At 50.4% G+C, this 71,180-nt stretch overlaps 1 protein-coding gene across 1 annotated transcript; it reads left to right on the top strand.

The window, feature by feature from the left end:
- The first annotated feature begins 35,629 nt into the window (after window positions 1-35,629).
- LOC123346298 (butyrophilin subfamily 1 member A1-like) lies at window positions 35,630-64,016 on the top strand. The gene is made up of 9 exons (XM_044983633.1): window positions 35,630-35,885; window positions 45,895-46,011; window positions 47,823-48,170; window positions 48,801-49,082; window positions 58,934-59,038; window positions 59,713-59,733; window positions 60,975-60,995; window positions 61,696-61,728; window positions 63,361-64,016. The coding sequence occupies exons 2-9, from the start codon at window positions 45,912-45,914 to the stop codon at window positions 63,873-63,875; spliced, it is 1,425 nt and encodes a 474-aa protein (XP_044839568.1). The 5' UTR covers window positions 35,630-35,885; window positions 45,895-45,911; the 3' UTR covers window positions 63,876-64,016.
- Window positions 64,017-71,180: the final 7,164 nt, after the last annotated feature.

Genomic DNA, 71,180 nt, shown 5'->3' with positions numbered 1-71,180 from the left:
AGGGGCGGACCCTGGCTCAGTGTGGGGCGGCGGAGGGAAGAGCGCAGCCCCTAGTGGGTCAGGACTGTGGAACTCAAAGGCCGCTCCCTGGGAGTCATCCTCCGGGAAAGGGAAGGAGACAGCTCCAGGGGTGGCAATAACATCATGGGAGGTGGAGGGGGCAGGGACGGGGTCAGGAGTAAGGGCAGGGCTGGGGTCAGGAGCAGTGTTGGGGGGAGGGACAGAGATGGGACCCTGGGCCGCAGGAGCAGGGCCCTCGGTAAGCGGCTCCTCGCGGCCAGGCACGGGGGTTTGAGGGGTAGGGAGGGGGTCCCCAGTGACACCGGGCTCGGGCTCAACGGCAGGTAGAGCACCCTCGGCGTGGAGAAACGCAGAACCCTCAGGGGGGCCCCCGCCCGGGAAGGAACTCGATTGCCCCGCACCACCGAGGGACACCCCCGGTAGCCCTTCTCCTGGCCACGAGGCACCGGCCGTCGCCTCAGCAGGCTCAGCGGCCAGCAGCAGGGTGCCATCCGCAGCCGGGCAGGCTGAGGAGTCCAGGGGACCCTCGGAGGCAGGAGCGGACGCAGCAGGAGGGACAGTGGAGCATGGGGAAGGGGAAGCTGGGGTGAGGTCGGCTAGGTCGAGGCCCGTTGGCAGAGGGTCGTCCTCCCCCGGGGTGACCGGGGTCAGACCCAGGGCCTCGATCTCCTCAAAGATAGAAGGGAGCTCACCTCCCACCACCCCAGGGTCCTCCCCACTCACACCCGAGGCGACGCTCACCTCGGGTGTTACAGGGGGCACAGGCGGCAAGGGAACAGGAGGGGCCTCACCGGAGGCCTCCGCAGGGAGGGACTGCAGAGGAGGGATGGTGGTACCTTCCGGTGCTGCCACGTCTTCCCTTGCCAGAACCGGCAGATGGGTGGACCCTGTGGGCATGGCGGAAGGCTCGGCATCCGCAGCCCCCCTTCTGGTCTTACGGGGGGCTTCCGCGTCAGATGGCACGAGCGGAGCCCGAGCCTTCCGCTTGCCCCGCTTACCCTGTACCCGGGTCCAGCCCTCCATGGCATCGTCTTCGGGCTGGTCGACAGGGGTTGGGTTGGGGAGCAAGGATGCCAGTTCGGAGGCTTGGAGAGTCACTGGGGGGACAGCAGGAGAAAGGGAAGAGTCCCCCTGGGGAGAGCCCTCTCCCACGCCCGGCAGTACCCCTGCCGCACCCTCCTCCACAGGCCCCGCCAGAGTGCAAGCAGCAGAGGCAGGGCTCTCCCGCTGAGTACCCCCCCTCCCGAAGGAAGGAGAGCACCTGGCTCCTGCGGAAACCCACCCTACAGCTCCGGGTGTTTAGCGTGGCAAAGGTGATGACTGCCATGAGGAGGGCTGGGGGGGATCCACGTCAGCAGGGGCGCTCACGGCCCCCGTTGGGCCGCGCAGCAAACCATGGCCCACCCCGATGGCGAGCAGGGAGTCACGGAAGCCGCGCGCCCGGTGGTAAGCCGCAACATTCTGCTTCCCGGTCCCCTTGCCCTCCCCTATGAGGGCCCGCGTGGCCAGGAGGATCCGGTGGAAGTCCCCCCAGCGCTGGAGAGCAAGCACGACCTTGTTGCGGGAGCCCCGGACGTCCTCCAAGAACTCCCGCAACTCCTCTCGCAGCGTATGGGGGGGCGGGGTCACTGGCCTCCGGGGGTCCACCGGTGGGACCTCTGGCCCAGCCCCGTGGCCCGCTGGGATGGGTAAACAAGGGGCGGACCCGCGACGTGGCGCCCGAAGGACCGGCGCCACCTGGTCCGCCCCGGACCGTGGCTCAATTGGGGGGGGCGGAGGGAAGAGCGCAGCCCCTAGTGGGTCCGGACTGAGGAACCCAAAGGCCGCTCCCTGGGATTCATCCTCCGGGAAAGGGAAGGAGACAGCCCCAGGGGCGGCAATAACATCACAGGAGGTGGAGGGGGCAGGGCTGGGGTCAGGAGCAGTGTTGGGGGGAGGGACAGAAATGGGACCCTGGGCCGCAGGAGCAGGGCCCTCGGTAAGCGGCTCCTCGCGGCCAGGCACGGGGGTTTGAGGGGTAGGGAGGGGGTCCCCAGTGACACCGGGCTCGGGCTCAATGTCAGGCAGAGCAGCCGCGGCACGGGGAGACGTGGAACCCTCAGGGGGGCCCCCACCCGGGAAGGAACTCGATCGCCCCGCACCACCGAGGGACACCCCCAGTAGCTCGTCTCCCGGCCATGAGGCACCGGCCGTCGCCTCAACAGGCTCGGCGGCCAGCAGCAGGGTGCCGTCCGCAGCCGGGCAGGTCGAGGAGTCCAGGGGACCCGCGGAGGCGGGAGCGGATGTAGCAGGAGGGACGGTGGAGCATGGGGAAGGGGGAGCTGGGGTGAGGTCGGCCAGGTCGAGGCCCGTTGGCAGAGGGTCGTCCTCCCCCGGGGTGACCGGGGTCAGACCCAGGGCCTCGATCTCCGCAAAGATGGAGGGGAGCTCACCACCCACCACCCCAGAGTCCTCCCCACTTGCGCCCGAGGCGACGCTCGCCTCGGGTAGTGCGGGGGGCACAGGTGGCAAGGGAAGAGGAGGGGCTTCATCGGGGGCCTCCGCAGGGAGGGACTGCGGAGGAGGGATGGTGGTACCCTCCGGTGCTGCCACGTCTTCCCTAGCCGTCATCGGCAGATGGGTTGTCCCCGTGGGCACAGCGGAAGGCTCGGTGCCTGCAGCCCCCTTTCTGGTCTTACGGGGGGCTTCCACGGCAGATGGCACGAGTTGAGCCCGAGCCTTCCGCTTGCCCCGCTTACCCTCCACCCGGGTCCAGCCCTCCATGGCATCGCCTGCGGGCTGATCAACAGGGATTGGGTCAGGGGGCAGAGAAGACAGTTTGGGGGCTGGGAGAGGCACTGGTGGAACAACAGGAGGGAGGGATGAGTCCCCCTGGGGAGAGCCCTCTCCCACGCCCGGCAGTACCCCTGCCGCACCCTCCTCCACAGGCCCCGCCAGAGTGCAGGCAGCGGAGGCGGGGCTCTCCCGCTCATCTGGGCGCCCCGGAGAATGTACCCCTGAGGCCCGAGCGGGAGCAGTGACGGACCGAGGGGGAGGAGGGGCGGCTCTGGGTACCGGGCGGTCAGGGGCACCGGCGATGGCAGGGCCGGCACCCTGCCGGGGCTCGGGGGTCCCGAGAGCTCCCCCGAGCCGGGCCAAGGGGCAGTCCCTCCGGACGTGCCCCGTCGCCCGGCAGAGGTAGCACCGGGCCTCCCCCGCGGCGTAATGCACCCGGTACTGGGCCCCCTGATAGGGGACCAGGAAGGACCCCTCGAGCGTCTCTCCGCCACGTGCCGCCGGCGGCAGCTGAAGCTGCACCTGCCGGCGGAACGAGAGGACGTGACGGAGGGTGGGGTCCTTACAGCCCAAGGGGAGAGGGCTCACCACGGAGATGGGCTTCCCCAAAGTAGAGAGGGCGGGTAACAGGGCGGCATTGGGCAGGAAGGGAGGGACGGAGGTCAGGACCACTCGGACAACCAGGTCCTCCAGTGGCTCCAGGGGGACGAACACGCCCCCCACCGCCAGGCCCTTCTCCACCGCCTCCTGGGCGGCGGCCTCCGAGGCAAGGAAGAAGACCACCTTGCCGTACATTTTGGAGGCCGCCACGATGGCCGTGGGCCCCACCACCCTCGCCAACGCACGGAGGTCTCCACGTGGGGTGAGGCGGGCACCAGGAGGCAGCGGACGCCGTGCTTCCGGGTCAAGGTGGGGAAGGGGCCCCGGCCGCTGTAGATGGTAGCGGAGGCGGCGGTCAGGGGAGATGATGTAGCGGCAGGCGGGGGGGCTGCCGCCACCTGGGCGTACGCTCTGGGGGCCGAGGGAGGGGCACCCGCAGAGCTGGTGGAGGGGACAGCGGGGAAGGGCGCCGCGGCCGGTGGCGGGGCTGCGGCAGCGGTGGCAGGCTCCGCCATGGAGGGCTTTGTCTTCCTAGCGGGGCCTTTTCCCTTCTTTTTGCCCTGGCCCTTTCCGCCGGCCGGGGGGCTCCCCCAGAGGTGGAAGGGGCGAGGGACGTGGCAGCAGCAGAGGGAACCCCGTCGGTCGCCGCTGCCAGCGCCTCAGCGGGAGCGGGGGCAGGTGGTCCGGCAGCGGCGGGTGAGGTCGAGACCGGGAGGCGTTTGGGGGGAGCAGGCGGGGGAGGGGGGACAGACGGCATCCCGGGAATCCCACCCGCCGCGTCTCCCTCCATGCTGAGTGGGGAGGGAGGGAAAACACCGGAGAAAGGGGGTGGGGGGAAGAACAGGTCACCCACTCCTCCCTGCTAGGCTGTGGACAGGGAGGAGGGTGCCAAAACGGGGGGGGGGGCAGATATGGGGACTACCAAGGACTTGGGGGGGGTCAGGTACCGACACAGGATCGAAATCCGGCTCCTCTAGCTGCACTAGGGGAGGGGAGGGGAAACAAGAGCAATGGGGGGTGCAGAGCAAGAGGGGCAACTTAAACAGGGGAGAGGCACAAGCGCACTGATGGGGCTATGGGTGCTCGAGGGGAGGGGCTAAGCAGGGTGAGGGGCCGCGGAGGGAGGGGAGCAACCAGGCTGGGAGTGGGGCAGAGGGACCAAGGGGCTGGCTTCAGGGCTGGGGCAGGACAAACAAAGCTGCAAAGGGAGATGGGCGGGGCTGGCAAACAAACTGAAGCTGGGCGCAGGGAGGGGGGCAAAGGCTACAAGGGGCGAACGGGGCAGGCAACAAGGGGCAAAGCTAGGGGGCCCATTGCAGAGGGGAAGGGGTCAGTCCGGGGAAGGGGGGGGTGCGTGCACCCACGAGCACTTGTGCACAGTCAATGGCTAGCTGGCTGCTGCTAGAGGCCCAAACGGTGGCAATAGGGCGTGGCAGGCCAGGCGAGCAGCTGAGTCCCAGAGGCAGGAGCAGAGGCAGATGGTAAGGGGCTTGCAGGGGTGGTGGAGGTGGCAGCGGGGGTGGTGGGGGTTGGAGGGGGGGGACACAGATGGACCAGGGGGCGGGCTCCACGCCACACCCCCTGTGTCCCCACAAACACAGTCTAAACCCCCACCACTAGAGCACAGTTAGAGAGTTACTCAGTCTTTGAAGGCCCCCTCCACAGTGGTCTCCAGAGTCCTGTGCGCTCCCCAGCAGCCGGTGGTCTTCTCAGTCCTCCTCTTTCTCCTCCAGACTCCAGCAGCTCCCCAGGACAAACACAGCTCCAGCAGCAGCAGCAACTCCTCCTCCAGCAGCCCTGGTGGCCAGGCAGGAAGGACCCCCCACAGGTGGTAGCTGGAGTGGTGGTGGTGGGGTCCCAGCTTCTCCCTCCAGAGGGGGGGGGAGTGGGGGAGGCCAGCAGCCCCCCCTCACCTCTCACTCACTCACTCACTCAGCAGTAGTGGCAGCAGCAGCAGTCCAGGAAGGAGCCCTCCAGCCAGCAACAACAGCCCAGGAAGGGAGAAGGAGTTCCAGCCAGCAAGGCAGCCAGAGAAGGGGGAGCGCTCCAGCCAGCAGGGCAGCCCTAGCAGACAGAGCGGTCCCGGTAGCAGGGGGACCCCTGCTCTTGGTCTGAAGGGGTTTAAAAACAGCCCTGGGAAGGGGCCGAGGCTGGAGAAAGCAGCCTTTAGGTTGGGCTGATTGGGGAAGTGGCTGCAGCTGGGGCCATGCCCCAAACTGAGCCACAGGGCCTTATAAGGCGGCCAGGGATGCCAGAAGCACAGACTGTCTCTCTCTGCCTTCAGAGAGAGAAGGGCCTGGCTGCAGGGAGCTTGAGACTGGATACCTGAGTGAAGCAGGGCTGGGGAAAAGCTGAGGAGCTGGGGGAGCTCCAGCCTGGAAAGCCCCAGGCTGCGGCCTAGCGAAGGGCTAACAGGTACTGGGAGTTGCAGAGGGCAGCCCAGGGGTAGGCCAAGGCAGCAGGTCCAAACTCTCCTTGCCAGTGACGAGTAGGCTGATACTGCAGTCTGCCCCAGGATGTGGGGCTAGACAGTGACTGGCAGCAGCCATACACTGAGGCAAGGTGGGGATAGAGGGTGGGGGTTCCTCAAGGAGGGGAGACCCTAAGAGAAAAGGGGTTACTGCCAGGGGGCAGCACCCCCATGTAAAAGGGCACCGGGTCCAGGGAGGGACACAGGGGCCTGAGGACAGGCGGAACACCAGCCTGCAGAGGGCGCTCCAGTGCTGGACAGAGCTAATTCCCAGAGTCACCAGCAGGAGGCGCCGCAGGGGTGAGTCCAACCCGTCTACAGCTACCATCCCTTTCACTTCTCAAATGCCAAATTATAGTGTATATGTAATTTCCATGTCATAGGGAGATTCATGTCAGGGGAGGGTAGCTTCATTTAAAATTAGTCACTGGGGGGAAGGATCACATGAGAAGAGCAATATCCTTCCCAACCCTACCAAGGGAGACCCCCCACACTCCCCTGCATTCCCTGAGGCTTCAGAGGGGTTAATTCAGTGGTTCTCAAACTTTTGTCCTGGTGACCCTTTCACATAGCAAACCTCTGATGTGACCCCCCCCCTTTATAAATTGAAAACACTTTTTTATATATTTAACACTATTATAAATGCTGGAGGCAAAGCAGGGTTTGAGGTGGAGGCTGACAGCTCACGACTCCCAGTAATAACCTCGTGACCTCCTGAGGGATCCTGACCTCCAGTTTGAGAACCCCTGGATTAATTTAATTTTAGCACCGTGTGTCCATTCACATGCATGTGCTATTTTGAGCATTCCAGTTTTGACAACATAGGCTCATCCCAGATTCTGGAACAAGCTCAAATGCTCAGTTTGTGGAGTATGTACATGAGCTATAGTAAAGAAGAACCCACAGTAACCGTCTCCAGTTTGTGAGGGACCACATGGAGCCAGTCTCTAGGAAACAGATACATGCATGGAGATTAAGTCCATTAATGGCTATTAGCCAGGATGGGTGAGGAATGGTGTCCCTAGCCTCTGTTTCTCAGAGAGTGGAGATGGATGGCAGGAGCGAGATCACTTGACCATTACCTGATAGGTTCACTTCCTCTGGGGCACTTGGCATTGGCCATTGTCAGTAGACAGGATACTGGGCAGGATGGCCTTTGGTTTGACCCAGTATGGCTGTTCTTATGTTCTAACCTAAATGAACCCAAAGTTATGGAGACTGATATGAGTCAAGGAAGCCAGCAGAATATCAGAAACCTGGAAAAATCTCTGCCTGGATGGGCTCAGGTGTTTGGTTACAAGCTGAGGTGGTTCAAAAGTTTTGGATTTTTTTTTTAAGCAGAATTTTTTTATTGTTTCTTTAAACAATCAAATACAGCAAGCAGCAAATATTTGGCCACACACTTCTGAAACCTCAAACCATATTCAGGTTTTGGCAGACTAATTTCAGCTTTTCAATTAAAAAAACCACAACAAATTTTGAAGGAAAGCAGACATTGTCCGTGATTTTTTTCTGCTTTTTAAAAACCCCTAGTTTTCGATCCAGAAAAAGTTCTGATGGAAAATATTTGTCCAACCCTTTTAATGAGCTTTATGCCTTTTAGCACTAGCTGATGCTGAGAACCGGTGATACCTTGTAAAGAAGTTTTCTCAAAACTGGGTTTGTGCCGAAATGCAGAAGGTTTATTTTTCCCAGGGCCGCCTGTGGAGGGGAGCAAGTGGGGCAATTTGCCGTGGGCCCCACAAGGGCCCCCAGGAGAATATAGTATTGCAATTTTTTTTATAAAAGGGGCCCCCAAAATTTCTTTGCCCCAGGCCCCCTGAATTCTCTGGGCGGCCCTGTGCAGGTGTTTGTGTGACATGTGCCCCAGGGCCCTGTGGCTGGGGGGCATCCCCCTATGGTGATGCTAGGGTGACCAGATGTCCCATTTTATAGGGACAGTCCTGATTTTTGGGCGTTTTTCTTATGTAGGATCCTATTATCCCCCACCCCCATCCTGATTTTTCAACACTCGCTGTCTGGTCACCCTAGGTGATGCCCTTGAAGGAGCAGAGTCTGTGTGTCTGAGAAGAGAGACCCAGTATTTATTGATATATTAATTATATGTCTGCCAGTTTTAAGCATTTTTTCCTGATTTTATTGAGTTAAATGTTCACAATTGCACAAAACTCTGGGTTTAGCATTTCCTTCCAATTGTTCTCAATTTCAGTTTTCACAGTTGTGGGAACTTATGGGGGGATACGTCAATAGCGAGTCAGACCGCAATGATTTAATGTCAGTAGATTAAAAAAGCTGAAGCTTTATAACCATGAAAACACAGATGGTCACATCACCTGTCAAAAGATGCAGAGTCAGAGGGTATGTCTACACTACAAGAGTAGTTCGATTCAACTTAAGTCGAATTTGTGGAATCGACCTTACGAATTCGAATTTGTGTATCCACACTAAGGACACTAATTCGACTTTGTGAGTCCACACTAACGGGGCCAGCGTCGACTTTGGAAGCGGTGCACTGTGGGAAGCTATCCCACAGTTCCCGCAGTCCCCGCTGCCCATTGGAATGCTGGGTAGAGCCCCCAATGCCTGCTGGGGGAAAAAATGTGTCGAGGGTGGTTTTGGGTAACTGTCATCATTGAACCGTCAATCACGCCCTCCCTCCCTCCCTGAAAGCGCCTGCGGCAATCTGTTCGTGCACTTTTCTGGTCAGTGACAGCACTGCGAGCATGGAGCCCGCTGCAGTTATGGCCGTTTTCACCTCCTCGCACCTTATCGTCCACCTCTTCCACAGTCAGCTGCTGAGAAATCGGGCTACTTTTCAATGGTGCTGCAAGCACTGGTGGACCATAGGGGACGTTTTACCAACGTCAACGTCGGGTGGCCAGGCAAGGTTCATGACGCGCGTGTTTTCAGGAACTGTGGTCTGTTTAGACACCTTCAGGAAGGTAGTTTCTTCCCGGACCACAAAATAACTATTGGGGATGTGCAGATGCCTATAGTGATCCTCGGGGACCCAGCCTACCCGCTAATGCCCTGGATCATGAAGCCCTATACAGGCGCCTTGGACAGCGACAAGGAACTCTTCAAGTACCAGCGAGCAGCGTGACTTGTGACTGTTCAGTTTCTTTACAGAGAAGCTGAACCTGCCCCTGTTTCTTTACCCAGTTACTGTTGACTATCCTCTGCAGTTACATACCCCGTTTTCCCCACTTCCAACACACGTGTAAAAATAAAATACATGTTCCATTGTTACTTAACAAAGGTTTCTTTATTAATGACTTTGCGTTAAAGGGTTGAAACTGGGACGCAGACTGTGCTGCGTAGGGTGTGCAGTGATGTAAAGACCGCCTCTAAACTCGAGGAATGATAGGCTCCTGCTCCTAGAGCAGTCTGCAGTGCCAGACTGGTTGTTTCAACGGAGCCTGCCATCCCTCCTTTTTGGGATTCTGTGTGCGGGGGCTATGTGACCTTGTGGTGGAGGAGGACGGATACAGATTCCTCTGCTGCGTGACTCTGCGGTCCAGGACAAGAACCGCTGCATAAGATCTGTAATCGCCCTCCCCCGCTACAAAGTCACGTCCCCCCCCCCCCACCCACACAGAACCTGGAAACTACCTCCCATACCGACCAGGGTGCCTACTGACTGCACTGTGTGTGTGACCTGCTGCTGATCCTGCCCCCGTGTCTGTACCCTGGTAAAGGTGACCGTCCTATGCAATTACCAACCCCCTTCCCCCGCCCCCCCGCTTCAAACACAGTCTTCTGTGAAAAAAACATGACGGAAACAGTAATTAACAGCAAAGTATTTTTAATAATTAACTAGACAGTTAGGGGATGAAACTGGGATTGGGGCTTGGGTGAGTCTGGAAGGGAAGGACTTCTCAAAATTTAGGGTATGAGAGTTTTTGGGTACTTGAGCACTCTGCTGGGATGCAGTGACAGTTTTCACGGCCCCTGGTGCCCCTCCTTCTGGTTATTTTGGGTGAGGGGGGTATGGGACTTTGTGGCGGGGGAGGGCGGTTGCAGATACACTGCAGGGGGGGGCTCTGTCCTCCTGCCTGCGGTCCTGTAGAACATGCACAAGGTGCCGGAGCATGTCCGTTTGCTCCCTCATTAGTCCAAGCAGCGTTTGAGTCGCCTGCTTGTCTTTCTCACGCCACCTCTCCTCCCGTTCGCTGTGTGAGCGCTGGTACTGAGAGAGGTTCTCCCTCCCGGGGCATTTCCTGTGTGGCTGGTCAGAGCATCCAAGCTCGGACTGCTGTCCAGAGCGTCAACAGAGTGGTGCACTGTGGGATAGTTCCCGGAGCTACTAAGGTCGATTTCCGTCCACACATAGCCTAATTCGACATAGCATTGTCGAATTTAGCGCTACTCCCCTCGTCGGGGAGGAGTACAGAATTCGAACTAAAGAGCTCTCTATGTCGAATTAAATGGCTTCCTGGTGTGGACAGGTGCACGGTTAATTCGAATTAACGCTGCTAAATTCGAATTAAAGTCCTAGTGTGGACCAGGCCAGAGTCACTGTCCTTCAATCAAACACAAATAAGTTCTCAAGCAGCCTTGTTCTTACTTTGCGTATCTCCAATTATCATTTATTATCAATTGAAATATTTTATTCATTGATCTGTGTGTAGATAGCAAAAGCAACGTTTGCCAACATTTATGAATAAAAGCTAATTCTTCCAAGCCTGGTGATAATAAACTCTCAGAGCTAAAAGCTGGGTTAAGTTGGAATCAGTGTTTTCAAGACACGATTCTCGTTTACACTAACGCTGCTTTGGCTCAGTGGAAAGGAGCTGCAGCATCACCAAATTCATGATTTTATCATGAGTTTTACAATATTTGGTGTGTTTGATGAAGCCCCAGCTCCTGGAAGCATGTGAGGAGGTGAGACTCTCAGCTTTTGTTTTCTAAGCAAAGGAAGTATCTAGCTCTCTTTGTTGCAGAAAAAAAACATAACAATTTCACCCCAGTGCAGTCAGGGCTCAAGCATAATTTTTTCAGGCCCAGTACAAACTAGTAACTCAGGCCCCCTCCCACACATGGTAATGGGGGTTGCAGCCTGGGCTGGGCCCCCAGGGTCTCCGGGCCTCTCCACACATACACCCCATGTGGGGGCCCTGAGTGCAGTCTAAAGCTCTGAGAAACCAAGAGGCAAATAAAATAATACTAATAGTTACTATTTATTATTATTAAATCTCATGATTTTGGGGGGCTGGCCTGATTTAAGATTTTTAAATGCCTGGGGTTGGCAGTGCTGTGCCAGTGAGAATTCAGACCATAAATCTCTCTGTTACCCAAGGGAATCCCCTAAATGAGTGTCATCGTTGATCTAAACCAGCACAGTGAACAGAAAGGGAAACGGACACCGAGGACAAGCTATGGGAACGCACAGGGAGCTGGGCTGTTGGCCCCAAGCAGGACATGAGCAGAGTCCCCCCAGGCCCAACAGCAATTCAGGGCCCCAGGGCAGAACAGATAATGGGCCCCCACTGGTGCCCGCATGCACAAGCTGTGCCCAAGTGGACTCCGTCTGCCTGACATTTGGGCGGTGCTGCGCCTGCGCTAGACTGCACTCAGGGCCCCCACTCAACTGCGCTGCTGGGGGCTCTTCCGGCACGGCCAGGGCTTCCACATGCCCACCCGCCTGCCTTCGCTCCTGCCACTAGTACCACCCCGCGCGCCATAGGTGCTGACTTTTGGTTGTGCCGGTGGGTGCCCCATCCCGGCTCCTCCTCCTACCCCAAGGCCAAGCCCCCACTTCACCCCACTCCACCACTTCCTGCCCCTGCTCTGCCCCCTCCCCTCAAGTCCCCTCCCCTGACAGCCTCCTCCTACCCACTGCTCACTCTTTTCTGCCCCTCCTGCCTTAAGGGTGAGGTGTGTGTGTGTCTGGGGGGGGGCGCTCAGTCTGTCCCCAGAACTGACAATTTTCAGCATATTTATACACTTCTTTCATACTCTAGTTATTGAATGTGTGTCTATCACCGGTATCACAGCAATGTCATTATTAAAATAGCAATGAACTACAGCATTACATTATCATGAATTACAGTGTATTAAAATCATTACACTCAGCTACAAGCTGTCTTCAGTAACACCCCAGTCTCTGTGCTTCACCCCTGCTTAGGGCCTGTTTGGGAGCTGAGGGCCACTGATGGCTGTGGGAAGAAGGTGGATGGGAGACACAAGCAGTGGGGAGTTTTCCCCCTCTCCTTTCCTATCGCTCTCCCTGCCCCTTTCCCTCACTCTTGTTTCTTCTCTAAGTCCTTGCTCCCCTTCCTGATGTTTCCCCTTCTTGCTTCCCACCCATGTCCATTTTCTCATGTCTCTCTGCTCCCCACCTCCTGGTGGCTCTGTCTAGTGCCCGCTCCCACCCACCCACTCAAAACAGCAGAGGAGGTTCCTCCTTCTCAAGTAGGAAGGGTGGCCCAGTGGTTAAGACACAGGCCTGGGGCACAGGTGTGCTGGGGTTGGTTCTCTGCTCTGCCACTGACTCTCTGCTTAGCCTTGGGAAAGTCACTTCACCTCTGTGTACCTTAGATCCCATCTGCCAAATGCGGCTAATGCTGACCCTGCCTCCTAGGCTGAATCCCTTCATGGCTTTGTGGTGAGGGGGGGAAATGGAGATACCAAGGTGAGTAGATTTGGGCTGAATTTCTCCACAGCCTGACAGTTAGAGCCAGCTCCGCACAGAGGGCATGGGAGAGAGAGGGACTCAGGCCATCTCTGAACAGAGGGGGCTTCAGCCCCACATCTTCTTGCCCCCCACTCCACCCTGTGTGGTTCCTGACGGAGTCCAGGGCTCCTCCTACCCACCCTGCCCAACCCCTCACCCAGCTACCACGGTCCGGGGCTTCTTCTCCCCACCCCTGGCCAGTGCAGCTCCTGCCGGGGTTCAGGGCTTTTCCTCTCTCCCTATCCAGCATGGCTCCTGCCGGGGTCCAGGGCTTCACCTTCCCCTAATGTGCTACTGCGCCCATCCAGCGCATGCGACTAGGAGCCCTGCAGCCTCCTGGGGCGATTTCAAAGGGCCTGGGGCTCCCAGCCGCCACCACCACTACCAGGCACTGGCAGCTGCTGTGACTGGAGGCCCCGGACATCAGGTGGTGGGTTCCTGTTTGTGGGTTGCTAAGCAGAGACAGACACTCTCTGCAGCCCAGATATAGGCACCTATCCGTGAGAGGGGTGTGACTTAGGACACCCCTTCCTCCCTTGTCAGCATCTCCCATTGGCTAGCTTACATGGCTCCCCGCCTACTGAGTTGGCTTTTGTGAATCACATTATAAGGTGCCTGTGTAGCCCTGGCATTGTCTAGGGAGTTTAGGCCCCTGACTCAGCTCTGAGGGTCACAGTGCTGCTGTTCCTGTGATTTTCTCACTCCCTAAGAATTACTCACTGTGACACTCAGCATTGCAGCACCCGAGTACCTGCATGGATTGCACCCTATGCAACCAGTCACCTCTCCGCAGAGCACAGCTGAGCAATTCCTGATTGACATGGGTGTGCACAGGACAGAGGCAGAGCACAGGCTGGAGAGTGACACATCACACAGTAAAATCCAAACTCTCTTCCCAGAGGCTCAATATTCCTTGCAGCTGGGACAGTAAAGTGGAACTAAGAAGAAGAATTGTTTGTAATGTTTTATTTACAGTAAGTAGCTGGCAAAGTAAAAGGAGCTAAGAAGGAGCTTTAATAACCACAGCATGGCCAGGAGATCCCCAGCTACTGAGAACAGTTTTCTTTATGGCACTAAGATAGCACCAATGGCCAGGAATTAATATAGGGAATTAATGAGTTACAGTCTCTCTTTCAGTAACATCTAATAAATATCCCCGTTTTGCTCACGTTCCCTTATCTTCCATACTGTCCTTTTCTATTCATCATTGTTCTAGCCTCAATTTCCTTCCCTGTTTATTTCCCTGTCTCTCTCCTCCATCACAGATCATCCCCCTTGGCTGCCCTCTTCCTTCCCTGATCTTATCCTTTCCCCTCGTGCTGATCCCGGGCTGGGAGCCCCCAGTGAGATCTAAGGACACAGATCTGTACAAAATGCTCCCGGCTGCTGCTGCTTCTCCCCAACTCCCAAACCCTGATTGATTCATGCTGTGTCCCTGCCACCCCCACCTTTGCCTGTCCCCAGACCGGCTGTTAGTTCCCCCCACCAAGCCCCCACCTCTGCCCCTCAGGGCCCCTCCTGCAGCTTCAGGGGTTCTTCCCCCTCCCATCCCTGGGACTGCAGAGAGGGCGGGGGAGGTGCTTCCAGGAGCCATAGAGATGAGGAGCCAGAGGCTGGGTAGATGGGAGTCCTGCAGGGTCATAGAGACTGGGGTGTGCGAGGCAAGAGAGGTTGAGTTCCGGTTCCCCCCTCAACTGTGTGTCTCAGTGTGAGGATGCGGTTCTGGCGGGACCCAACTGAGAGTGCCAAATCAGGACCAATTGCTCAAACAGGGCAGTCACAGCCCTAGGCTGGGGTTTTTCCACCTCTAAGGCAAACCAAACCAGCCAGACAAAAGGGACTTTGGTTTCACCCCACTGGCTAACCACAAGTCACACAAGCAATTTCCTTAGACACTCCAGTCTCCCAGTATCACCACCAGTGCACTCGTCCTGGGGAGGAATGGTTATGAAAACCAACACCCCAATAAAAGTAAAAGGTTCTCTCGATCCCAAAGAATCAAGCCCCAGATCCAGGTCAATATACACATCAGATCTTACCCACAAATCACGCTGTTGCCAATCCTTTAGAATCTAAAATCTAAAGGTTTATTTACAAAGGGAAAAAGGTAGAGATGAGAGCTAGAATTGGTTAAATGGAATCAATTACATACAGTAATGGCAAAGTTCTTAGTTCAGGCTTGCAGCAGTGATGGAATAAACTGCAGGTTCAAATCAAGTCTCTGGAGTACATCCCCCACTGGGATGGGTCCTCAGTCCTTTGTGCAGAGCTTCAGCTTGTAGCAAAGTCCCTCCAGAGGTAAGAAGCAGGGTTGAAGACAAGATGGAGACGATGCATCAGCCTTATATAGGCTTTTCCAGGTGTAAGAACCTCTTTGTCCTTACTGTGGAAAATTATAGCAAAATGGAGTCTGGAGTCACATGGGCCAGTCCCTGCATACTTTGCTGAGTCACAAGGTGTGTTTGCCTTCTCTCCATGGGTCAGTTGTGTAGCTGATGGTCCTTAATGGACCATGAAGCGGGCTAGGCAGAGCTAACACCAACTTGTCTGGGATATCACCCAGAAGCACATTACCAACTTGAAATACAGACAGTATAGAGCCAATATACATAACTTCAACTAAAAATGATACATGCACACAGACAGCATTATCATAACCAGCAACCCATAACCTGGTCTTAGACACCTTATATGACCCCCTTTACCTAAGATTTGGTGCCACTACAGGACCTTGGTTGCAACCCATGTTCTATATGGTCCCAATTTATATCAAAAACGTCACACTCAGGGACACAGTCTGAACCGGGATCCCCATGTCCCCACCCGGAGCCAGGGTTGGATTCTCTCCTCAGGGATGGAGCCCGGCGGGAAAGTGAAGATCGGGGCCTTGTCACCAGTATCGATAAATGTCACCTGCCCCCGGTCACAGTCCAGACAAACCCGGATCCTGCTGGGGGCCCAGCTCAGGGGCAGGGGGGTCACAGGGGAGGTGAGAGCCCAGAACTGACTCAGACAGTCCCGCTCCACAGCCCAGATCCCCCCTTTAGGGCTATGGCTGATCCGTCCCTTCCTCCCCACAGACTCTCTGGCCACCCCCACAGCCCAGCTTCCCCCACCCCCCACCTCCACCTCCCAGCAATGTCTCCCCGAGGTGAATCCCTCACAGCCCAGCACACACGGTGCAGTGTCAAATCTCTCAGGGTTGTTGGGTACACGCTGCCGTGTGTCTCCCCGTCTCACACTTTTCCGATCCTCAGAAAGGACGAGCTCAGGATGAGCTGTGTCTGGATCCAGAGTCACATTCGCTGGAGAGAGAATCAGAGTGTTAGGGGCAGAGCTCGGCCCTGGGGGAGTCTGGGGCCATTTCTCACACTCCCCAGCAGCCCTGTTCTGGCTGGGACAGGCCTGAATCCCAGGGAGCTGCCTCTGTCCTGGCACCTGAGACTGAGCAGAGACATCACTGCAGCTCTGCAGTCTTTGTAACGGGTCCCACTTCATTAGTTTCTCATTTATCACGGAGGCTTCAGCTCCCTGCTCCCTCTGCTGGGGCTGCCCCATTCCCAGCAGCACAGACACAGCCAGGAAGGCGTCAGAAGCTTTTACTGAGGGAGCAGAAGTGGCAGGTACCAGCTTTAAACCCCAGAGGGAAGCTCCTTCCCCTAATGCAGCCTCTGCTCCCAGGCCAGGGAACAGAGAGGAAGGTGCAGCAATGGGGAACAGCCACTTAAGACCAGAGAGTAGGAGGTGGCATTGGGTGGGGGAGCTGCCAGCATCACAGGGAGAGCATCTCCCCAATCCAGGAAGCAGGGAGCAGCTCCAATGGGAGAGCCCAGCCCTGCCCAGAGGAAAGGCAGGATGTTGGAGAAGAGCAATGGGGAGACCTCCTGCACCGGGGTGAAGCAGAGGGATGTGGCAGAGAGCTCTGTTCGGGGGCAACTCAGTTAAGAGTGTTTCTGTTCATCAGAATGGGCATGAACTCAGCACTAAGGGTGGCGTCAGGACTGTTTTTGTGTCCCCACCCCCTCCGTGGCCCTGACTGAGGCCCTGCCCCCTGGCCAGGCTGGGAGACTTGCCCACTATGGAGAGCCCCTGACACTCCACCTGCCCTGGAAATGGGTCCTGGGGGCTCTGAGAGCAGCCCCTGGCCCATGTCCCCGCTCCCCAGGGTGCACCACCCTCTGCAGGTGGAGGATCCAGGGCTCCCCAGTGCAGTCCCTGGATGGTGTCCAGGTTCTGGCTTCTGGCCTGGCCAGGGCCTCAAGGAAAGAGGAGCAGGGGTGGGGCCACTGAGAGAGGCCAGCACTAGAGAGAGTTTGGTGCCACGGGCAGGGGCTGCACTATCAGCTGCCCTGCCCAAAGTACAGACACTGCCTGCCATGCTCCACCCCTGCCAAGGCTTGCAGTGTGTGTGTGTGGGGGGGGCAACGTGGCCCTCTTCCCCCAAACTATGCCCATGCAGTGTGTGTGTGTGTGGGGGGCAACGTGGCCCTCTTCCCCCAAACTATGCCCATGCTGAAAAGTGTCCTGGTCATCCCACCTTTAAAAGTGCGTGGGTGGGTGGGGGACGGGACATGGGCCCCTGGATCTCCTTACTGTTTAATGTGTTATTTTTAGGGCTATATGTGTCATGGTCACTGTCAGTTTGGTTGGTAACTTTAGCTACAATCTCATGAAGACATTTTCTCTGGAATTTTCTCATAATTTAAAGGCAATCTTCACCTGCAGACTCACCTTGTCTGTGTGCTCCAAATGATTCTTCCCTTTTTCTCTTCAATTCAGACGGCAGAGTGTCTTGGGGGAGAAAGGAGAAGAGAGGTGAGATTTCAGACTTTCATATTCATAAGAGCATCCCCACTCTGAAACTGTTTTATAATTATGACAGAGAAACAGACAGAGAAGCCCAGAGACACACTCAGGTATGTAATATAAAAAGGTCTGAAACCTATTTCCCCTCTCAATCAGGCATCTCTCAGCAATGGAGCCAGCAGCCTTGCAGCCTCACAACTATCCCAGGACACACAATCTGTAAGAGATTTACTTTTCCCTCCTCATCTCCTCCCACCCTTCAGACTCCAGTTGGTTTGTCTCATTCATTTACTGCCTTTTGTCGTAACCTAGACCCAGAGCCTGCAAAGACTTTGGCATAAAAGTAACTTTACCCACTTGGGTCCCTTTGACACTAACGGGATGTTCAGAGTTTGTGAAACTGACCCTTCACACTAGCACAGGGGGCTGGTTGCAGGAGCAGAGCCATTCTTCACCAAAGCCTCCAGGCCTCTAAGGTACCCAATGGGCTGGTTCCTGCTCTGGAAACAGCCTGAGTCACTTCCAGGGAGGGAAACCTCCAACTGCTGCTGCAGGTGATGGGGCATATTCATGCCCAGAGGGAGCAATGGCTGCAGAGAACCCTGTGGAAAGTCTCCAGGAGGAAGCGACATGTCCCGTCTGTCTGGAGTATTTCACAGAACCTGTCACTCTGGAGTGTGGGCACAATTTCTGCAGAGCCTGCATCAGCCAGTGCTGGGAGGGATCTGATACAGCCGCCTCCTGCCCTCAGTGCAGAGAAACTGTGCAACAGAGAAACCTCAGTTCTATTTGCCTCACAACATCCTTTACAGACCACACATGAGATCTGAGCATTGCACAAAACCCAGCCAGGGGCAATCCCTGCCCTGAGCAGGTTACAGTCTAACTGGGGGGAGGGGAGGAACTGAGTCACAGTTACTTGCTCAGAACAGATGGGACTGGAACCCAAAACTCCCCAGACCCACTCCACTGTGCCAAGCATTACACCATGCTGCCACCTCAACATCAACCACCCTGAAGAAGTGTGTCCGTTAGGAGGGAGAGATGCCTTGGTAAAGGTCCCAGGCCCAGCAGGGAGATGATGTTTCTCACTGGGATTCTGAACTCCTGTGCTGCTCCACGAGGGGTTAAACTCAGCTGCTGCCGGCCTGCACTAGAGGAGATCACTGGGCTGAACGCTGTGTGGGACCCTGAGCATCTTGAGTCCGCACACAACAGAGCTCTAGGCAGCTCAGGTCCATGCCAAGACTGGATTGTAGCCAAACTAACCCCAGGCTGGAGCTGACTGGTACCAGTCTGACCTGTTCTGTTGTGTACATGGGCAAGGACCAACCAAAGCGGTTCCGTTAGTCCCACCAGGCAGCCTTTGAAATCTCCCAGCTAGAGACCTGCAGGGCATGTGCGCCAGAGTCATGTAGCCTCCACAGCTGCAGGCGGAGTCAGTGGCGCTACAGGTGCCCAACCGCTCTGAGAACCAGGCCCCAGGTACCTAAAGGTTGGCACCCAAAATCTAGACCCTAAATTAAGGGCATTTGTTAAAGCTGGATCCAGTCCATCACTGGGCTCTGGTCCTGTATGCAGCTCGTCTGGGCACATGGGCTGGAGGGAAGGAGAAAACCCCTCCCTGACGGTGAGGGATCCCTCCAGCACAGGAGCCTCTTGCAGGCACAAGGCGGGTTCCTGAGAGGGCTGGGAATGGGGTGGGGATGGTGAGGGTGGGTGGAAGAGGGAGGGGGGTGGACGAGGGACAGAGGGACGTCAGCAGTGTAAAGCCTTGTCCGGCTTTACTTACTATTTTTGTAATTCTGGATGATTATTTCCATAGGCAGGTTTTAAGAGATGTTTGGGGTTTTTTTCTGTCTGGTCCCTCTCTGGCTCAAGAGAAAACGTGAACAAAGAGCACAAACAAAGCCTTCCCCACCTCCCCCCCAGATTTGAAAGTATCCATAATCTAAGCACTTAGTGGGGGTCTCTCTCTTTTGTGGATTGCCTGATCTTCAGTAGGGCTGATCTGTTTCTGAAACCTTTCCGAGGGTCTTATGGTCTTATGGTCTCTCTATGGTATGGATTGCTTGATGTTTAACAAGGTGAGACCTCTGTATGAACAGTCTAACAGTATGAACAGTGGATTGCTTGATGTGCCATAAAATTTGATCTTTGTGCAAAACTTTCCCCACAGTCCAAACATTTATGGGATTTCTCTCCTGTGTGGATTATCTGATGTTTAGCAAGGTCTGACCTCCATATGAAACTTCTCCCACAGATTAAGCACTTATGGGGTCTCTGTCTTGTGTGGATTGCCTGATGTCTAACATTCTAACTAAAGCAACTCCGTATTGTAACCGAAACTCTGTTTAATGTTAGGGGTGTGTGTTTACCTTAAAAGTGTGAATGTATGTGAGGGTGTGGGATGGGATGAGTCCCTGATGCCAGCTCATCTCAAAGACCAGCAGCCAGCACCACCCTGATGGCTGAAGAACAAGATAGGTGAAACTTGCAAAAGAACCCACCCAAGAGAAAGAAAAACAAAAGCCCCAGGAAGAAAAAGATCAAAGTCACATTTGCCATTAAGTGATCACTCATGGTCATACAGTGTCCAGGGGCAGTGAGACAGGACCTATGGATAGAAACATATAAAAAGATGGGTACAAAACCATAGGGTTGGGTTCTTCTTCCAGTTCTACGATCATCCTTCAGGAGTATCGGTGCGTACAGACAGGACCCGGGTCCCCTCCTCATGACTGGACCTCCTGGCCAGTGGACTAGGACGAGCAACTGAGGCTGGTAATTATATTCCATCTGTAGAACTCTGTGTGTGTGTGTGTGTGTGTGTGTGTGTGTGTGTGTGTGTGTGTGTGTGTGTGTGTGTGTGTGTGAGAGAGAGAGAGAGAGAGAGAGAGAACAATCTTAGCTAGGAATAGAAACTGAATTACTTATCTTTTATTCCTATTAAGAATTCTCTATGTTCACAGTAAACGTGGCATATTCTCTTCTCCCTCAAACAAGACTCTGCTAGTTCTATTTCTAGAGGTGCACAAAGGTGTCACAGAAGTTAAGATTGTGTGTGAATTCTCTAGTATTTAATGAGGTGTGATCTCAGTGTGCAACTTTTGCCACAGTCCAAGTACTTATGGAGTTTTGCTCTTGTGTAGATTTTCTCATGTAAAACAAGGACTGATCAGTTTATTAAATGTTTCCCACAGTCAAAGCACTTATGGGGTTGCTCTCCAGTGTGGACTCCCGGATATTTAACAATGTTTGACCTCCGTATAAAACTCTTTCCACAGGCTAAGCAGTTATGGGGTTTCTCCCTGTGTGGATTCTCTGATGTGTAACCAAGCTTGATCTCCATGTGAAACTTTTCCCACAGTCCAAGCATTTATGGGATCTCTCTCCCGTGTGGATTGCCTGATGTCTAACAAGCTCTGACCATTGTATGAAACTTTTCCCACAACCTGGGCACTCATGGGGTCTCTCTCCTGTATGGATCCTCTGATGTGTTATAAGATTTGAGTTGTATGTGAAACTTTTCCCACAGTCCAAACACTTATGGGGTCTCTCTCCTGTGTGGCTTATCTGATGTGTAGTCAGGGCTGACTTCCAATTCAAACAGTTCCTGCCCTCAAGGTATTGATAAGATTTCTTTTCTGAGTGGCTTCTCCCATGGTTTTTTAGATCTGAGCAGTTACTGAAGCTTTCCCCACAGTCTAAGCACTTATGGGGTCTCTCTTCTGTGTGTATTTTCTGATGTGTAACCAGGGCTGATCTCCATATGAAACTTTTCCCACAGTCTAAGCACTTATGGGGTCTCTCTCCACTGTGGATTCTCTGATGTGAAACAAGGGCTGACCTCTGTATGAAACTTTTCCCACAGATCAAGCACATATGCTGTCTCACTCCTTTGTGGATTGCCTGATGTTTAACAAGATTTGACCTCCTCAGGAATTTTTTCCCACAGATTAAGCAATTATGGGATCTCTCTCCTGTGTGGATTGCCTGATGTCTAACAAGGTCTGACCTCTGTATGAAACTTTTTCCACAATCTGAGCACTCATGGGATCTCTCTCCTGTATGGATCCTCTGATGTGTTATAAGATTTGAGTTGTGTGTGAAACTTTTCCCACAGTCTAAACACTTATGCAGTCTCTCTCCAGTGTGTATTCTCTGATGTATAAGAAGGTGTGACCTCCGTATGAAACTTTTCCCACAGTCTAAGCACTTATGGGGTCTCTCTCCTGTGTGGGTTACCTGATGTGTAGTCAGTGCTGACTTCCAATTCAACCAGCTCCTGCCCTCAAGGCATTGATAGGGTTTCTTTACCGTGTGACTTCTCTCATCGTTATAAAGATCTGAGTAGTCACTGAAGCTTTCCCCACAGGCCAAGCATCGAAGTGATTTCTCTCCAGTATTTATTGCCTGAAGCATAACAAGTTGTGGTCTAGAATGAATCCTTTCCCAAAACCAAGGCACTGACAGCATTTGTCTTCCTTGGGAGTTGTCTGCTGGGCTGTAGGATTCCTGTGTCCTTCCCCATATATAACAGATTCATCCATTTGCTCCCTTGCATGGTTTCCCAGAAGCTTCTCTGAACTCTGCCAATTTCCCCAGGCTTCTCCCTGTTCACAGCACTGGGAAAAATTCCCTTCAGCTCTTCTCAAAGGACCACTCTGGTTCCACTTCCCCTGCTGAGAGAGAGACAATCCAGACAGGAGTCATTATGCCTGGGAGAAAGAAAGAGGAATAGCACCGAGGGAAAACCAAACATTCTAAACCTGCACAAATGGAGCAATTGGATTCTGCCTCCACATCCCACCCAAAAATTCACAGAGAAGGAATGTTGGGAAGGAAACTCCTGCAGGGAACAGGACACGTGGGAAGCGACGTCAGTGATATCTGCTGCCTGCAGCCCTGCCCTGGGTGAGATGAGGAAGAACCGAGGGCACTTACTGATATTACATTTCTGGGATTCTCAACTTTTTCCTTCATTCCCCAGATGGTTTCTGTGTCAGTCCTCACCTGTGCGGGCGCCTCTTGGGATCTCTATTTCGTCGCAGGTCTGGAGATCGGGCACCCACGGCTCTTCGCCTCATTCCCAGCCAGTTGATCAGGTCAGGTTTGGGAAGCGGAAATCCTGTTCAGGGAGTGAAATCAGACCAGATCAGGGTGTGTGGAGGATTGAGAGAGCATCTGTCAGAAAGGACATTCCGTGGGTGGAACCTGTCTCTGTGCTGTGCTGGGGGAACATGGAATCCAAGAGGACAGGAACATGGTCACTGAGCCCCTTTGGGGGAGGCAGATGTCTGGGGGAGGTGGGGGGAATCGTGACGCCCTAACTAGGATCTGTGCTCTCTGGGGGCCTTGCTGACACACACCCCGCTCCAGAGTTAAACTCCTACCTATTTCTAAGCTTGCGGAGCCCAGAGACTTCCAAATGACTGGAGCTGTTACTAAGGAGGGAAGTGAACAGGGATTCTGTGTGTAAATGAGAAACAACACAGACAGGACAATACATGGCTTCTCCACCTTGCAAGCTAGGGGGGTTGGGTGGGGATGATTTAGTATGTGCCTTAGGTCTTGACACCCTAGTCTCACGGGAGAGGGCACGGAGATGCAAGCCTCTCTCACACGGCAGCTGTGCATTACAGAGCCCAGTCCCCTCCAATCTAACTAACCAGGGAAGAACCTGACCACGGTCAGACACGCAGACCCCACAGCTTCTAATAACCGAGGGGACGGGAATCCCTTACCCAGCAAGGTCACCGTCTTGTAGTTCTCCTGCATGACGTCCCTGTAGAGGGCTCTCTGAGCGGGGTCCAGCAGAGCCCCCTGCCCCTGGGTGAAATACACAGCCACCTCCTCGAAGGTCACCGGCATCTGGAACAACAAAGTGTCCCCCACTCAGCACCTGCTGCCCCAGCCACAGTCCCACTAGTCACGGGGGAAGAGGCCCAGAAAAGAAGAATCTCACCCCACCATGATCAGAGCAGCCAGGAGGCTTCAGGGGGTGGGAGAAGGTGAGAGCTCCTTGTCCCCCATCCCAGCACACGGAGCAGGGCAGGGTCTCCTCATTTCCCACACACCTGCCAGCCACAGGCTGATATGGGAAGCAGAGCTCTGAGCCGGGGACAGGGACAGGAATCCCAACAGCTTCCCTGCATATTTCACAGCAGCCTCTGCCAGTGGGGTGTTCCCCGAGAGAGCAATGGGGGAATTTCCCCACCTCCATGGGCCAGTTCACAAAATCAGACCCAGGTTGATCATGTTCCAGCAGGTTTATCACACCCTGTCCCCTCCCTGCCTCACCCTGGGTGTTTCCTGCCGCCCTCACCCATAAACCCTCCCCTTGCAGCTCCCTGCAAATCCCCTACCTGAGCTGGCTCCATCACAGCCATTTCCCTTCCCTGTCCGCTGAAAGACGGGACGATCTGGAGCGTCATATGGACGTGATTCCTCAGCCTGTTGGGACGAGAGGGGAGGTTACAGAAGGGGCTTGAATCCATGTCATACCCCGATTCCCCCCTGCCTCGGCTCCCTCCCTGCAGACAGATGCTCTGCGCTCTGCTGCGCTGGGAAAACCCTCAGTCAGTTTATCACAACACAGACTTGGTCCCTCCCCCAGCACTGAATGCTCTAAGACACCAATAGGTTCCTAAAAGGGGCCCTTTGTCAGAGTAATTTCCCTGCCCAGCTCCAGCGCTTTCCCCAGGTCCCTCCATCACCTGCAAACTCAGGCTCAGGCTCAGACTAAGGGGCTGGTATGGTTAGAGTGGCTCCAGCCACTGGAAAAAATGCCCCTGGGCTGGTCTCAGAGGGGTGTGATGAAATGGGAATGTTCTTAAATGTTTTCTCTGAATACTGTGTGTGTGCCTCGGTTTCCCCATGTGTTACTCAAGTATCAAGCTGGTGGGATACAGGTGTGTGATCACTGCAGAGCCCTCTAGAGGGCCGGTGTGACTGCAGAGTGGTTGGCTGGGCATAGAGAACGGCCAAAATTCTGTATCCTGGCAAACGAGGGCAGGAGCAGGTCCTCTGCAAGGAGCCAGCTGAAAGTGTTGGAGAACAGTGAGAGAGGGGGAGGCCAGGTGACCTGTTTTCCTGGGAAAGAGAGAAAGTATGGAGGAGGAGCAGCTGGGCGTCACTGAGGATGGGAGCTGAAAATGGATAAGTCTCTTGTTTTGGGACTAAGAACATAAGAATGGCCATACTGGGTCAGACCAAAGGTCCATCCAGCCCAGTATCCTGTCTACTGACAGTGGCCAATGCCAGGTGCCCCAGAGGGAGTGAACCTAACAGGCAATGATCAAGTGATCTCTCTCCTGCCATCCATCTCCATCCTCTGAGAAACAGAGGCTAGGGACACCATTCCTTACCCATCGTGGCTAATAGCCATTAATGGACTAAAACCTCCATGAATTTATCCAGTTCTCTTTTAAACGTTGTTATAGTCCTAGCCTTCACAACCTCCTCAGGGAAGGAGTTCCACAGGTTTACTGTGCACTGTGTGAAGAACTTCCTTTTATTTGTTTTAAACCTGCTGCCTATTAATTTCATTTGGTGACCCCTAGTTCTTGTATTATAGGAATAAGTAAGCAACTTTTCCTTATCCACTTTCTCCACATGACTCATGATTTTATATACCTCTATCATATCCTCCCTTAGTCTCCTCTTTTCCAGGCTGAAAAGTCCTAGCCTCTTTAATCTCGCCTCATATGGGACCTGTTCCCAACCCCTAATCATTTTAGTTGCCCTTCTCTGAACCTTTTCTAGTGCCAGTATATCTTTTTTTGAGATGAGGAGACCACATCTGTACACAGTACTCAAGATGTGGGCGTACCATGGATTTATATAAGGGCAATAATATATTTTCCTTCTTATTCTCTATCCCCTTTTTAATGATTCCTAACATCCTGTTCGCTTTTTTGAGTGCCTCTGCACACTGTGGGGACATCTTCAGAGAACTATCCACGATGACTCCAAGATCTTTTTCCTGATTCGTTGTAGCTAAATTAGCTCCCATCATATTGTATGTATAGTTGAGGTTATTTTTTCCCAGTGTTGGGGTTATTTTTTTCCACTTTGGTTTAGCTGGAGCCCATCCTTCCTGTATAGGTTCCCCTTATCCCAAAAGTTTCCCCAATTCTTAATGAATCTAAACCCCTCCTCTCTACACCATCGTCTCATCCTCGCATTGAGACTCTGAAACTCTGCCTGCCTACCTGGCCCTGCGCGTGGAACTGGGAGCATTTCTGAGAATGCCACCATAGAGGTCCTGGATTTCAGTCTATTCCCTAACAGAGGCTACTAGGTTTCACACCTTCCTTTGAAGCTCACAGCTTCCAACTGGCAGCCACAGCACATGGTCCTGATTTTATCTACCTCTCAGCAGGGAGAGCCCAGGGCCAGATCTGGTCTCTGGATCCTCCCCCAGATGGACTTTGCTGAATGTTCCTGATTTCTGTGCTAACAAGCTCTGTTCTAGGCTGTGTTCCCAGCTTGCCCCCACCTAGCTCTAGGTTCACCCCCCTCCCCCACGGCTGTTCCCCGTTCTTATCCCCGGTTCCTAGTCCCAGGCAGGGGGGCTGAAACAATCTGTACAGTGGGGGGCGCTGAGAGCCACTGAACCAAACTGTGAACCCTGGATAGGATGGAAACCCCTTCAAGCCAGGGCGGGCGGCAGAGCCACCAGCCTAGAGCCAGCATCTGTGCTGTCTGTCCCCAGGCTCGACTGTGCCCCTGGGCCCCTCTCCTTCCCCGGCCCCCAGCTAGCCCCCCCCCCTGCATTCAGTTTGGTCCCTGCCCACCTTCTGCCCCCCTCCCCCAGATCTCCCTGAGCTGCAGCCTCCGTCCGCACCAGCGCAGCCAGGGGCAGGGAAACAAAGCACCAGATGGGGGGGTAACTGTGATCCCAGCGGCAGCTTTCCCGGGCCCCGGGCGGGAATCGCAGCCAGCTCTGCTGGGAGCAGCCTGGGGCCAAACCTTCCCCTGCAGCCCAGGGGGGGGGGGGGGCGGCAGGTCTTTATAATAATTGGAGATATACCAATCTCCTAGAACTGGAAGGGACCTTGAAAGGTCATCAAGTCCAGCCCCCTGCCTTCACTAGCAGGACCAATTTTTGCCCCAGATTCCTAAGTGGCCCCCTCAAGGATTGAACTCACAACCCTGGGTTTAGCAGGCCAATGCTCAAACCACTGAGCCATTTCACCTTCCCTTCGAGCGGGGCCCCCCGGGGCAGGGGCAGGTGTGATGACACATTTCGAAACCCTCCTGTTTTGCAACGAGTTGCAGTTTCTGCCGCACAACGTAACCATCTGGGCTCCTGCTCAGGACTTGCTGCCGCCTGATCCATGGGGTTGCAAATCAGGAGGGACAGGGTTTGTGGTCAAAAACACTCACATTCTGCTTCCTCCTGGCTAATGTGCCAAATTGACCTATTACAGGGTTCTGGGGGTTTCTGCATTTTAATTTAATTTTAAATGAAGCATCTTAAGCATTTTAAAAACCTTATATACTTTATATACAACAATAGTTTAGTTATATATTATAGCCATAAAAAGAGACCTTCTAAAAATATTAAAATGTATTACTGGCATGCGAAACTTTAAATGAGAGAGACAAAATGAAGACTCGGCACAGCTCTTCTGAAAGGCTGCCGAACCCTGATCTTTTGGATGATTGAGGCATGCTCTTTCACTTTTTTGTGTGTGAATACGTGAATAGGGAGGTAAGGTTTGTGGGTACAGAGCACTCCCCTGACCCCAAGGTGATAACTAGAGTGGTCCCATTCATTTTTTCCACTGGCTTCCTCCTTGATTATTTCCAATGACTTGGCTGCCTATGCACCTGTCACTGGTCCAGGGATGGTTGTGCCCCTGTCACTGGTCCAGGGATGGTTGCAAATCTGGAGGGATGGGGTTTGTGGTCGAAAACGCTCACGATTTGCTTCCTCCTGGCTAATGTGCCAAATTGACTTATTGGATGACTGAGGTGCGCTCTTTCACTGTTTTGTGTGTGAATATGTGAAAACGGAGGCAAGGTTTGGGGGTACAGAGCACGCCCCTGACCCCAAGGTGATAACCAGAGTGGCCCCTTTCATTTTTTCCACTGGCTTCCTGCTTGATTATTTCCAGTGACTTGGCTGCCTATGCACCAAGTCACTGGGATGGTTGTGCCCAGGGCCAGCTCCAGACCCCAGCGTGCCAAGCGCGCGCTTGGGGCAGCATTTTGCCAGGAGCGCAGCAGGCGGCTCTGGCGGACCTTCTGCAGTCATGCCTGCGGGAGGTCCACCGTAGCCGCGGGACAAGCGGACCCCCCGCTGGCATGACTGCGGAGGGTCTGCCGGTCCCGCGGCTCCGGTGGACCTCCCGCAGGCATGACTGCGGAGGGTCCGCTGGTCCCGCGGCTCAGGTGGACCTCCCGCAGGCATGCCTGCAGATGCTCCACCGGAGCCGCGGGACCAGCGGACCCTCCGCAGGCACGTCTGCAAGAGGTCCCCCGGAGCCGCGGGACCGGCGACCGGCAGCGCGCCTCCTGCGGCATGCCGCCGTGCTTGGGGCGGCCAAATTCCTAGAGCTGCCCCTGGTTGTACCCCTGTCACTGGTCCAGGGATGGTTGTGCACCTGTCCAGGAATGGTTGCAAATCTGGAGGGATGGGGTTTGTGGTCAAAAACGCTCATGATCTGCTTCCTCCTGGCTAATGTGCCAAATTGACCTATTGGATGAGTGAGGTGCGCTCTTTCACTCGTTTGTGTGTGTGTGACGTTATTGATATAAACTGGGACCATATAGAACATGGTTTGCAACCAAGGTCCTGTAGTGGCACCAAATCTTAGGTATAGGGGGTCATATAAGGTGGCTAAGACCAGGTTATGGGTTGGTGGTTATGATTATGCTGTCTATATGTATGTATCATTTTGTAGTTGAAGTTATATATGGATATAAATTGGCAGTCGGGAAGTTTAGGCTTGAAATTAGACGAAGTTTTCTAACCATCAGGGGAGTGAAATTCTGGAACAGCCTACCAAGGGAAACAGTGGGGGCGAAGGACCTCTCTGGCTTTAAGATTAAGCTTGATAAGTTTATGGAGGGAATGGTTTGATAGGATAACACTATTTAGTCAATAGGTCAATAACGTGCTGCCACTGGTAATTAGTACCGAGAGTCAATGTTGGGATATTGAAAGTCTTTTTCCTGAGTGTCTGGCTGGAGAGTCTTGCCCGCATGCTCGGGGTTCAGCTGATCGCCATATTTGGGGTCGGGAAAGAATTTTCCTCCAGGGTAGATTGGCAGTGGCCCTGGAGGTTTTTCGCCTTCCTCCGCAGCATGGGGCAGGGGTCGCTTGCTGGAGGATTACCTGCTACTTGAAGTCTTTAAACCAGGATTTGGGGACTTCAACAGCTGAGTCAAGGGAGAGAATTATTTCAAGAGTGGGTGGGTCAGCTTTTGTGGCCTGCATTTTGCGGGAGGTCAGACTAGATGATCATAATGGTCCCTTCTGATCTTAAGTTCTATGATTCTATGATTCTATGATTATAAGTATTGGGTCTGTACTGTCTGAATTTGTATTTGTGCTCTGCTTCTGGGTGACACCGCAGACAAGTTGGTGTTAGCAAAACTCAGATCAGTTTTGGTTGTGCTGGGGTGGGGGAAAAGACTGGATAATGTGCCCTGGTTTCCAAAGAAGACAGGTAGTATCTGTGACCGCTGAGTTCTTAACAGGATATTGATCATAAAATATTTAACCATATGTTGTGACTACTTACATTATAGAAATCTATTCACCTTAGTTTAGGAGAGAGACCACTGATTGACAGAAAGTAATCTGTTGTTGCAGATCCCCATAGTGCAATTGTTTTTTCTTCTCTACTGTCAGTGCAACTTTCATTTTGGTGAGTTTTGCACAAAGATGCATCCAAAAATTCTGCAGCCACTGGTCATCAGCCCAAGCCTTCATTGTTGCAGAAGATTTTTGCCCTTGGGAACGATGTAGGGTGAGACCATATAATACACTTACTGAATATTTGTGAATCAGCTTCTACACACAAGCAATGACGTGTGAACATGGGACTGTAAGAGCTGGATTCACAGGCAAGAGTAATGCAGCAAAAGGCAATCCTAAAATTTGTGAACTGTTCTGATACTTTACATAGACAAATAGTTATGAGATACTCTTTTAAATACTCAAGAGATGTGATGCAGAGTTTGATGGAATATAGGGAAATTATTTCACTGCATCAAGTCTCCTGTAGCAGTAAATTAGCACCGGGGAAGCAGATTTTTATATTTTTAGTAGCATCCAGAAAAGGTCCAAGGGAGTTTTCCTGTGGGAGGGGGATTAGAGTCAGTACCGACTTTACAATGGTGCCAACGGTGCCGTGGTACCAGGCCCACCCTACATCTCACTGCAGACACAGTGCTCAGAATTAAGCAATGTTCTCAGGGCTATTGTACTCAGTACTAGTTTTCAGTTGCCAGCTACATGCTTCAGCCATGCCACTTTCTCACTAGGCTATATCCTGAATATTGTGACTGGGAATGAGGCGGGGGCAGGGAGTGTAGCAGATGCAAATTCGAGGTGAATATTGTCTTGTCAATACTGTCCTGGGTTTATGGTGCTTTATGCCATGGACTGAAGCAAAGTGGCTGGTGAATAACCAGGAATCTGGTTAATAATTGTTCTCTAAATTCAGCTTTCTTCTTTCTCTCTCTGTGAATTATCACTAATTCAAAATAGTAGTGTGCAAGTTGACTGGATAATGGTAATAGCATAATCTCTTGTTATAACATTGTAAACCATACTGCCTGGTTTTTATATTAAACACCTACTATACAAATACAATAAATCTGACAGAAACAAAACCTAGGAAAAGTTTATTCTTTCTGCATCTTATTTAAAGTTTTACAGTAATCTCTTGCTTCAGAATGCCTCATGGGTCACCCATACTGTTTGCAATAGGATTCAACATGTGGCTTGTCAGCTGACTCTTTACTGATTCCTGAACAGCTGGTAGCTCAATATTAATCTGAGATAGATACTATATGCAGAAGCACAACTCTGTATATATGGGGAGGGGTGGGTCAAGAGTGGGTGGGTCAGCTTTTGTGGCCTGCATTTTGCGGGAGGTCAGACTAGATGATCATAATGGTCCCTTCTGATCTTAAGTTCTATGATTCTATGATTCTATGATTATAAGTATTGGGTCTGTACTGTCTGAATTTGTATTTGTGCTCTGCTTCTGGGTGACACCGCAGACAAGTTGGTGTTAGCAAAACTCAGATCAGTTTTGGTTGTGCTGGGGTGGGGGACCTTTGTGCATATGTAATAGTTTTTGGTGTTTGTAAGACAAGGTATAATAATTAACTTTGGAAAAGTTCCTGTTTGGTGTGAGAGATGTTACTTGTACCTAAATGCACTCCCCTTCCCCACTCCCAGCCCTATGCATGCTGGCTTGGGAATATCACTACTGTAGTGTCAGCTTTTAAGAGAGCTTCACATGCAGAGCCGTAACTAGGGATTTTTGCACACAAGGCAAGGAACAGAGGCAGCATGTCCGGCTCTTCCCTATTGGAAGGAAGGATCCACCAACGAATTTCTGCAAAAGAGCCATATGTGCCGCCCCCTCCATTGATGATGACCAGCGGCAATTCGGCAACGGGTCCCCCTGTCCCTCTCAGAGGGAAGGACTTGCTGCCGAATTGCCGCTGAAGGAGAGACTTTCCGAGCCCCTCACTTTCCGTGCCTGAGGCAAGTGCCTCACTCGCCTTGCCCTCGTTATGGCAATGTTCACATGCACCACTTTTAGTATTACGGTAAGTTAAAACAAGCTACAGTACATTGGAACATTAATGCTCTATTACAGTGTTTGCATTAGCATATTAAAAGCTATAACACTTAACAGACTAGTTAGGGCCGGCTTGAGGAAACATTTTCGGCGGGGCCCCAGCAGGGATGACTTTTTAAAAAAGAAAAAAAAAGGTTTACAAAAAAAGCCTTTCCTTTCTTAGCAACCGGTTCCCTATAAAAAGTTCTGATTTAAGGGATGTGCCAGAGTATGTATTTTTGGTACCAATAGGCTTACCATATGTCCATATTTAAAAATTCCTCCTGGACAGCAATTCAAGAACCAAAAAGTCTGACATGTCTGGGAAAACGTGGCTGTATGTTAACCCTACCTACAGTTATTTTTTAAAAAGATGGGACTGAACTAGAAATGAGCTCCGTTTCACATGTGTGGGTCCCCGCCACTCCCTGGGAGTGTGCTAGAGTGACCACATGTCCTGATTTTATAGAGACAGTCCCAATTTTGGGGTCTTTTTCTTATATAGGATCCTATTAACCTCCACCCCATCCCGATTTTTCACACTTGCTGTCTGGTCACCCTAGGGTGTGCACATGTGTGGGTACCAGCTGCTCTCTTCTCCCATCATTGAAGCAGGTATGCAGGGTTACTGCCCAGGGAATTGCAGAGCACCAGTGGACATGGGGCTGGCTGCAGGCAGGGCAAGGGGTGCAGCAATGGCTGGAGACAGGGGTGTGTGGGGTGGGGTGGGGTGGGCTGGCTGGCTTCAAGCAGGGCCATAGCGGGGTGTGGCAGGGGTTGGCTGGAGATACGGCAGGGGGTGCGGCTACAGGGGGTACAGACCACCCGGTATGGTAAGTGCTCCCTCCTCCTCCTCCCTCCCCCACCTGGGGCTCCCCTGCTTCCACAGCCCTGGCCATGTACACAGCTGTCGGAGCCCTGGGGAAGTGGCGGGGCGCCAGTGGCTATTTAAAGGGCTGGGATGATAGAAGCAATGGGAGCCAGGGACTTTTTAAGTAGCCCACAGATCCCCACAGCCCTACCCCAGGGCTCCAGCAGTGTGGCTGTGGTGGCAATTTAAAGGGCCCCCATGCCCTTTAAATTGTCCCCTGGAGAAGCCGGGCCACCCCGGTACAGTGCACCGACTCTTGCCAATACACCGAACCGGGGCTTGGGCGCGGGACCCTCTTAGGGGCAGGGCCCGATTCAGGGGAATTGGTTGAATTGGCCTAAAGCCGGCCCTGCCAGTATATCCAGGACATTACTAGCACACTTTTCCCCCACCAATACCTAGTAGATGCACTGTCATCTCCCATAGCTATTTATGTTGCAGCTTTATTGTTAAAACTAAATTGGGAAGAAAGATGACTGATTCAGAACTTGTTTAATGGTTACTTTATTGCTAAAGGGTGTAGTGGGGTGTAGACTTGGAGAGAGGAAGGTTTCTATGATGTAAGCAAGATCAAGTATTTTATCCAAAACCAGAATATGAATGGTGCTGGTCTTCTTGGTGTCTGACCTTGAGCTATTGTCAAAAGTTTGAGGGTGACTCTTCTCCTTCCTCATATTTTGGTTAGGATTCCATTGATAAAGGGATTGGCCTCAAATACCTGGTTGTAGGACTCTTCCACAGTGTAGTTTTTATCTTGGGTTGCCCGGTCCTAATTATATTAAAGCATGTACTTTAGTCTTTGTAATTATCTGTTATAACTCTGTAGCTTTTTATGAAGGCAGGAATAAAAGAAAAGTAGCTGCAATAGTTTCATACTTAACTAACACTGAAAATGTACATAATTTAAATCAGACTCCTAATCTTAATTTTTGCTTAATAAATAAATCCATAAGAAAACTATGTTGGGAAATTGCTATAGGGAAGTGCACTTCTCCTATATAGGTCATAAGGATCCTATCTGTCTGAAACTGGCTGCTCTTTCTTTCTTTGATCTGCAGAGTGACTGATGCTTTTCAGACATCAGTTGTGGGTACAGAAGGGTTTCATTGCATCTTCTCTCTTGGCACCAGCTACTGTTCTCCCTTCTTGTTGTATTGATAGTGGGTGGGTGTGTCTCACCTTTCTTTAAAATCATATATGCTAGGGACAGTCTTGTCCTCTTCTCCTCTCCTGATGTCACTGTAGATGCAGGCAGTGCAAAGTGTACTACAGTCATATAGTATCTCAAATGCAAAGCTGCATTTCAATGATCTGAGGTTTGAAGAACAATGTGGAACTAGCTGTTTTATGGGATGTCTCGATTTCATTCCTGTAGTAACATAACTGGTGATAGGAAAGCAGGGAGAGAGAGAGGTGTGTGCTCTGCAAGGCTGCTGGCCACGGGGCCAATGGATGTGGGTGGGCTGGGTAGGATCTCGGGAGTCACGTCTCAGGGATCTGCCCACTCCCCAGCACTGCTCCAGCTCTGAGCTGTCTCCACTGCCTGGGACCTGTGTGGCCCCACCTGCCTCCCTGGGGGAAGAGCCACCTGGGACTGGTGCAGAGGCTGGGCCAGTCTCAGCCACTCACAGGGAACAGTCGGGGAGGGGGGAGGCTCAGCTGGGTCCTGAGAGAGCCTGGCCCAGGTAGGCTCTGCTCCTGCTCTAGCCTGGCTGCTTCCACCACTCCCAAGAGGCCAGAGTTATCCTGCCCCAGGACCAGTTCTGGCTGCGCTGCCATCTCAGCCTGGCATCCTGGCTGGGGTTAGCGTGTAGGAGAGTAGGTCTCTAGGGGGTCTGGGTAGGTGCTGGGCACTGGGGGGTGGGTAGATCTCTGTGTGTTGGGGGGCTGTCAGTGGGGGAGATCTGTGTGTGTGTGGGCGCTGGGAAGTGTGGGGGGTCTGTGCGGGGCACTGTGCAGTTGTGGTGGTGGGGGGCACTGGACAGTGAGGGGATCTGTAGCGGGGCTCTGGGTGGGAAGGTGTGGGGCACTGTGCAGTTGTGGGAGGGCTGTGGGGGGTCTTCAGCTAGGGGGGCACTGGTCAGTGAGAGGATCTGTGGGGGGGTTCTGAGTGGGTGGGGGAGTGATCTGGGAGGGCACTGGGCAGGGGGTTTGTGGGGGTTTCTGGGTGGTGTGGCACTGGGCATAGGGAGTCAGAGGGGTGCTGGGCAGGGGGTTTGTGAGAGTCTCTGGGTGGTGCGGCACTGGGTGAAGGGAGTCAGAGGGGTGCTGCATGGGCCCACCCACAAGGGGAAGAAGCACAATGGCAGTGCTGGGACGGGCTGGACAGCGTGGGTCTGGCAGCTCCCGGTTTGTAAACAGTGCCCTTGTACTGGGCTGGGTGGAGTGGAGCTGTCCCTGCCATGCCATGACTCATCTCCCATTGCCCCCGGCCAGCCCCTCGCTCTGAGGACTCTGCCCCCCTGCCCCATGTCCCCATTTCCCCCATGGGGACCCACAAATATGTTTAGCACTGGGCCCACAACAGGTTAATCCGGCCCTGTTTGGGGTGCAGGCTCTGGAATGGAGTTGGGGGTGCAGGAGGGTCGCAGGCTATGGGGAGTTTGAGTGACGGGTGCAGGCTCTGACCTGGGGCAGGGGATTCGGGTACAGGAGGGGGTACAGACATGTGGGCTCTGGGAGGGAGTTATCAAATCAGCACGTTGTATAAGAGAAAGGAGCTGCAGTGATTTCATATAGACATAGAAAATGATAGAAGACACTTTTCCATAGTCAAAATGTGACAGGCAGAGTTTGAGGGAGGGAGGGGGCGTCTGTACAATATTTCCCACATTCAGTCTCCCGGCTGGAGCAGTAACAGCCCCGCAGCACTTGTATAGGATCGAGAGGAGCTGCGGTGTCTGAGCTTTGACAGTCTAGGAATTGGGCTGCCGGTGCCTTTAAGACCCAGCGCTAGGAACCCGCCCCCTGCTCCGGGGCTGACACGCGGCAGAACGAAAACAGCCTGTGCCCCCCCCACAACCCCGACACCCCCAGATCTGCGAGCCCAGCAGGTGGCTCATCCCGAGGGGCCACTGTTCCCCCCCACCCCTTCCCTCAACAGGGGTTTTGTCCCCGCACAGGGTCTCGCAGCGTCCCCCCCCCCCCCCCGGGCTTAACCCCGGCTCCCACCCCCCACCCCCGGTTTTTCCCCTTCAGCCTCTCTCCTGCCGCTGCCTACAGCAGCTTGACCCCCCCCCGCCAGTAAATGTCTGTCCCCCGCTCAGACCCTAGCAGCCCCCCCCCCGCTGCGATTTGCCCCCTTGAGCATTTTAAATCCCCCCAAAGAGGCGGCAGCAAATGGCAAGGAGAAGTGAGGGAAGCGGCGACAGCGAAGGTTACTGGGCATGCTCAGTTCGGGTGCGCATGCTCAGTGCAGCCAAAGTAGTGAATCTGGCAAACACACACACACACACACACACACCCCAAGGCCCCTTTTGTTAACGTAAAGTTCCGGTTTCCCCCACACTCGCGGTGCAGCAGGACCGGGGCTGTTTCTTTAAGAGCAGACTCGACCCTCCCCACGTGACAGGGTTTGCAATGAGGCAATGGACAGTATTACTTTCACTTTCCCCGGGCGAACGGTGCGAGCCGAGCGCAGGTTTGTCAATTGGGAACAAACCCACGTTTCTTGTAACAACGTTCTACCGAAAAGTCACGAGACAAAACTGCGGCTCTTTGATCGCCAGAATTAGCTGAGCAACATAGGTGAGAAACGGGACCAGTCAGTGACCATGTCACTGTCCCAGCCAAAGGGGTGAAGTCTGGCCACACCCGGGAGATTTTAAACTTCTCAGAAGACCCAACCAGGTGGGTGAATTTTGCTTACGAAGGGCTGTTTGTAACGTCTAATACCCGATACTTGTTGCGGGGACAGATTGTTCAATACACAAGGAGTAAATAATCCCGTGATCATTTGTTTCTCTCTTTATGGAAACTTGACAGAACAGCTACATTCACAATGATTTGTCGTCAAATACGTTGCAGTTTGTTTTCATAGCAATGTAACTCGAGACTTTTACAGCTTGTGGAATTAGTCATTTCTTTGTTTTGCTGCATTTTTCTCAAGAACAGTGGGCCCAACACTGTTCTTGGGGGAGATTTGTAACTCCCTATATTTTGAATACAGGAAACTTACTGCACCAAACCCAGCGGCCATCAGTCTAGTTTTCTCCCTGTGCTGTCACTGCAGTTTTCTGCCTCTTGACTGGGGGGCGGGGTGAATCCTTTTGTTCTTGTAAAAAATAAAATTATGCTCTGAATCAATCGAATCAGAAACCTGCCTCATTTTCTCCTTCTGAACTCAGTGGGAATTAAACATGTGTCTAAAGTTGATCCTGTGTTCAAGAGTGTCACTGAGTAGGACTTCAGGCTATATTAAAAAGGGGAAATTTATATATTGTGTAACAGATTATCTCCTCCTGTGTGAAAAGCTATTCAAGGGGCAATATCATGAAGAAACCTATAGGAGTGCAGTTATTTTAAATGGCAGCATTGTTGGCAAATTGTTTTTGTTCTGTTTAAAACATTTTGCTTATTTTTAAAAATTTAATCACGTATTATTGCACAAAAATTAGATTTTAGTTTTTCTTTTTTTCAGTTTTCATGTTTGCTCCTTTTTCTCCTTTGAGACAGGATAAGGGATGGGCGAATACAATGTTTTTATTCTATTTGATTAAGGTTTCTCATTTTGAATCAATTTTTAAATATTTTTTTTCATTTAGCATCATTTCATTGAATAATTAGAAACATTAAAATAATAGGAAAAATCAGTTTTTTAAAAAAAGTATAAAAGCCATTTTGTATTAAAAAATCATTTTTGTTTAAACATTTTTCACCAACTGCAGTGTTGTCAATTCTCATAATTTTTTGTGATTTTTTTACATTATGTCTCACAATATTCTGTAATTTTCTGAAATTCCTAATGCTCTAGTTATGAGTTTCATTCTATTAAACATATAAGGGCCTTTCAGGAATTTAATATAAAAAGAATGTGTGATCTGCTGACCTTGTCCTATATAAAGAAGAAGAATGCATGTGAATTTATTGATAGAGAGTGGAGGCAGAGGCAGGGCCGGCTCTAACATTTTTGTCGCCCCAAGCCAAAAAAAAAAATAGCGCCGCCCGACCCCTCCCTGAGCACTGCCCAAGTCCCTGCCCCCCCCCCCCAGCGCCATGCCGCGCCGCCCAAGTCCCCGCCCCCCCCAGCGGCATGCCGCGCCGCCCAAGACCACGCCCCTCCGAGTACCGCGTCGTGCCGCCCAAGTCCCCGCCAGCGCTGCCTGGCCAAACGAAAAACAACAAAAACAAACCCCGATCGCCGCCCCCCTCCCAAGGTGCCGCCCCAAGCACGTGCTTGGTAGGCTGGTGCCTGGAGCCAGCCCTGGGCAGAGGTGTGTGTTTGGGTCAAGAATAGGTGAGAGGAGACCCTTGGGCAGTAGAAATGAACCAGAGATTTTGATCATAGCAGATACATCTGTGTTCGGCTCAGTCCTTCATCTCCCCCTACTGCTAGTTCTCAGGTGATTACCGCTGTCTGTCTCTGGGCCCACTTGAGACAAGGTTCGGCAAAGTCTAGCCTCTCATATTTGTACTTCGAATCTGTTTTTTTACTACTAAAATGTAGTGCACCCAGACACTATAATGATGGGCCCTATAGACATGCCCCTGCGGTAAATCAGTAAATAAACACATGTTCTTCCTTAGTTGGGAAATAAAATAAAAAATCATACCCACTGTCCATAATGCAGACACAGCCATCGATGCCCTGCTGAACTTCATACATAAAGAAAATCTGCCCAATTTCCAAATAAATTGGACACAGAATCATAGAATATCAGGGTTGGAAGGGACCTCTGGAGGTCATCTAGTCCAACCCCCTGCTCAAAGCAGGACCAATTCCCAACTAAATCATCCCAGCCAGGGCTTTGTCAAGCCTGACCTTAAAAACCTCTAAGGAAGAAGATTCCACCACCTCCCTAGGTAACCCATTCCAGTGCTTCACCACCCTCCTAGTGAAAAAGGTTTTCCTAATATCCAACCTAAACCTCCCCCACTGCAACTTGAGACCATTACTCCTTGTTCTGTCATCGATTACAACTGAGAACAGTCTAGATCCATCCTCTTTGGAACCCCCTTTCAGGTAGTTGAAAGCTGGGCACCTGGGGCAGGAGAAGACTCTTGCGCAGATCCTAGGACGGTTCTTCTGGCCCAGGATCCACCACGACATAAAGAGGTACTGCAGTTCTTGCCCGGAGTGCCAGCTCGCTGCTCCGCCCGGGGTACCCAGGGCACCCCTAGTCCCCATGCCCCTCATGGAAGCACCCTTTGAAAGGATTGCCATGGATCTCGTGGGTCCACTACCAAAAAGTGCAGCCGGGTTCCAGTACGTTCTGGTGCTTGTGGACTACGCCACCCGATTCCCGGAGGCCATCCCATTGCGGAGCATTACAGCCCGGACCATTGCCGGGGAGTTGGTGAAGATCTTCACGGGTCTGCCCCTGGGGAGCCTGTCCTGACTGGCTGGAGCTTCCCCGCGCCCGTTATGAAGAGGAACCGCCGGACCTTCCCCGTGAGCAGTACTGGGAGGAACCGCTGGAACTTCCCCGCGCCACATACAAAGAGGAGCCGCTGGGGCTTCCCCGTCCCTGCTGTTACCCAGAGGAGCCCCCTGAGCAGGCCTGGCCGGACTTCCCCGAGGAGCTGCCGGACCTGCCACCAAGCCCTGGTCCCGAGGAGCCTATGCTTATTGACTAGCTTGGACCCAGTGCAACTGACGAGGTAGGCCCTGAGGGGGAATTGGAAAGTAGCCCGGGGGTAGCCGACCCCTGTCAGGCTGCAGGCACCGGGGTGCCGATGTCAGTGTGTTGCGGTCAGGACCCCACTGACCAGCAGCGGTGATAGCCGCTGCCAGGGCCCCGGGCTGGGACACAGTGGAGTGGGTGGGCCTGTGTCCCCCCTGCCACCCCACTCGTGGGTGGCAGTCTTCCCCCTCAACCCACCGCTCCGGTCTAGGGACCTGAACTTCCTGTACTGTTTGCTGCTCAGCCCCTGCAACCAAGGGCCTGAGCTTCCTGTACTGTTTGCTGCTCAGCCCCCTGCCACAAAGGGCCTGAGCTCTCTGACTTTGTTTACTGCTCAGCCCCCTGCCACAAAGGGCCTGAGCTCCCTGACTATTTGTTTGCTGCTCAGCCCCGTGCCACAAAGGGCCTGAGCTCCCTGACTATTTGGTTGCTGCTCAGCCCTGCACCAAAGGGCCTGAGCCCCGTGTGCTGTATTGCAGCTCAGCCCCAGCAACAGAGGGCCTGAGCTTCCTAACACTGTTTACTGTTGCTCAGCCAGTCCAACAGAAGACGTGGAGTGAGTCGGTGTGGCTCCCCTCCTGCCCTGAGGAGGGTTGAGCCCCGGCGCGATCGATTACACAGATACACACTTGCATATGGGCTTTTTGGTTTCTCTGATTTATTTTTATTTCTGTGTGTTTGTTGGGCAAGATGTGGAGGGGGGTTTGATGTGTCTATAATAGGCTGGATCATTTCAGGGCCTGTTTTGATGTTCCCAGAGAACCCTCTCCCTTTAAAAGTCCTTCCAATTAGGGGGTTGTGTCGACATAGCTACGTGTCTGAGGGGTGTAAGTTTTTCAGTGCAGAGCAGCCCTCAGTCTCAGTCTTTCAAAATAATCTATAGAGATCTATCTTGTTAATAAAAGTGTGATTAAGTGGTAATTTTCTGAAATATTTTTGTGAAACCTGTGTGTGCCTCAGTTTCCTCTATATGTGGCATTGTTACCCCATGGGGGGAAAGGATTGTTTGCTCTCAGGGCAGGCTCGGAGACATAAATATGGTTGCTGCCCACCTGTCTGGGCCTTAGTCCCCATATTGATGGAGCATCTGAGAAAACAATGGCAAATCCAGTCACTGGATATTGACACCTAGCAACCAAACAACTCAGAGGCAGATGGATTTCCCCAGCTCTCAGCAGGGAAGCTGAGCAACATTCCCCAGCTCAAGAACAAAGGGCTGGAGAGGTGTCAGGTGGGGGAGAGGAGTTGGCTGTTGGATGGAGTCAGGGCTCTCACCTGGAGTCTGACCAAGGTGGTCGGCTGGACAGACAGACAGACAGAGCTTGAACAGGGGAGTTCACTACAGCTTGGCTGAGCTCTGGGCTGATGAGAATGTTCTATGCTTTAACCTTCAATTCTCTATGGTAACCTAAGGACTTCCCATACTGTGTCCAGTTGACTAGTACACCTGACTGTTTTCACAATGCTCTTTGAGCACCACTGCAAATAATGCTTGGTGAAGTGCATTTATCCCAGAAGGGCATGCAAGTCTCTACCAGGAGTATCTCAGCTGGACTCTCTGAATAGAGCTATCAGTGGGAAGCAGGATCACTGAAGGCCCAGAGGTCCAGTCTAAGGAGGTGGTAAAGCTGTGTGGCTTATCCAGGAGGAGGAGAGAGAGGCCTAGGGAGTCTGGCAAATTGAAGAGTCTAGAGACAGTTGCAAAGCTGGGGGTGTAGCACCAATCACATGAATCCATGACAGAAGTTAAAAACAGCTACACCCCAGAATAGGGTTTATCTTCAACCACTCCCTGCTGCAGTCAGCTTGTACTTGGTCTGAAGGTCCCTTGTGAGTGGCAGAGGTTCACAAGTTGTCTTCCTCCACACTGCTCTTTTGCAAGAATCAGCTACCTCTGAGTTCCAGCAGCTTTCCTCTGGGTTACTGTCCATTTCCTGTGACAAACTCTCCCCTTCAAAAGCATTTCCTGCAAGCGGAGCAGGCCCTGCAGGATGCCTGTTTAATACCAGTTGAGCCCAGAGGAATTTTCTTTTCCTGGCTGAGATGGGGGTGTGCCCTAGGACAGGGCGTGTTAATCTAGTTTTATAAAATTTGGGGTAAGTCTAAATTAGACAAACTTCACACCAAAATGTTCTTGGGGGTGGAGGGGGGGAGGCAGCAATAGAAAAGGGGAAATTGAATAGAAATAATCACTCAGCCTTAACATTGTATTGATGATAAAAAGAAACAACATATAAGAAAAGGAAAGCTCATAGTAAACATTTATATGTGCTGTAGGAGCAGCAGTGATCTGTATGCTCTGTATAACTATGCTCCATATAACCTGTATGTTCAAAAGGTCTGTTACATCAACCCTCCCCCCCTCCCCAGCCTTTTTGTCTCCTCTCCCTCTTTGAATACCTGTGAAGTGGCTTTCCCCCTCCTCCTCCCTCCTGGAATGCTTGTGGGATGAATGGGCTGCTTGAGCAGCTGGAAGATCAAGAGAGCTCCCAGGTAGACAGGGTGTCTGGGACTCTAATTAGGCAGCATTCACACACCCAGTGCATGGACACTGCATTGGACACTGTCCGAGGTGGTGTGTGACCAACCAGACTCGGCCAAGTCATCTCTAGTCACAGGCCATGAGGAGCAGGTCCTCAAAAGGAGAAGGAGCCATGTGCTCAGCAGCAGGTGTGGCTCTAGACATTTCATCGCCCCAAGCAGGGCGGCATGCCGTGGGGGGTGCTCTGCCGGTCGCCGGTAGGGCGGCAGGCATCTCCGGTGGACCTCCCGCAGGCATGCCTGCGGAGGGTCCGTTGGTCCTGCGGGACCCCCCACAGGCACGCCTGCAGGAGGTCCACCGGAGCCGCGGGACCAGCGGACCCTCTGCAACCACGCCTGCGGGAGGTCCACCGGAGCCACCTACCGGCGACCGTCTGAGCGCCCCCCATGGCATGCCGCCCCAAGCACGTGCTTGGCGTGCTGGGGCCTGGAGCCGCCCCTGCTCAGCAGTGCACTCACAAGCTTGTACCGCCCGTGAAGGCCCTTTGCCCAGACCACGTGGCCAGTGGTTCACCACATTGCATTGCATCGTGCCTCGGGAAGACTTACCTTCAACACACCGTCCATCGCTGCGCTGTGGGACACTTACCTTAAAGGATCCTGACATCTCCAGTGTCGTGCCTATCCTGGGAGCGTGAGTATGCGAGTCTGAGTGTGACCCACCCCCCCGTCCCCTTCTTTTGAGCTTAGCTATCAGTGTAATAAACATTCTGCTTTCTGCCAAAGTCTGGTGGGTCTCTAAGCTTACTAGCTGGCCCAATTTCAGGTAACATTATGCATTTCTGTTTTTTTCTGTTTGTTTTTGTTTAGGGAAACGAGATCTAGACATTGGTAAATGGCATTATCCTTCCTCTGAGAAGAAAAATTTTGTGCAAAATTGGATCTTCATGTCAGAGTATGGTTAGCACATTTAATGCCACATCCCAGTGAGCAGGTCTTGTAGTCCTGGCCCTCATTTAATCAGAAGGGCAGGGAGGTGGGCAGTGATTGGGGAGTTCTGACCCAGGTTCCTAGGAGGATCATCAGTGTGTGGTCCCCAAAGTTGTCCTCCAAGTAACCCTCCCTGGGTCACTTCCTGCTATCTGCTGTTCTCCCCCAGCTTCCAGTCCAAGATAAGGTGAAAAGAAAAAGAAAAGGCAATCAAACCATCAGCCCCAACCAGGCTAAGCGAGCAGTCAGTCCTTTGGGGAAGCTTCTTCAGTGCCATTGTCAGGCTCCTTCAGGGTAGGTCTGTCCCCCTCCCGTGCCTCCCCATTCTGAGCTGGGTTGCCACCCTTTCAGTTCTCTCTCCAGCTGGACCATGCTCTGCAGGGCTGGAGGGACAGGGCTACCTGGGCCCAATACTCTCCTTTTACCCCTTCAGGCCCAGTGTGGCATTTGGATATTCCATCACTCTGAGGAGTGGTTTCCTGGGACTGGTTCGTGTCCCCACCATCTCATGAAAAGAAGTTCAATTTTTTTATTTTCCATGACTGAACAATGTACCAGCCAAAATCTGTATGGTTGCATTGAGAGATATCACGGCATAATGCCTGTGTTATGACCAGTCAATGAGTTCAGCCAGTGGAGTGGTCCGTGGTCAGTGAAAGGGCTGCCCCCACCAATAATAGCACAGGGCATCGATGGCTCATTTCACCTCCAGAGCCTCCTCGATGACCAATTAGGCTACCTCCTGTGGGAATAACTTCCTGCTGAGATAGAGGACAGGGTGTTCTCTTCCTCCAAATTCTTGAGATAGCACTTTTCTGAGTCTGGCATCAGACACATCTGTTAGGAGAATAAAGGGCTTTGAGAAATCCAAGTGGAATAGTGCTGACTTCTGGGTCAATGGGTCTTGTAGTGCCCTAAATGCCTTGTCACAGCTTTTGGTCTAACAGACCCTTGTGGGTGCAGTGTCCTTAACCAAGTTAAGTCTTGACTCAAGTCAGCGCCACTGCTATGGGTACCCACATGGCCCCACAGTATGCTAACATTTTTATGGGTGACTTAGGGGACGAGAGCTGAGGAAGCATTGTTCTAATGCTCCTACTCTACTTGCACTACATTGATGACATCTTCATCATCTGGACCCATGGGAAAGAGGCCCTTGAAGAATTCCACCAGGATTTCAACAATTTCCACCCCATCATCAGCCTTAGCCTGGACCAGTCCACACAAGAGAGCCACTTCCTGGACACTACAGTGCAAATAAGCAATGGTCACATAACCACCACCCTATACCAGAAACCTACTGACCACTGTACTTACCTACATGCCTCCAGCTTTCATTCAGGACACATCACACAATCCATTGTCTACAGCCAAGCTCTAAAATACAATCACATTTGTTCCAGTCCCTCAGACAGAGACAAACACCTTCAGGATCTCTATCAAGCGTTTTTAAAACTACAATACCCACCTGGTGAAGTGAAGAAACAGATTGACCAAGCCAGAAGAGTACCCAGAAGTCACCTGCTACAGGACAGGCCCAACAAAGAAAGTAACAGAACCTTCAGCCCTCAACTAAAACCTCTCCAGCGCATCATCAAGGATCTACAATCTATCCTGAAGGATGATCCCTCACTCTCTCAGATCTTGGGAGACAGGCCAGTCCTCGCTTACAGACAGCCCTCCAACCCGAAGCAAATACTCACCAGCAACTACACACCACACAACAAAAACACTAACCCAGGAACCTATCCCTGCAACAAACCCCGTTGCCAACTCTGTCCGCATATCTATTCAAGGTACACCATTATAGGACATAACCACATCAGCCACACCATCAGGGGCTCGTTCACCTGCACATCTACCAATGTGATATATGCCATCATGTGCCAGCAATGCCCCTCTGCCATGTACACTGGCCAAACCGGACAGTTTCTATGCAAAAGAATAAACGGACACAAATCAGATGTCAAGAATTATAACATTAAAAAGCCCAGTCGGAGAACACTTCAATCTCCCTGGACATGCAATAACAGAATTAAAAGTAGCAATTCTTGAAAACAAAACAAAACAAAAAAAACCTTCAAAAACAGACTCCAATGAGGAACTGCAGAACTGGAATTAATTTGCAAACTGGACACCATCAAATTAGGCCTCAATAAAGACTGAGAGTGGATGGGTCACTACAAAAACTAACTTCCCCCTACTGTTACTCACACCTTCTTCTGAACTGTTTGAAATGGGCCATCCTGATTACATTGGCCTCATTACCACTACAAAAGTGATTTTTTCCTCCCTTGGTAATCTACCACCTTAATTGAATTGCCTTGTTAGCACTGACCCCCACACACACTTGGTAAGGAATTCCCATCTTTTCATGTACAGTGTATTTATACCTGCCTACTGTATTTTCCACTCCATGCATCTGATGAAGTGGGTTTTAGCCCATGAACGCTTATACCCAAATAAATGTGTTAGTCTCTAAGGTGCCCCAAGGACTCCTCATTGTTTTTGCTGATACAGACTAACACAGCTACCACTCTGAAACATTTCACTTCAGTGTCCAACAAAGAATAAATACCATTTTCTCAGAAATATGTGAGGAAAGACTGGAATTCATCTTTTGTCTCTGCAATGTTTTATTAAGAATTTATTTTGTAGCCTCATAACTAAAATAGTCACTGACAATGTAAGATAACTAGAGGAGAATGGATGAGGATTTTAGAAAACCTTGGAATACCAGGGAGATCTTAAAACTCTTCCAAAGCTTATTCCCAGGATTTATCAGGTAGGTGAAATATGTCACTTGAATACCATCTCCCTTGTTCTTTGATATTTCCTAGTATTTATTCCTGACCTTGGGTGAATTATTAACTGCAAAATGATCCAATAATCCCAGGATAAATGTGTCTTACTCTGAATATAAGCTTTGCTTTTGAACCTATATATTCAAAATGATCTATGAGCTATTTTCCCCTCTCCTTTCATTGTAATTTAACACCAAACTATTGTGGTTATTTGATTTAAGAATTTATTTCCTTCTATATTTTATTCAGTAAAACTGGACCTGATCCTGCTCTCAATGCATTCAAAGGGAGATTTCTTATGAATTAACTTACTGTATATTTTTGTTTTGTAAAGTAAGTTACAAACTCTTGCAAATCCAATTTTATGGGAAGCGTCTTTCTCTCTTGTTCCTGTTACTTAATAATTCTGTTTATGGGACTGAATAATTTTGCCTCTGATATGTTGAAAGAAAATAAATGGGTAAAAAAAAAATCTTTCTGTCTCTCTCACACACAGTGTTTCTCATTCCTTAAAATTTTTTCTCCATTGATGGAATGACTGACTTTTTTTTGTTTTTACACTGATCTGACTTTTTTAATGTGGATTTTTGAAGGGATGTTCTAACTCCATCATATGAAAGGGTTCATTTAACAATATATTTATTCCTTTTTATTTATTGTCCTCATTAATCTTTGACTTTAATGTTAATCGGTGTGTTATGCTCATTATGATTTTTTTTCCTCTTACTTCCTGTTGTCTAGATCAAGTTACAGTGAAGATGAAGTTTCTCTCCTTGTGTCACAGCTCCAGAGCCAGCTCCCCTCTGCCTGGTTTTATTGTTTTCTTCCTTACTTGTTATGTTCACAAGATGGAATCAGGTCTGTGTCTGCTGTTTTTTAGGGGGATTTACTTAGGCCCCTGAAGTGTCTTAACAACATACTCAACTCAGTCACTGGAACTACTCACAGTGTAAAAAGAACAGGAGTACTTGTGGCACCTTAAAGACTAACAAATTTATTTTAGCATGAGCTTTCGTGAGCTGCAGCTCAGTCTTTAAGGTGCCACAAGTACTCCTGTTCTTTTTGCGGATACAGACTAACACGGCTGCTACCCTGAAACCTACTCACAGTGTGTAAACTTCACCTCACAGCAAGATCAGCACCTTCCTTATTCATTGTTTGCTCTGATTGTGTTGCTGCTGGGTTGTTTTATTTCCTCATGGAATAGTGCACGTCTGTCTTGTCACACAGGCATTTTTAAGAAATTATCAAGGATGCATTGGATAGACACTTATTGAGAGTTTAATAATAACAATAAAAAATAAAATACATAAATTAATTTAGTGGATTTCAGATGTAAAAAATATCAGAGCCATAATTTGAGACTCGCATGTGCCCAAAAACATAAGAATCAAAATATATTGATTTCACATGACTTTTTTTATTGGACCTGTTAGCTAATATGTTAGATGTATAACACCATGTTATTAGGTATTATGTGCACGGTAGTCCTATAATATACACGATAAAAGTGTTGGGAAGTTAACTGAATGTATTATGCTCTTCCCACAATTCTGTTCACCGATATCAAGTATCCTACCAAACATTACAAAGCTGAAGTTAGCGTTCACCATAGAAAACAGGAAGGCTATCAAAGCCAAGATACATGACTGGTGTGTCCTAGCCCTGATTGGGATGTACCTCCACACCTGCCTGGTATAGAAAGTGGTGTCCAAACAGAGCTAAGGAAGGTAAAAAACAACAAGTTAAGGGACTGGTGGGTTGGATCTTGGGTGATGTATAAAGTGTTTTCTCACTTGTGCATAGCCCTAGTACAAATATAAGTGCATTTTGGAGGGTGTATTTTTGAGGCACACATTCTGTGTAAGGTGACCACGCTGCAAAATAAGAATTGCTTCCCAGAAGGACAGTATGTTTGTCTCCTTTTCATAGTGCACTGTTTTGTATTAACCGAACTTAGCCAAAATTATTGGCTAATTTGGTCTCTTGGTCATATGAAGTACTGAACCATACTAATCCAATAATTGGCTCTAGCAATAGGGCTATGTCTCAGGAACACATTGGTGAAAGAACACCAGATATGGCCCACCAACCCTACTTTTATTCCAGGTGAGGCCCAGCAAATTTCATGGCAATGTCAGTAAGCGTGTCAATTTGAGAGCACTCAGAAAAATGGTCTGTTAAATAATAAGTTTGTCTCAACTATACACCCAAAATATCCATTACCATTTCTCTGCCTCAGTTTCTCTTATGTATGACTTTGCCAGGGACTGAACACACCCATCTTCAGCTTCCCACCCCATGTCAGCACTGTGTGCCTGTGCCAGGCACTGAACCTACCAAATGTCAGCTCCCCTCTCTGTCCAGTGCTTTGTGCCTGGCCATGCTCCAAACTTGTCTGTTATCAGCTCCACGCCCCATCTCATTGCTGTGTGCTTGTGCCATATGCCGAGACTGAGGGTTCTTATCACAGAGCCCCAGTCCTGCTGCCCATGAGCGCTGCTCTCACTTAAGCATTCAGGCTGAAATGTTCCATGCCGGGTGTCTGCCTCTGGCTGAACTTTTTGGAAAGTTTGTATAAAATGGAACCTGTTGGATGTGTCCTTCATATCGAATTCCCACTTTCCTCTGAGCTGCTTTTGTTATTCTTGCCCTGGTGCATTTTCCAGCTAAGTTCACCGTGATCGGACCCGGTGACCCTGTCACTGCCGTCCTGGGTGAGGAAGCTGTGTTACCCTGTCACCTGTCTCCCCCAATGAGCGCTGCAAACATGGAGGTGAGATGGTTCCGATCTGAGTTCGTATCCTTTGTGCACCTTTATCATGATGGGAAAGATCAGTATGATGGGCAGTTGCCAGAGTATCAGAGCAGGACAGAGCTTTTGAAAGCCGGACTCACAGATGGAAACATTCCCTTGAGGATTCTCAGTATCAGACTCTCTGATGAAGGAGAATACCACTGCTTTGTTCAAGATGATACTTTTTACGAAGAAACTATATTGGAACTGCGAGTAGCAGGTCAGTGGCTTGTGTCAGTTTTAGCTTTGTGTGGTCTGCAGGCTTTATTCTATCCTATTACAACAACAACTGTGACTCCCTGCTTGTGAAATATTTTACAATAATGCAGTTTATGTTGGTTGTTACTTAAGGGTGTAGTCAAAATCAAATGTAGCCTTCTTATTTGTTGAGACTGTGTAATGGTGGTGCTGGGGAGGGGAAACTATGTATTTATCACTTTTAGACAAGACTGAGTATTTCTCCCCTGCTGCTTTGACACTGTAAGCATGACACCAGTTAGATTTTTTTTGTTAAAAATAAACATATCTGTCCAATGCACTAATGATCAGATTTTCAAAAAGTTCAATCTAATTCAGGTATCTAAATGAAGTGGTCACATGTCCAAACATGCTCAGCACTCAGATATCTCCCATTGACTCAGTGAAATTATTGTAAATATTTGTTCACATTTTTGTGTGTCCATGAGCACTGGGATTTCAGACATTCCAATATTCATTTTTCCCTTTTACTCACTACCCACATGAATTAGTGCTTTCTTGTGTGAATAAGGGATCTACAAACTGTCCCTCATCCCTTCTGCTTTATAAATTAACATATGAATTAACACCTTTTATGTATTTTTAACTTTAGGTGTGGGCTCTGATCCTCTCATCTTTGTTGAGGGTCACCAGGATGGAGGGATTCGGGTGATTTGTCAATCAGCTGGTTGGTACCCAGAGCCTGAAGTGCTGTGGAGAGATCTCAGTGGGCGACATTTACCATCACTCTCTGAAACAACATCCCGAGGGGATAATAACCTGTTTAAAACAGAAACTGCTCTCATTATAACAGAACATTCAAACCAAAACTTGTCCTGTTGCATCAGGAACACCGTTCTCAATCAAGAAAAAGAATCAGCAGTTTATATAGCAGGTCAGTCACCATCCAAACCCCACACTGAACTCACCACCACTAGAAACAAAACAAAACATAGGAAGAAAAGAACTGAAACATCTGTGGTGGATATTTCATAATCCACATACAAACACAAAAGATGGGAGGCTGGTGTCTTTATGGGGTCACAGTTTTAGGCAACTTGATTCCATTAATTGTGAGTATTCGGACAATCAAGGTTTTGGATTTCATATAAATTTAATGTTAAGTCTGACTTTCCTGAAGTTCTAGCACGTATGCACAGACACACACCCCACACAAAAACTTGCAACATTTTTAGAAGAAACTTTCACTCAATCCTCTGATGCAGTATGTTCCTGTAATCTTAAATTCATCTTAATGATTTTTTTGAATGTGGTAAATTTTGTACTCTGGCTTGATTGTGATCTGTAGAGCCCTGTAAATCTGCAGATACCTGCTTTATATCCAGATATCCTCATCCACAGATGCGGATATCCACGGATCATTTTGGGGACCACAGGTTGGATGCGGATACAAATTTTGTATCCACGCAGAGCTCTAGTGTTCTGTTCGCTTCACCAACTGAGGCTTCATTACTTAGGTGACATTTCACACAAGACGGTCATGTGATGTAGTTTCTCTTGATGTTAAATGGGACTTGTGTTCCTTAAGACACTTTGGTCCGAATCCACAAAGGGACTCATGATTTCGTCTACAGATAAAAGATGCACTGATTAACTACTTAATCAATGCCACTTTCTTGTCTGAACACTCTTGTATAGGTTTCCGAGTGCCTTAAATAGATTTAGTTTCAGTCAATTCCTTACTGACTTCAACTAAATGAAGATAGGGCACTATGAAGCTGATTTATGATTTAAGGTTTTGTGCAGATAAAAGCTATGGGGGATTCAGTCATTAGAAATATAGATAGTTAGGTTTGCAATGACTGGGAAAACTGCATGCTGACTTGTCTGCCTGATGAAAACATTGCAGATCTCTTGAGACTATGTGCAGTGCTACGGAGGAGCCACTGGTCGTGGTACATGTGCGTACCAATGACATAGAGAAGGATAGAGAGGTCCTGGAGGCCAAATTTAGGCTCCTAGGTAAGAGATTGAAGTCCAGGACCTCCATGGTAGCATTCTCTGAGATGCTTCCAGTTCCATATGCAGGGCCAGTTAGATAGGCAGAACTGCAGTGTCTCAATGCATGGATGAGATGATGGTATAGGGAGGAAGGGTTTAGATTTATTAGGAACTAGGGAAACTTTTGGGAAAGGGAGAGCCTATACAGGAAGGATGGGCTCCACCTAAACCAAAATGGAATCAGATTGCTGACACTTAAATTAAAAAGGTCATAGACCAGTTTTTAAACTAAGGGCTGGAGGAAAACCGACAGGTGTGGAGGAGCATGTGGATCGGACAGAAACATCCCTTAGGGGAGAACCTATTAATGGAGATTTTCTATGTCCTCGTAAGGAGGAGAGGATGCAAAATGATGAAATACAGGTAGGATCTGATCAGAAACAGTCAAATGAAAAAAAGTCCCATTCAATTACATCAAGGAATGGCAGACAGCTAAAAAGTAACAAGTTTTAAAAGTACTTACATGCCAATGCTAGCAGTCTAAATAATAAGATGGGTGAACTACAGTGCCTTGCATTAAATGAGGATATTGATATAGTAGACATCAGAGAAACTTTGTGGAATGAGGATAATCAATGGGACATAGTAATACCAGGGTACAAAATATATCAGAAAGACAGAACAGGTTGTGCTGGTGGGGGAGTGGCACTATATGTGAAAGAAAGCATAAAATCAAATGAAGTAAAAATCTTAAATGAACCAAACTGTACCATAGAATCTCTATGGATAGAAATTCCATGCTGTAATAATAAGACTGTAGCAGTAGGGCTATATTACCGACCACCAGACCAGGATGGTGATAGTGACTGTGAAATGCTCAGTTTGATTAGAGAGGCTAGTAAAATAAAAAACTCAGTAATAATGGGGGATTTCAACTATCCCCATATTGAGTGGGTACATGTCAGGACAAGATGCAGAGATAAAGTTTCTTGACACCTTAAATGACTGCTTCTTGGAGCAGCTAGTCTTAGAACCCACAAAGAGGAGAGGCAATTCTTGATTTAGTCCTAAGTGGAGCACAGGATATGATCCAAGAGGTGAATATAGCCGGATGGCTTGGTAATAATGATCATCATATAATTAAATTTAACATCCCTGTGGTGGGGAAAAGACCATAGCAGCCTGACACTGAAGCATTTAATTTCAGAAAGGGGAACTATACAAAAATGAGGTTGGTTAACTAGAAATTAAAGGGTACCAAAAGTGAAATCTCTGCAAGCTGCATGAAAACTTTTTAAAGACACCATAATAAAGGCTCAACTTGAATGTATACCCCAAATTAATAAACATAGTAAGAGAACCATAAAAGAACCATTGTGGCTAAACAACAAAGTAAGAGAAGCAGTGAGAGGCAAAAAGGCATCCTTTAAAAAGTGGAAGTTAAATCCTAGTGAGGAAAATAGAAAGGAGCATAAACTCTGGCAAATGAAGTGTAAAAATGTAATTAGGAAGGCCAAAAAATAATTTAAAGAACATTTAGCCAAAGACTCAAAAAGTAATATTAGAAAAAAAATGTAAGTACATCAGAAGCAGGAAGCCTGCTAAACAACCAGTGGGGCCACTGGACGATTGAGATGCTAAAGGAGCACTCAAGGATGATAAGGCCATTGCAGAGAAACAAAATTAATTCTTTGCATCGCTCTTCATGGCTGAGTATGTGAATGAGATTACCAACCCTGAGCCATTCTTTTTAGGAGACAGATCTGAGGAACTGTTCCAGATTGAGGTGTCATTAGAGGAGGTTTTGGAACAGGTTGATAAATTAAACAGTAATAAGTCACCAGGACCAGATGGTATTCACCCAAGAGATCTCAAGGAAATCAAATGTGAAATTGCAGAACTACTTAACTGTAGTCCATAACCTATCATTTAAATCAGCTTCTGTACCAGATGACTGGAGGATAGATAATGTGATCCAATTTTTAAAAAGGGCTCCAGAGGTGATTCTGGCAATTACAGACCTGTAAACCTGACTTCAGTATGGGGCAAACTGATTGAAACTGTAGTAAAGAACAGAATTGTCAGACACATAGATGAATATAATGTGGTTTTTTTAAAGGAACATCATGTCTCGCCAATCTACTAGAATTCTTGGAGGAGGTCAACAAGCATGTGGACAGGCAGATCCAGTGGATATAGTGTACTTAGATTTTCAGAAGGCCTTTGACAAGATCACTCTCCAAAGGCTCTTAAGCAAAGTAAGCTGCCATGGGATAAGAGGGAAAGTTTTCTCTCATGGATTGGTAACTGGTTAAAAGATAGGAAACAAAGGGTAGGTATAAATGGTCAGTTTTCAGAATGGACAGAGGTAAATAGTAGTGTCCCCCAGGGGTCTGTACTGGGACCAGTCCTATTCAACATATTCATAAATGATCTTGGAAAAGGGGTAAACAGTGACGTGGCAAAATTTGCAGATGATACAAAAAAAGATAGTTAAGTCCCAGGGAAACTGCGTAGAGCTACAAAAGGATCTCTCAAAACTGGGTGACTGGGCAAGAAACTGGCAGATGAAATTTAATGTTGATAAATGCAAAGTAATGCACATTGGAAAACATAATCCCAACTATACATAAACAATGATGTTGTCTAAATGAGCAGTTACCACTCAAGAAAGAGATCTTGGAGTCATCATGGATAGTTCTTTGAAAACATCCACTCAATCTGCAGCGGAAGTCAAAAAAGTGAACTGAATGTTGGAAATCATTAAGAAAGGGATAGATAATAAGACTGAAAATATCATATTGCCTCTATATAAATCTACGGTACGCCCACATCTTGAATTCTGAATGCAGATGTGGTTGCCCCATGTTAAAAAAGATATATTGGAATTGGAAAAGGTTCAGAAAAGGGCAACAAACATAATTAAGGGTATGGAACAGCTGCCGTATGAAGAGAGATTAATAAAATTGGGACTTTTCATCTTAGAAAAGAGATGACTAAGCCCTGGTCTACACTAGGACTTTAATTCGAATTTATCAGCGTTAATTCGAACTAACCGCTCAACCGTCCACACCAGGAAGCCATTTAATTCGAACTAGAGGGCTCTTTAGTTCGAATTTGGTACTCCACCCCGGCAGGTGGAGTAACGCTAAATTCGCACTTGCTAGCTCGAATTAGGCTTGGTGTGGATGCTAATCGAACTTAGCAGCTCCGGGAGCTATCCCACAGTTCACCACTCTGTTGACGCTCTGGACAGCATTCCGAGCTTGGATTCTCTGGCCAGCCACACAGGAAATGACCCGCGAAAATTTGAATTCATTTTCCTGTCTGGGCGGTTTGAATCTGACGTTCTGGTTGCACATCGGGGCGAGCTCCGCAGCACCTGCAACGATGCAGAGCTCTCCAGCAGAGGAGTCCGGGCAATCCCAGAATAGAAAGAGGTCCCCAGCATGGACTGACCGGGAAGTCCAGGATCTGATCGCTGTGTGGGGCGAGGAGTCTGTGCTCTCGGAGCTGCGCTCCAACAAGCGGAACGCGAAGACCTTCGAGAAGGTCTCTAAAGCCATGAAAGACAAAGGATACAGCCGGGATGCGATGCAGTGCCGCGTGAAAGTGAAGGACCTAAGACAAGGGTATCAAAAAGTCAGAGCGGCAAACGGACGCTCCGGAGCCCAGCCCCAGACATGCCGCTTCTACGAGGCACTGCATGCCATTCTAGGTGGGTCTGCCACCAGTGCCCCACCAGTGACGGTGGACTCCGAGGACGGAATAGTGTACCGGGACAGTTCCCCCTCCCTGTTCGCCGATGGGGAAGATGAGGAAGGGTCTGTTGAGGACGGCGCAGGCGACATCGAACCCACTCCCGCTTTCCCTGACAGCCAGGATCTCTTCATCACCCTCACAGAGATCCCCTACCAACCGTCCCCGCCCGTTAACCCGGACTCGGAATCAGGGGAAGGATCAGGCGGTAAGTGCTACAAACAGGGATACATTTATTTTTTTAAGAAACAGGGATATATATAAAAAATAGAAATACTATATAACAATTTTTAAATATGAAACTAGACAAACAGCAGGTCTACACAAACAGCAATGGAGCAATAGTCCTCTGGGGATAGTTCAAAAAAGCTCTCAGAGAGCAGCTGGAAAAGCCTCAGCAAGAGGTTTCTTGGGAGAGGTGCTTTATTGGGTGCTCCGTTGAAGCACACTCTTCCGCGCCAGGCCATCCTCAGGTACAGGGGGACCATCGCCTCGACGAGCATGGCAGCGTATGGTCCTGGTCTGTGCAGGGCTTCTGTTAGCATCCGCTCTCTCTGTGTGCGCCTGACACGCCTCAGGGTGATGTCGTTGTGGAAGTGCTGCATCTAATTAGTGGAATTAGTGTACTGTTACTATTGTGCATGGTAGACTTTTACTTTGCATAAGAATGACCCTCGCTTAACAGAGTTTTACTTTGCATAAGAATGACCCTCGCTTAACAGCCACGTGTTGCAGGCCACAGAGGAAACGCATACAGGGGTCTTTCCCGTTCACTGGCGGGAGGTGCCGCATAACGCTCATCTTTTCTGCTTTGCACATTGCCTCCAGCAGGAGAGCACAGCTAAGCAGTAACTGATAAGCACTCTGTACTGTAAGGCTTACCAGGACTTTGTGCAAGAGGGATGCAGCTGTCTCTCCTCGCTTGTGCACTATCCAGTGCAATCGCGCCGCCAATGAGAGCGTATTCCGAAATCTCGGACTAGTTCCGAGATCTCCTGAGACTTGGTTCCCTGTTTGGTGGTCTTAACTGAAACTGACTAGACTGTGTTTACTGTTGGAAAACATGTATTTGTTCAAGGAAATCACCTACTTTTTCGCATCACACAGCTTCGGGTCCTTCCCGGACTGCCCCGCCATCCCCCTCGCAGAGGCTGGCTCAGATTAGACGCCGAAAGAAAAAGACAAGGGACGACATGTTCCAGGAACTGATGGCCAGCTCCAGAGCGGAGGCGGCAGAGCAGAGACAGTCGAGGGAGAGCCTGTGTCAGCAGCATCGCACACACATGGAACGGGAGGATAGGTGGCGGCAGGAAGACCAGCAGGCGACTCAAACACTGCTTGGTCTAATGAGGGAGCAAACGGACACGCTCCGGCGCCTTGTAGATGTTCTGCAAGACCGCAGTCAGGAGGAGAGAGCCCCCCTGCAGTGCATCTGCAACCGCCCTCCAACGCCAAGAAGTCCTGTCCCCCCCTCACCCAAAGTGACAAGACGGAGGGGCGGTAGGGGCCGTGAGAACTGTCCCTGCACCGCAGCACACTGATAATGTTCGAGACAACTGTCGCGCTGTAAATTTGTACAAGCTCTTTCCTTAAAGCATCAACCAGTCCCAACTCCAAGTTTAAACCCCCCACTGTGTACTACATTATTAAAAGCGGTTTTGTGTTACTGACTGTTTCCGTCATGTTTCTGGTGTCAGAAGACTTTCTGTTGTTCTGTAGGGGGGGGGGGGGGTTGTAATTTCACTGCATAGCCCACAGTGCCATGCTACAGACTTGGCTGCAGGGTCAACTGCAGGGCACACACAGACTGCAGTCACTAGGCACCAGGGACAGTCTGTGTGGTGTATGCTGCCCCGGGTCTTTCCTTGATGTGTATGCTTGTGCAGGGTCCTGGTGCCTGACATCCCAGAATGTAAAGGCAGGCTTCCCTTCACATGCACTTGGACCGTAGTCACGATCCTCCCCGGTGCCCTGAGCCCCAAAAAGAGACCTCATCCAGGGGCAGATACTCACCCTTCCCCCACACCCCTCACCCCTTCCAACGCCCAAACCCACAGCCGTCATGTTAACCCCTATCCAAAGACGGCACCCCTCGCCCCTTCCTGCAAACCCACCCATCAGTGCACACCTTAACCAGCACAGAGTGCTTCCATGTTTCAACGAAGAAAGAGAAATGCAAAGTCAACGAAAGATTTATTATTAATTACTAAAACATGTCCTTAGTTTTAAAACGTCCTTCGGAACTGGGGGAAACTTGGTTTATGATCAGGCTCTCTTAAAATCAAGTGGACAGTCACAGGTTACCCTGCTCTGCGAGGAAACTCGCTTTCAAAGCCTCCCTGATGCATATCGCTTCCCGCTGGGATATTCTCTCAGCACGGGTGTCTGGCTGATCGTAAACAGCAGCCAGGCGATTTGCCTCAACCTCCCAAGCGGCCAAAAAGGTCTCGCCCTTGCTCTCACAGAGATTGTGGAGCACACAGCAAGCAGCAATCACTACGGGGATATTCTTTTCGCTGATGTCCGAGCGAGTCAGTAAGGTCCGCCATCTCCCCTTGAGACGTCCGAAAGCACACTCCACCACCATTCTGCACTTGCTCAGCCGGTAGTTGAAGAGTTCCTTGTCTCTGTCCAAGGCGCCTGTATAGGGCTTCATGAGCCAGGGCATTAGCGGGTAGGCCGGGTCCCCGAGGATCACTGTAGGCATCTGCACATCCCCAACCGTTATTTTGTGGTCCGGGAAGAAAGTGCCTGCCTGGAGGCGTCTAAACAGACCAGAGTTCCTGAACACACGCGCGTCATGAACCTTGCCCGCCCACCCGACGTTGATGTTGGTAAAACGTCCCCTATGGTCCACCACAGCTTGCAGCACCATTGAAAAGTAGCCCTTTCGGTTAATGTACTCGCTGGCCTGGTGGGCTGGTGCCAGGATAGGGATGTGAGTCCCATCTATAGCCCCACCGCAGTTTGGGAATCCCATCGCGGCGAAGCCATCTATGATGACCTGGACATTTCCGAGAGTCACTACCTTTGAGAACAGTTGCTCAACGATTGCGTGGGCTACTTGAATGACAGCAATCCCCACGGTAGATTTGCCCACGCCAAAGTGGTTCGCTACTGACCGGTAGCTGTCTGGCGTGGCAAGTTTCCAGAGGGCTATGGCCACTCGCTTCTGCACACTCAGGGCTGCTCGCATCCTTGTGTCCTGGCGCTTCAGGGCAGGGGACAGCAAGTCACACAGTTCAAGGAAAGTGCCCTTACGCATCCTGAAGTTTCGCAGCCACTCTGTGTCATCCCAGACCTGCAGCACTATGCGGTCCCACCAGTCTGTGCTTGTTTCCCGGGCCCAGAATCGCCGTTCCACACCATGAACTTGACCCATTGCCACCATGATCTCCACTGCCCGGCGTACCCTGCTTTCTGAGAGGTCTGCGCCACTCTCCTCACCGTGCTGCCGGAGCCTCCTCGCCCGGTTTCTCAGCATCTGACTGTGGAAGAGGTGGACGATAACGTGCGAGGAGTTGACAACGGCCATAAGTGCAGCGATGATCGCAGCGGGCTCCATGCTCGCAGTGCTGTGGCGTCCGCGCTGTAACCGACCAGACAAGGGCGCGAACAGATTTCCCGCCGGCGCTTTCAAGGAAGACAGGGAGGGCGGGATTGACGGTTCAATGACGACACATTTTTTCCCCCAGCATGCATTGGGGGGAAATCCCACAATTCCAATGGGCAGCGGGGAGTGCGGGAACTGTGGGATAGCTTCCCACAGTGCACCGCTTCCAAAGTCGAAGCTGGCCCCGTGAATGTGGACTCAGAAGTTCGAATTTGTGTATTTAGTATGGATACACAAATTCGACTTCATAAGGTCGAATCCACAAATTCGACTTAAGTAGATTCGAAATAGTCCTGTAGTGTAGACAAGCCCTAAGGGGAAATATGATTTAGGTCTATAAAATCATGACTGGTGTAGAGAAAGTAGATAAGGAAGTGTTGTTTACTCCTTCTCATAACACAAGAACTAGGGGTCACCAAATGAAATTAATAGGCAGGAGGTTTAACACAAATAAAAAGAAGTATTTCTTCACACAACACACAGTAAACTTGTGGAACTCTTTGCCAGAGGATGTTGTGAAGGCAAGACTTTAACGGGGTTCAAAAAAGAACTAGATAAATTCATGGAGGATAGGTCCCTCAATGGCCATTAGCCAGGATGGGCAGGGATGGTGTCCCTAGCCTCTGTTTGACAGAAGCTGGGGATGGATCACTGGATGATTCCCTGTTCTGTTCATTCCCTCTGGGGCACCTAGCACTGGCCACTGTCGGAAGATAGGATCCTCGGCTAGATGGACATTTGGTGTGACCCAGTATTGCCATTCTTATGGTCTTATGTTCTTATGCATCATTTTATTTAAATTGGTGCAACCCTCATATGTTGTCAACTCTTGAACCAATTTAAGAATGACCCTAAGAGGGTTGCCCCAGGTTCACTCAGAGCACAAACCATGTGCAGAAAAGGCATTAGGCACATTTGAAAATTCCATCCTGGTTAAGTGACTGAATCATGGTGAACACAAGAACAGCAAAAGAAGATTGCTTAAGTTTCTGCACAAATGTTTGGAGGAATTGTGGTTATGATTTCTCTCAATATTAGGGGGGAACAGTGGATTTTTTAAAAAATATGCTAATTAATCTGGCAATTTCTGAATGTTGCCTACTGCTAAGGGCCAAATGCTTTTCTGGCATAAACCTATTGGAGTCTTGGTTTTATGAGCAGAGAATTTGCTCCTGAACTCTGTGGCCCTCTGAATAGCAATGAATCAAATCAGGATAAATCCACATTAAAGCTGTGTTGGTTGGAGCCATTTTTAAAATCAGTTTCTGGTCTTCTGTGTAGTGTAGACATGGCCGTTCTTTCACTCTTGTCTCACACAAACCCTGCTGGGCACTATTTATGTATTTGTATGAAAATCTGCTTTTAGTCACCACTTCCAAACTAAGGCAAGCCCTGGGTGTTTTGTTTTTCAGATTCCTTTTTCCCGAGGGTGAATCCCTGGATGGTGGCTCTGAGTATGATCCTGGTGGTTTTGTTTGGTTTCATTGGCCTCACTGTTTATCTCTGTAAAATGAAAGGTAAATATCAGAGGGAGAAATATACTGTCAATAAAGGTTTTGTTCTAATAAATAAATAAGGGCAATTTAGGGATTTAACATGAAAAGAACGTGTGATCTGCTGATCTGGTCCTAAATAAAGAAGAAGAATAGATGTGAATTTATTGATAGAGGGTGGGGGCAGAGGTGCGAGGGAGAGAATAGAAGGGCGAGTCTCAGACAATAGAACTGAATCGGATCATAGCAGATACATCTCTGTTCTACTTGGTCCTCTATCTCCCTCTTCCCAGTTCTCAGGCAGTTATCGCTCTCTGTCTCTGGTTCCACTTGAGACAAGGTTATGCAGAGTCTAGCCTCTCATATTTGTACTTGAAACATCTTTTTTTTTTTTTGCTAGTAAAGTGAAGTGAATCTGGACACTATAGCGATGGGCCCTATAGAAATGCCTCTTTGGTAAATCAGTAAATAAACACATTTGTTCCTCAGAAAATAAAAAAAAATCATATCAAATGTCACATAACTCAGACACAGATGTCCATGCCCTGATGAACTTCATCCATAAAGAATATCTGCCCAATTGCCAAATAAATTTGACATGTCACTGAGTCCCTCCATACCCTAATGAATTGTGTACCTCTTTTAACAATGTTTCATGAAGCAAGGAGAATAATTTATATTTATTTCTGTATTTTAAGGGAAGCTTACTGAAGAAGTTGGTAAGTTTCAGTTTTTCTACAAATAAATTTTTTACCACGGCTACACAATTGCATATGGGTTTGTTGGTTTCTCTGATTTATTTTTGTGTCTCTGTGTTTGACAGGGGTGGGAGTTGTGTGTGTGTAATAGGCTGGACCATTATAGGCCCATTTGGATGTTTCCAGAGACCCATTCCCTTTAATAGTCCATCCAGTTAGGGGATTAGATCAGCATAAGTTATGTGTCTCAGGGGTGGAAATTTTCAGTGTAGACTAGCCCTTGGTCTCAGAGGTTTTCTGAGAAGAAAATTGTTGTACACAATTGGATCCTCATATAGGAGTGTAATTGCATCAGTGGGTTACGTGGCCTAGTGGTGAGCACACTTAGTGACCCCTCCCAGTGGGCAGGTCTTGCAGTCCTGGCCCTCTTTTAATCAGAGGGGCAGGGAGGTAGGCAATGGCAGGGGAGCTGGGACCCACCCACTCTACTGGGCTCTGACCCAGTTGCCTAGGAGGGTCGTTATTGTCTGGTCCCCAAAGTTGTCCTCTGAGTCACCCTGCCTGGGTCAGTTATGACCAGCTGTTTTTCTCAAGAGCACGTTAGACAAACACCAGTCAGAGGTGGTTCAGGTAATACTTAGGCCTACCACGAGTGCGGGAGATTAGACTTCCAGTCCTATGCTTCTAATAGAATCACAGAGTTAGAAGGGATGAAGAGATCATCTAGTCTGATCTCCTTAAGAGGAAACTGAACAGAGATAGTTTCTAAGCCTAAATTTCTGTTTAATTTTTAGGCAAACTAAATATAGAAATTGGTAAATGTCTTTATCCCTCCTCAGACAAGAATTTTTTTGTACCGAATGGGATCCTCATGTGGGAGCTGGTGTAATTTTTATGGAGTTTGGTTTTAAATTTGTTTACAATTTTGTTGCAGTATGAAACCTCTTTTTGTATGTTTGTTTTCTCGCTTTTTATTATTATTTTTTTGGGGGGGAGGGAGGTTAGTGTTATTGTGTAAAATGTGTGGAAGCCCTAAATTGGGTAGATTTCACACCAAAAGCTAATTTGAAAAACTGGTAAGCAATAGAGTTATGGCATCACAGAGTTTAAGATCAGAAGTGACCACTGGATTCTCTCGTCTGACATCCTGAAGAGGAGGTTGATTTCTCTCAGCCTTCACTGTCATATTGATGATAAAGAGAAATAAAAAATAAGAAAAGGGAAACTCCTAACAAAAATATATCTTTATCTTTAATTTTTAGGCAAACGAGATAACGAGATAGGTAAGTGTTGTCATCCTTCCTGTGAAAAGAAACTTTTTGTACTAATTCGGCGTTTCATGTGGGAGTTTAATTGTGGTTGAGTTGTTTGCCTTTAAATTTAATTTTTAAAATTGTTGCAATGATAAATTATTTTTGTTTCCTTGCTTTTTAATTATTCTCATTATTTTGGGGGTGTGGGTGGTTGTTTTTTAATGTAACTTTATAAAGTGTGGAGACAGAGTAAATTGGATAGATTTTACACCAAAAGCTAATTTGAAAATTTGATCAGCAATACAGTAGCGGAGTAGGTAGTGACCAAGAAAATATGGCCCAGGAGGAATTGTGGGAAGGCACTGGAGGACTATCAGCCCCTGAGATGATTAGCCTCCCTCCACACTGCAAAGTGGGCATGTAACCAACCTGAATTAAAGTCGTAACTGGGCTACAGCTTATACCCACAGTCTTGCCAGCCAGCCTGGGAGTAAAGCACCAACAAACTTGAGTCTGAGGTTTTGTGTTTGTGCAATAAATTGGTTGGGAACAGCCAGATAAGACCTTGGGCTAACTGCAGTGAAGATCCACCCTGGGAGAGAGACAGCCAGTGGAGGTTCTGATGAACCTATAACATTCTTTTGTCCTTGGTGTATTAGTTTGTACAATATTGAATCATGCAATACATGTTCAGTTCCGCTCTCATCTCTAATTATGTGGCTGGTTTTAGGGTGGAGAAGAACTCTGGCACCTATAGAAGAAGGTAATTAAAGATCATATTTTATCAATGTCCAAATATCCGTTGCAATGGGGCAATATACCTCCTCTTTCTTGAATGTGGGTGTGATAGTTCAGGGCAGAGCTCCCCAGCACCCTGCATTTCATGGCACATCACAAAGTGAGATGGGTTTTGTGCCTATGTCCTACCACACCATAATGAATTTATATCATATTGTAGCTATTCTTCCTGCCCCTCCACCACTGGGTATGTGCACTGCACCCTGCAGAGGTCTGTGATAGCAGATGCCACCCATTGTACAGATCCAGTGGGACATGCACCTCCACAGCCACTTCTTCAGGGGGAGTTTGTTCTGTCTCCCTGTGCTGATGGCCAATCTCCAGTGTGTCTGTTTCTTCCTTCATCTTTTCCCCTGTGAAGAAAGCCAGGAGCTCTGCAATGACCCCATGCTGGTGGCATGAGTATGTGTCTTTGTGCGACCCTGGCTGCAGTCTCAAGCAGAGGAACAGAGCCTTAATCACAGATAGGGGCTCTCCTGGCTCCATTATACAGATCTGGGGATCTCCTGTGATTGTCTCATTTCCCCTCTCTCCATCTACCACAATCCCAGCATGCTCCTGTCTCTGATAAACAGGACATCACTTTAGTGTCCCCATCACTAGCACAACCCTCTCCCTCTTTCCACCTATTCTGTACCTCCCCAGTGGCAGAATAGCCACTGGGACAATGAGGCCTCTGCCTAGGGGCCACTGCCAATTGGGGGCCCCCAGAGAAATGGGCGCCTCTGAGCCCCAATCCGCTCTGCCTTCCCAGTGCTCCTGCCCAGAGAGTGGAGTTGGGACTTGCCCCACTCCATCCGCCCAGCACTTCAGCTGGGGAATGGTGTCGGAGTGTGGGGGCTTGCCCTCTCTCCAGGTGGAGCGCCAGGTGGCCACAGCAAGGCATGCCCCCACACCCTGGCCCCATTTTCTCAGCAGAAGTGTGGGGAGGGGGAGTTCTGCAGGGAGAAGGAGTGGGCAGAGGCCTTCACTTGCTGTGGCCCAGAGCCCCACAAAACCCTAATCCACCCCTGCTCCCCCCACACTTGTAGCTTCTGCCTCATTCCATCATGACTCTCCCTCACTTGTGCTAATCCCCCTCCTCCAGGCTAATGTACTTTTATGCTGCAACTGCTGATGAGCAGTGACATTCTGGGCGTGTTCAATCCTGGTACCTGGCCTGTTCCTTTCTGAGCTGTGACATTTCAGAGCAGGCAGGGTGTGGTGGGGAGGCCCCATAGCAAAGTCCAGCATGGAGCAGCTGGGACAGTGAGATTTAAGGTGGGGTGGGAGGGGAGCTGTGTCAATGTTCACTGAGTTGTACCATCTGCTGGGGCAACTGAGTCTCTAGTCCCTGGGGAGAGGTGGGAGCAGGAGGGGAAAGATTCTGAGTCTCAGGCCTGCCCCAGCTGATCCTTTCACCCTGTCACTGACCCATCTCGGTCAGGGGAGTGACTCTCCCCAGCACTGTTCTGAGATCTCAGAGCTGACTGGTAAATCCTGGATGAAGGAGATTCCCTGAGGATCTTCCCCAGCTGGAGAGAGACTATCACTGACACCATCAAACCCTCCCCCAGGGCTGAGCTCTGCCCCTAACGCTCTGATTCTCTCTCCCCAGCAAATGTGACTCTGGATCCAGACACGGCTCATCCCCAACTCATCCTGTCTGAGGATCAGAAAAGTGTGAGACGGGGAGACACGTGGCAGCGACTGCCTGACAACCCTGAGAGATTTGACTATTGGGCCTGTGTGCTGGGCTGTGAGGGATTCACCTCGGGGAGATATTGCTGGGAGGTGGATGTGGGGGATGGGGGATACTGGGCTGTGGGAGTGGCCAGAGAGTCTGTGGGGAGGAAGGGATGGATCAACCGTAGCCCTGAGGGGGGGATCTGGGCTGTGGAGCAGTGGTGGGGTCAGTTCCAGGCTCTCACCTCCCCTGCGACCCCCCTGCCCCTGAGCCGGTTCCCCAGCAGGATCCGGGTTTGTCTGGACTGTGACCGGGGGCAGGTGACATTTATCGATGCTGGTGACGAGGCCCCGATCTTCACTTTCCCGCCGGGCTCCATCCCTGGGGAGAGAATCCGACCCTGGTTCCTGCTGGGGCGGGGATTCCGGCTCAGACTGTGTCCCTGAGAGACACAGCAGAAGGGGGAACTGAAAATCAGCCTCTCTGGCCTCATGGACCCCAGTCTCTTGGAGGACTCCTGTCTACCACCCAGCCCCTAGCTCCTCATCTCTATGGCCCCTAGAGGCTCCTCCCCCTCCCTGCAGCCCCAGGGATGAGCGGGGGGGTGGGGGAAGAACCCCTGGGGCTGCAGGAAGGGCAGAGGGGCCCTGAGGGGCAGAGGTGGGGGCTGGGCAGTGGGCAGAACGAACAGCCGGGCTTGAGACAGGCAGGGGTGGGGGTGGCAGGGACACAGCATGAATCAATCAGGGTTGGGGCGGTGGGGAGAAGCAGCAGCAGGGGAGTGTTTTGTACAGATCTGTGGGATTAGAGCTCATGGGGGTCTCCCAGCCATAGGCAGCAGGTTTGTATAATTTTTGGTGGGGCCCAGAATGGTGGTGCCCGCCCTGTAAGCCGATATAAAATGAAGCTACAAGGCGTCGGCACCAGAAGATTACAAGGGTCAATTAAAAGTGGAAAGCCAGAAGCAGCACTTGCCTGTTTCAATATATTATACTTTGTTGTACCTGTTGTGATGAAGTGGGAATGTTCTTACAGTTTTCTCTGAATACTGTGTGGGTGCCTCAGTGTCCCCTGCAAGATGTCAATTGAAGGTGTTGGGGACAAAGAGATCAGGTGGCCTCCTTGTCCGGAAGAGACACAAAGGCCAGGGGAGGGAGTGTCAGTTTGGAGCTGGCTGGGAAAATGGGGAGAGGCTCCCCACCCCCCAAGATAGACCTGAATGAGGGGTCCTGTTTTCAGTACCTACAAGCTCTGTAGACAGTGTTCCTATTGTCTAATAAACCTTCTGTTTTACCAGCTGGCTGAGAGTCACGTCTGACTGCGGAGTTGGGGTGCAGGGACCGCTGGTTGCCCCAGGACCTGCCTGGGCAGACTCGCTGCGGAAAGCGCACGGTGTGGAAGGGCAAACTGAATGCTCTGAGGTCAGACCCAGGAAGGTGTAAGCTTCTTGCCCTGGAGACAGTCTGCTCAGAGAGAAGAGGCTCCCCCAGAGTCCTGACTGGCTTTGTATGGAGTAGTTCCAAAGCATCCCAGCCTCCCCTTCCACACCATCCAGTTCCCAGAAGTCCGCACAGGCACTGACACTCCCTCCTCTGGCCTCTCTCTCTTTTCCAGGCATTAGGAGGCCACCTGATCTCTTTGTTCTCCAACACCTTCAGTTGGCAGCTTGCAGGAGTGCGGCCCAGGCCATCAGTTGCCCGGAGAAAGGGTTTTGACCATTTTCTGTGCAGACGGCATCACACTGGCACTCTAGGGCTCTACAACAATCACACACCCTTATCCCACCATCTAGATGCTTGAGAAATGCATAGGGGAAACTGAGGCACCCACACTGTAGTCAGAGAAAACGTTAAGAACATTCCCACTTTGTAATACCTGTATACAACTAGTTATATACTTTGAAGGGTGTAAAATAATCAAGTATTGTGCTAAACACAACGATACTCCAAACTGACCACCAAGTTTAAGTTGCACGTTTTTCCCCTCAGGTGAGGGCTCTGGGGTGGGGCTAGGGATGAGGGGTTCACAGTGCAGGAGGGTGCTCAGGGTTGGGGTGCTGGGGGCACAGGCTCTGGAGTGGGGCAGGGCTGGGGATAAGGAACTTGGGGTGCAGACAGGCTGCCCCAGGGCTAGGGCCAGAGAGGACTTCTCCCCTCCCCCCCACTGGCAGCAGCAAGCTTCAGGGAAGGGACCCCTCCTCTTTCCCCCTCCCCCTGGCAGCACACTCACTCTGCATCACCGTTACAGCACATGCTCCTAGGGCCTCTCTCAGGTCCAGAAAGCCCACTCACCTCCCCTGTGGTGGGTACCGGGGGGAGGGGAGTTGCCATCATGTGTGGCCTCCCCTGCTGCTGCCTCTCACCATAGCCTCACTGGGGATGGGGGATGGGGCTGCCCCTTGCCCAGCGTGGGGTAGGAGTGGGGACTGCAGGGTGGTGGCTTGGGAGGGTGGGCAGGGTGTCCCAAAATTCACCCAAGCCCCAACTGCTCAGGCCTAGGAAGCCCCCATCTCCCCTGTGGTGGGTGGTTAGGTGCGGGGGGGGGGGAAACTGTCATCACATGTGGCTTCCTTCCTCCCCTGCTGCAGCCTGCTGCCCCTCACCCTAGCCCACTGGGGATGGGGCTGCCCCTTGCCCAGCATTGGCCAGGAGTGGGGGCTGCAGGGGGGGAGGGGGTGGATCACAGGGTCAAACCTCACCGAAGCCCCAGCAGCTGCTCAGGTGAGTGAGGTCCACTCCAGATGTCCATCTCCTGGCCGGAAGTCCCCTTGGTGTCTCCTCCAGGTGGGTGCTGGGGGACGGGAGAGAGGGCTCCCAAGCAGGTGTGTGCCTCCTCCCCCCTCCTCTCTCCCCCTCCCCCTCCTGAGGTGCTCCAACAGGCTGCTAGGCGCTGCTCTCTGTAGCCTTAGGCAGAAGCAGCGGCAGGCAGCATAAGCAAGGGAGAGAGGCACAGGGCTGTGTTTTTTTCCGGCAGGGAAGCTCCAAGGGGAGGGGGGATGACACTCCAGGGCCAGGGCTCGCTCCAGGCAGGGCTAGGGGAGAAACCCAGCTTCAAATATTGGTGGAGCACAACCCTCAGCCTTTAATATTCCTGGTGCTCGGGCACCTCGAGCCCATATAACCTGCCGCCCTGCTCCCAGCCAGAGCTCCTGCCACTGTTCTCAGTAGCTGGGGATCTCCTTGTCATGTGGTTATTAAGGCTCCTTCTCAGCTCCATTTACTTACCATATTTAGTTACTTACTGTAAATAAAATTATTACAAACAATTATTCTTGTTTGTTCCACTTTACTGTTCCAGCTGCAGCTGTTGGAGGCAGAGTCCTGGGATTTGCTTCCTGACTTGGTTGTGTTCCCCCAGCACCCAGAGGGAATATCGCGCCTCTAGGAGGAGAGTTTGGGTTTTACTGTGTGATGTGTCACTCTCCAGCCTGTGCTCTGTCTCTGTCCTGTGCACACCCATGTCAATCAGGAATTGCTCAGCTGTGCTCTGTGGAGAGGAGACTGGCTGCACAGGTTCAATCCATGAAGGGACTTGGTGTTGCAGTGCTGAGCCTCACAGGGCCTAATTTGTAGGCAACCAGAGAATCACATTCTGCAAAGCTGAGTCGGATGCCTAAACTCCTTAGACAGTGCATGGGCATCACAGGCACCTTACAATGCTCACTATGCAGGGATCCATCTAAGCTAGAGAAGGGGAGATGCTGACAAGGAGGGAGGGATGTCCTAAGCCCTGCCCCCTCTCACAGACAGGTGCCTAAATTGGGGCTGCAGAGGGGCATCTATCTTTGCTAAGCAACCCACAGATGGGAACCCAGCACCTGACATCAGGTGGCTCAGGCATCTAAGGCATTTCTTACTGGAATGAGGCAGGCACCTTGCTCCACACAAAATGTGAGTGTGGGGGTGAGGAGAAGGTGGAGGTGGTTTTTGTGATGTCACCTGCCTTATAACTTTTACCCTCATGGTTAGAGCAGTCAGCTGGCATGTTCAACTCCATTCTCTAGAGTAGCTCACAAATATTAGTACCAACCTCAGGGCAAACAGTTACAAACCAAGGTACAAACCCCAGTGTTATACCAATAGAATGAAAACCAGCAGGATCTTAGTAAAGGGGACAAGGCAAAGATGCCATGTTTATTGTGAATACAAAAAGAATAATAAGCAATCAGTTATTGCTATAACATTTCATTCTCTCATTCATTCATTCACACAAAGTTCTGCAAGGTAGTTATAGTTACCAGCCTGGAGGTTGCTCATGTCAAGTCACTGGCCAGGTGGCCTGGACATGAGGATGGAGCTGACTCTTGTCAAATGCGCATTTGATGCTTCTGGAGGGTGGTTGCAGAACCAGACTCAAAGTCCTCAGTCTTTAGGTTCTGTTTTTATAGGAATTCATTCCTATTCCAGTTTATGGAATATGCTTCATTATGCTGCTTTTACGTTTGAAGTGATAATCACTATTCCTACGTTTGAAGTGATGTTTAATCAGCAGATGGCTGATCCATGATAGCTTGGTGCTATTTTATTTTTTGGTGCTTCGCCCCTTTTCCCTACCATCCTTGGTGTGCTCAGGTACTTGGGGATGAATTGTGGATTCCAGTTTGCCCTCAGGATCACTCGGTCATCTCACTCCACGCATTTCTTCAGCCAATTGATGGTGGGGGTTGTAATTCTCAGGCTAGCACTTTTACCACTCATTCAAATTCACATCCACCCTCTGTTTCACCTACTGTATTTCTTATTACATTTCTATTTTATTATTTAGCCCTTCTACAATTACTGGGGCATGACAGGCCTCAATAGATGTGTTCATACCACTTGCTACACAGGAAAAGAAAACAAACAAGATAAAGAGTGTAAAGAATGAGAGCTAACAAATCTTATTATGTTCCGGAGCACAGCTGTTTTTGCAAAGTTCTTATCACTCTTTAGAACAGACTCTCTGTCTGAAGTGTACTGGGACAATTAGCACCGACCTTGTAAATTTTACTGAAAGGCATTCCAATTAGCACAGCATTGGTATGGGAGCTGGGAAACATCTCTTTCTAATAGACAGGCGTAACATAGGGCATATATTGAATTATGCTTGTTGCATACCAAAAGAAACATTAATTTCTATTTTAATACACAACCACATTAGGTATCAAATGTGAACCCCTCAAGCACTATAATAGCCTGAACATGGAGTAACAGACAGTGCCCTTGGCAGGACCGTCCCTAGCTATTTTGGGGCCCTATGCAGCCCCCCCCCCCCCCCATGGAACTAGGTCGCTGAACTCCTGCTGCTGGTGAGTGCAGGCCTGGCCCTGCTGCAGCCCTGAGGGGCTGGAAGAGGCAGGGCTCAGGCAGGGCAGGGGTAGAGTAAGGTGGGGCTTTGGGGAAGGGGTGGAGTCGGGGCAGGGGTGGGGACCATGGAGAAGAGGCAGGGCAGGGGCTGGAGCAGCACACAGGTACATAGGGCATCAGGAAATCTGGTGCCCCAAATTTCCTGGTGCCATACGCAGCTGCGTACTTTGCGTATGGGTAAGAATGGCCCTGCCCCTTGGGTCCTCTGGTCTATCTTGCTGCTCTTCTGCCTCCTCCCCTGCTGCATCTCCCTGCTCCTCCTGTAGGAGATGCCACATTTCCAGCAACAGAGTCGGGGCAACTGCTGACCACAGGTATCTACGGTTAAAGTCACCAGCTGCTCTATCCTGGCCACAGAGAACAGTGAAAGACATGGAACAGGAGAAACCTTTCCCCAGCCCAGGAAGAACCATGAATAGAAACCTTCCCACACCAAGGCAAAGGGAGCAGAAGGTGGCAGTCCTAGAGGGAGAGACTTTTATCCAGAAACAGGGAGAAGCATCCAGGAAAGAGCCCCCCTCAGCCCAAGGCAAAGGGATGTGACAGCCCTGAGGGGGAGACCTTTCTATTCATGTATCTGAATTTAATATTTCAGACATGTAGAAATAATCACTAGGACCCACCTGGTCAGAGTTAAGGGTGTTTGGATGCTGGGCACTGAGAGGTGTGTGTGTGTGTGTGTGTGTGTGTGTGTGTGTGTGTGTGTCCCAGACCTGGTTAGTTGCCAATGGACTACAGTAAGGGGAACCAAGCATCTGAGCCCCAGGATCCCCAGATAATTCAAGCCTCTGGGACTGGAACAGAGCCCATCCATTGCTCCAATCTTGCGGTCCCTGGGCACATTCTTGGGATGCTCTCTAGCCTTCTACCTGAGGTGCAAAACCCGCTACCTATGTCACACCCCAATGGCCCCCTCCCTCAAGTCCCCTGGAGAAGCAAATCAGTATTGTATGTTGCTAACACTGTTGCAGGCATTGCAAAGTATTCTGGGAAGGGTTAAAAGTATAAGTGTAAGTAAAAGGTTCCTTTGCAGGTTACAAGAGGCCGACAAGGGGTAGGCAGAGAGAAAGGAATAGGTTAACTCGTCGCTCCAGCTAAGATAAGGCACTGACTCTAGCCCAAGGACACAGTACACAGCTGACGCTTGGGTGCCTGCCGAGAAAGACAGCGGCTTGGATTCCACCCCAACCAGCCATGAGAAAGGAAGATTCAGCTGCACAAACCTACAGGGGTTGCAAAGCCCAGTGAGACAGTGGAGGCCAGTAAAAAAGACAACCACCATTGTAGTGTCTCTGAAGCCAGTGTATTTTAGGGAAGCTAAGGAAGCCACAGAAAAGATGGTTCAAACTGGTGCAGAAAGTAGAGAGCACGGGGGACAAGGGGGGCTCCCCTGGTCAAAACACCCCCAGGAACACCCAGAGCTTAAAAACCCTCACGAAAGCAAGTTGGAGATCACAGCGGACCTTGGTCAACTTGTGCACAGGGCAGAATGCCTGTCCACTCTTCTCCCCACCTCTTCTTACGTTACACCCAGGCTTGGGTTGTGTGTGTGTGTGAGTATGAAAGTGGGTTAGGGCTTGGGCACTAATGCTTTTCTCCTTCCTTTAAATGATGTGGGAGCAGTCCCAACACTCACCACTGTTATTTTATTGATAAAGCTTTAAAATTTAGTCACTTGGTATGTTCCTGTATCTCCACCCCGAACAGTCCTGCAGTCTCAAACTGATCATCCAAGACCTTAGGCAGATTGATAACAAAAATCTGTCACACCTAACCCCCTGGTGCAGAGCTGACCCTCCAGACTCCCACATGCTTAAACACACCATCTCCCAGAAGTCCACACCAAGGTGAGAGCCTTCCTGTTTCAGCTGAATTCTTTCTGGAGGCACGCAGTAGTTGTGAAGCATTTGGCTATGTCTGCACTAGAGAGTTCAAAGTGCTGCCCGGGGAGCACTCCTGCAGCAGTGCTTTGATCTGGCTTTATGGTCACCCGCGAGCGCTGGGGAAAGAGCTCTCCCAGTGCTCCTGGTAAAGCAGGTCAACGAGGGGAATAGCTCTGAGCACTTGGAACCTATCTACACTGGTGCTTTACAGCACTCAAACTTATTGTGCTTCGGTGTATGAGAGTGTGATTTTTCACACCTCTGAGTCAGCAAGTTACTGCGCTGTGAATTGCTAGTGTAGACAAGCCATTTAACACAGAGACAGATTCTTTAGCATATGTCCAACACATTATTGCTCTTTCACTTAATCTCTTAAGCACAAGAGAGTTCAAATCACATAGCACAATATGACCAACCTAATCACAGTGCCCCTCACTAGCTCCCCCTTTCCTTGGGAGTCCTGGGGGCCCTCTGGGATCAGGAAAAGCAGGCAGGGCCCCCCACCTCATGAACCTGCTGCATG

This window comes from Mauremys mutica, chromosome 12 (assembly GCF_020497125.1).
Source record: "Mauremys mutica isolate MM-2020 ecotype Southern chromosome 12, ASM2049712v1, whole genome shotgun sequence".
Lineage (NCBI taxonomy): Eukaryota > Metazoa > Chordata > Testudines > Geoemydidae > Mauremys > Mauremys mutica.
Note: the sequence above shows the minus strand (reverse complement) of the source record. Positions and strands in the feature narration are given on the sequence as shown.

Excerpts from the sequence above, each read along its gene's own strand:
- LOC123346298 (XM_044983633.1), top strand. The coding sequence starts at position 45,912 with ATGAAGTTTCTCTCCTTGTGTCACAGCTCCAGAGCCAGCTCCCCTCTG. Across the intron at positions 59,039-59,712 it reads TTATCTCTGTAAAATGAAAG|GGAAGCTTACTGAAGAAGTT; the intron begins GTAAATATCAGA and ends CTGTATTTTAAG. Across the intron at positions 60,996-61,695 it reads CAAACGAGATAACGAGATAG|GGTGGAGAAGAACTCTGGCA; the intron begins GTAAGTGTTGTC and ends GGCTGGTTTTAG.